The sequence below is a fragment of the Uloborus diversus genome, chromosome 1 (assembly GCF_026930045.1).
Source record: "Uloborus diversus isolate 005 chromosome 1, Udiv.v.3.1, whole genome shotgun sequence".
Classification (NCBI taxonomy): Eukaryota; Metazoa; Arthropoda; class Arachnida; order Araneae; family Uloboridae; genus Uloborus; species Uloborus diversus.
In genome coordinates, this window is record NC_072731.1 from 24,156,019 (window position 1) to 24,228,107 (window position 72,089).

The 72,089-nt window shown below is 33.3% G+C and overlaps 1 protein-coding gene across 1 annotated transcript; it reads left to right on the forward strand.

Annotated features, from left to right (window-relative positions):
- The first annotated feature begins 19,004 nt into the window (after positions 1–19,004).
- Positions 19,005–49,127, forward strand: LOC129228416 (transcription factor BTF3 homolog 4-like). Its single transcript, XM_054863099.1, has 7 exons — positions 19,005–19,098; positions 22,520–22,573; positions 22,798–22,911; positions 25,422–25,530; positions 42,660–42,752; positions 43,887–43,949; positions 48,827–49,127. The coding sequence occupies exons 2-7, from the start codon at positions 22,520–22,522 to the stop codon at positions 48,871–48,873; spliced, it is 480 nt and encodes a 159-aa protein (XP_054719074.1). The 5' UTR covers positions 19,005–19,098; the 3' UTR covers positions 48,874–49,127.
- The last annotated feature ends 22,962 nt before the right edge of the window (positions 49,128–72,089 follow it).

The window sequence follows — 72,089 nt, forward strand, 5'->3', positions numbered from 1 at the left end:
TTGAATAAGAAAGAACAAATTTTTTTTAAAGAACGAAAAAAATGAAAAAGTTCCCAAAATACCCTGGGGCCTCATCAGGGGGTATTCCCCAAGGGTAGAGGAAAAACCATGAGATGTTTAAGTGAACCTTGGGGAGTACCCCCTGATGAGGCCCCAGGGTATTTTGGGATTTTTTCGTTCTTTAAATGGTTTCTGGAAAGCAGGTGCAAATTTCGCATTAATAAAGTAATCGTAAACAGTGTCGTAGCCAAGAGAAGGTAGGATAGAGATGTCATAACCTCCATAAGAAGACGCAATTATAGGTAATCACACATATCGGTACGTATATGCAATATCTAGAATTGCGCTTCTTGGCCTTCAATTTCGGAAATTTTTCGGGGGCAAGACTCCGGTTCTCAACCCTTTCCAAATATTGCAAAAACTTCAAACAAACTTTGTTTTACTATATGATAACATAATATAGTTTGACATAGGGCGTTCGGAGGATATAAAGTGAAGTGTGATACTTTGTAACAAAGGGTGTTTTTTTACTATATGATAATATAATACAGCTTGACATAGGAGACAAGGGAAGGGTGTGAAGTGAAGTGTGACCTTTCTCGTGACAAACGTTTTATAACAATACTAGCAGTACCCGCACAGCGATGCATGTGCTAATAATTTTAAGAAAATTCGTTGAATGAAAGAAAAACAAATTACATCAAATTTACATTTGCAGTAGCTTTCAAATGTAGAAAACTCCATAATTCATCGCCAAATTCGTCAAGCGACTTTTTTATTAAAAAGAAAACCAATTAACATGCGCACAATGAATTTAAAACAAAGTAATAACAGTAAAATATTCATAAGCAGCAAAGGCAACTTCCTCCAAAATGTTTAAAAAGAAAGTAATTGAACAATTGTTTGGAAAATTGACCTAGTGTTACAGTTGAAAATTGTCTGGAAAGTGGACCTAGTGTTATAGCAATTTCCCGAAAGAGAAGCCTTGAAAAATTGGCTAAATTAGAATCGCTTATATCTCTTGTTCTAATTAATTGAGAAAAATGGAACAAACATCTTCATGTATTTCTGCTTTAGCCCTGGCTAATTGGGCGGTAATTTACTGAATATAAACATCATCTTGTTCGGGAAGGAAAAACCTTTCCAACGATATATAATGTTTGGGGGTGGGGGGATTTTTTACCCCCTATTTAGCCAAAGTTTAGCTTAATTAGTTAATTAGAAAAAAACTAATCGAAATTTAGAATTTCGGCTCAGAGGTGCACGGGCCCGATTATGTTCGAATTTTTGTGCCAAGTTTCAGGGTTGTAGGTGCTATGGGGTCTTCTAGCCATCGGGTACAAAAAAAGAAACAAAGAAACACCGTCACCTTTATATATATACATAATATAATATAGCTTGACATGGGACAACGGGAGGGTGCGAAGTGAAATGTGAGACTTTGTGATAAAAGTCACATTTTTTTTTACAATATGTAACATAATATATCTTGACATTGGACTGGGAAGGGTGCGAAGTGAAGTGTGACACTTTAGGGAAAACCTTTCTTTATTTCAATATAATAACATAATATTGCATGATATAGGACCAGGGAAGGGTGTGAAATGAAGTGTGACACTTTGTGACAAATGAAAGGAGGGGTGTCCCATATATTGAAAAACTAACTTCATTTATGGACAGTCCCTTTTTATTTGCCACATTTTATGCCATTTCTCTTTAGCCCTTCCCATTAATACTAAAATATGTATGTTTACTGCCCATCGCAACTATTTTTATCCAATTTTCCCCTTTCCGGTCATCAAAAGATAGAAAGAGAAAAGGAAGCGAACATGTATTGAAGCAAGACACACACATCCCGGCGCAGGAAGAAACAAAAGTGTTTGCCATTCTTCGGCGTAATCGGATTTTACTGAAGGAGAAAAGAAAAGATTCAAACGAATAGTAATATGGAAATATTCTTACGGACCATTTTCTTTTCTTTGCAATTAAAAAGCGCTTTCCCATCGAACCAGCAGTAATCGCATTTTATTTTTGACTCTTTTGGAATGTTGGCAACGTGATAGATAATGCAATTATTCATGAAGATGTTGATTCGTGTGAATTGGTAGCAGACAATATTTTGATCAAAGCGTATAAAATCGCGTTCTTGGCGTGTTTAATTTTACAAGGAAAAAAACAGGTTAAGGTAGAAAGAAAGAATTTTTTTTTTTTTTTTTTTTGAGATGCGCAGAAAAGTTGCGATTGGCGAAAACTGAAAAAGCAAAATAAATTGAAACTGTTGAAATGTAATAATTACGGTGGTTCAAAAAAACTTTTTTCAGCTAGAGTCCGAGACACCCCATATTTTTTTAGACTTACCAACAGTATTATGCTGTAAAAGTTTTAGCTTCTTACTCAAATTTTAAGAGGGTGCTCAATTACCCCTTAGCATAGCATAGATAACAGCCGTAGCATAGATAACAGAATTTTTAAAAAATACTAGCATTCCCGTACCCGGCATTGCTCGGGTAATGGCATTAGCAGGAGTTAACAGTGCTTGGTGCACCTAGTTTCGAAAATCCACTATAATAATTACTTATTACCTATAACTTTTTCTAATTTGGGGAGGATTCTGGGGACCCTGGACTCCTTATATATATATATATATATATATATGCCCTTGTCCTTAACCGATCTTTAACTGTTATTAACGATCCTTTCAAAGTATTGATTATCTTTGCAAACAGAGGTCATCCACATTTTATTGTTATACCTATGTTTAAGCTAAAACTTCTATGTATACAACATTTTTAGTTTTTTTTTTTTTTTCTGGTGCTAAAATTATTAAACTGCTTGATGAACTGGCTTTGGAGCAAGATACACAACATTGGTCGTGTGAAAAAAAGTCTTCTCTTAAATCGATCCCTGCTACTTTTAATGTCTGTCCTTGTGACTTATTAATGGTTATTGCAAAGCAAACTTTAACAGGAAACAGCATTCTTCTAAATTCAAAAGGATAGTCCGCCTGTGATGATGTTCTTAAAAACTTCGTTTCTAGTTTTGAAAAAATAAAAGCAAAAGACAGAAACATTATGATTTGACTTGAGAAAAGCCTCGAAGAATCACGTGAGAAACAAAAACAATATCAAATTTAAAATTCACTATCGACCAAAAGTTGAGATGAAGTACTGAATAATGATTTGAATGGAGGAAAGCCTTCGAAAATAAGGGATTTGAATTTCAATGACAGGTTTTAATTTCGCAGAAATTAAGGGGTTTTAATTAATTTCTCCCGAACTAATTGAGATTTCGAAAAATCCTTTCTTAGTGGTTACTTTTGTAATCATGCGAACATGCCTACCAAATTTCAAGTCTGAAGATTCAGCGGTTTCGGCTGTGCGTTGATATATATATATATATATATATATATATATATATATATATATATATATATATGTTATCTCAGGACATTGATTTTTATATATTAAGATTAATCACTTTTCAAAATGCACCCGAAAGGACAAAATTACTTTTCTGGGTCAGAAAGGACAATGTGAGTATTCCTGTAGTTTTCAAAAATTTTCAAGAAAATGACACCACAAACGAAGAAAAGTGTAGCTCAAATCATGAAGAGAATTTATTATCATTACCCAACTTTCAATCATAACTTTGTGTGTTGAGACATGCATATTTTTATTATCGGGAAAGTTTGGTTTGAAATGGCTAGAACCGCACATTTCTTCGTTTGTGTTGTCATTTTCTTAGAATTTTTGAAAACTACAGGTATACTTAAATTGTCCTTTCTGACCCAGAAAAGTTATTTTGTCCTTTTGAGTGCATTTTGGAAAGTGCTTAATATTTTTTTAAAAATTCTATTATTTTATTCTTTTTAGAGTAAATGTATTTCAGAAATAGAATGATGTTACTATTACCAAACTTCACCTTATTTTTTAAAAAATACTCTAAAAGGAAAAAAACTTATATACGTGTCTAAAACTTTAAGCAGTTGGCACTAAAAATTAATCCTTGTTCCTCTCTAGGATTTATTTGTTTGCTAATTCAAATAAAACCATTTAAATATTAAAGGTTTCCCAAACTAATTTATGTTTCAAAACATACAAGTTACTAGTGATAAAGATCCTAATATGTTTCTTTACTTAGCCCGTTATCGGTTATTGGCATAGATGAGAGCAATGATAGGGATAAATTTCATGCTTGCTCCAGAGAAGCCTTGATTCAAAATTTTTATTGTGATTACAATTAGCATTACTGTTGCTACGCAACAAAATTTGTAACAATATGTTTTATATATAAACTTTTAATGGGGAAACTACATAAAATTTGCTATTTTCCATCCGAAAATTTTATTTTAAAATTTTAATTTTTCAGGGGGATATTTCGATAATTGGGAATCTGGAGTGGTCATCTCATTTTTGGCGTAAATAATTTATTTTGGTAACCCGGCTGATTTATAGTAACACTATGTGAATAGATGTTTCCTGTCTCTTTGCTTAGATTTACAAAGAAAAGTACCTCTTGCGCAGGCGCTGGAGCCAAACATTGACGCCATTAAAGAAAGATAGCCAAATTCTCAATTATCGAAATCTTCCCTTTTTCAGCGTTAAGAGCCATTGTCTGTAAGGATCAGGCAGGTTGTGATTGTTGACATTTTTAATTTTCTTTATTTTTGCAAATGTTGTTCCTTATCATGAATGTAATGTTTGTGCAAAATATGAGCTTCGTCTGCCTTACCGTTTTTTGGGAAATTTAATTTTTTAATTTAGGGGGCGTGGCACATTTTTGCGTGTTTTTCAGATTTGCAGATTTTAAAGTTCTTGTTGCTTTAAGCGCCCCTATAATGGCATGGATTTTTAAATTTTATACTATTATATGGTCTTCTTAGATACTATTACAGCTGTCAAATCGGTGTCACTACGAGGGCGACGGCCACGAACTCCGTTTAAAAATGACCGAAAATGAATTTTTTTCTATATTCAAGGCCAATTTTCTCAAAGTGCCTTCATGATGACACAGGGGCGGCAAATAGGGGGGTCAAGAGGGGGCGATCGCACCCCCAAATTTTTTGAGCAGAATAATAGAAAATGGGTGAATTCAACTTATGTGCATCGGAAATCAATGTTCATTAAAGAAAATTTCGCTGGTTCTCAGCAACTATTTGATGAAACTCGACACATTCTCAGACTAGAAAAAGTGTTTTTCGTTATTTGGATGATGACTTAGAAATTCATGAAGTATTTTCGGCTTTTTCAGGACATAGAAAAATGATAAAGAACCATGGTTAATTTTAACTAAAGGAGACATTGCCTCATACAGGCTAAATATTTCACACTTGTGTGCCCAGTGTAATGATGGTATGCTCAATATGAGAGGCTCGTGAAAAGTGGTGTGGCAGCATGGCTTTCACAAGAAAATTCCTTGATATTTTACATTCACTTTTATGCTCATTTTTTAAGTGTATATTTATTTAATGAGTGTTCATCGCTTTCTTCTGCTAGAAACACATTTCAGCTGTTCAATACATTATAATGCTTTCATAGAAACTTCTTAAAAATGCATGCGATTATTGAATAAAAAAAAGACGTATCAACCAAATACCTTTTATGGGGCTCTATAAGTATGCTATCGCGGAGTAACACAAGATAATCTTCAAGAGTTAAAACGATAAAAACATTTCTCTATAGCTTCAAAGCAGTTCTTTGACGACTGGAAGAATTATTTCAAAACGATTCTTTCAATGGTGCTTTCAAAGCTCATGCTCTTTAGCATGTATGACTTCGTTTGAATTTTTATCCAATTTGTTTGCATCGGGAAAAGGTTTTTGAAAAATGCTTTACTCTATCAAAATCTATATCTTCAATCCGCTACTCCAGGACTTCGCAACCGGTGTGCCGCGGCACACTAGTGCGCCGCGACAAGGAACCCGGTGTGCCGCGGTATTTTCGTAGTTTTATAAAAAGAAAGAGCCTTGATGCATTTTGTTTTAATGTTACGACAGAATAGCGTTTGTATTGTTCTGTAACTTCTCAATTCATCCTGTCGATAATGTGCAAATAAGACATACCCAACAAGGGGAGAGGCGGGAGTTGCTGCCTCCCCTCTTTTAAACTTCTTGTGATTCTATATCTTTCAATTTTTGAAAACGGATTCTAATTTCCACAAAGTCAACAAATTATACAGATTTTTTTTTTCTAAATCTTTCGCAAACGGGAGTATCGCCCTCTCCCCCAGACAGGGATCATGCCCTCCCACCCAGAATTTCAGCCCAGCATTAGCTTTTGTTTTCCGCTCTTCCAGTTCCGATACTAATTTCATTTTATCGTAGTTTCTCAAAGCTCGGTTCTGAGACTTAGCAAAATAGAAATTAAAACCATACACTGTTTCCTCGATCGTGAAGCTCTCATGGCAAAGAACTTACCAGATGAGCTGAAGTCGTGAAAATCGTGAACTTCATAAAATCGAAGCCGTTTCATTCTCGCCTTTTCTCCGTACTTAGTGAAGAAATTGGCGCAGATCATCACTCCCTACTTAATTTACACTTACAGAGATTAGCTGACTTTCATGTAGTAAAACTACACACATAATTTTTGCATTGAGGGACGCGATACGACAGTTTTTTATTTTAAAAAACGAACGCCAGTTTCTTACAGGACAAATATTGGCTGGCAAAACTATCGTATATGGCTGACATTTTTGAACACCTTAACGAAATGAATCAGAAAATGCAAGGACACGGAGAGAGCTTGGGTCACATGTATGGAGAAGCTAGACGGGTTTAAATCAAAAAATTCAGCTGTGGAGAGAAGTAGGTCGCGGCTCATTGGACATGTTCAAACGGACCGTCAGCATGGTATGTGTAGGAAATGGCATGGAAGAAAAGCTTATGAATGTGGTGGCAAAACGTTTAGTCATACTTCAGGACACGTTTAAGCACTATTTCAAGAATACTAACATAGAACAGTATGACGGGATTCGCGATCCATTCTCTTCATCTAAGGATGCATCAGTTAAAGACCTTTCTTTGAAAGAGCGAGAAGAATTTGTGGACCTTAAGAGCGATCGTACTCTTAAATTTAAGTTGATCGAAGTGCCTCTGGACGAATTTCGGTTGCTGGTTAAAAATGAGTATCCCACCATCTCTTAACTTGCTATTGATGTGCTGCTACCATTTTCAACTACAAATCTTTGCGAACTCAGCTTCTCAGCCCTCACATTTATGAAAAACAGCATAAGATCATCTCTAAAGAGCCTGGATCAAGAACTTCGTGTATCTCTATCTAGCATAGGGCCGAACATCAAACTTATTTGCTCCTCAAGGCAGGCTCAAGTGTCTCATTAGTGTCAAACGGAAGTTAGGTGCTTGGTTTTAATTTCTTATCAACCTCAATACATTCGAAATATTTCTACTTTCTAAGTAAATTCAAATACAATACTGTAATTATAATTGCTTGATTCATATGAAAATCCCCCCCCCCCCCCATATTTTTACCAGTGAATTATAAAAACATTTCTATATTACCATTGCGAAATTAAGTTCAGTGTGCCCCGTTGATCTAAAAATTTCTTAAGTGTGCCGCAAAGTAAAAAAGGTTGAGAAGCACTGCGCTACTCGACTATTCAAACCACAGTTAAATTTACAATTGATCTGTGCACCATACTACCACAGTTCAATCTACAATTGAAACTGAAAATAGATTTTTATAGATGTATATTTCAATCAATCGTAAAATTTTTCAAAAAAAGTTCTTCCTCCGAGCCAATTTTAAAGAGGCGCAAAAAAAAGTAAATAAATAAATAAAAATAAAATTAAAAATTTAAAAAAAGAAAATAAATAAATAAAAAATCCACATGATGATGTGAAGTAAACATTGATTTTTGAATATTTTGTATGAAGTGATAGATTCAGTTTCGAATGAAATTAACACAAGATTTGATGATAATTATTTTTTTGTATGGTTGACTGAGATTATGGTTATTTGGATTAGATTTTGAAAACTAAAAATAAGATATTTCACCTGTGCGTAAAATTTTTAGCATGAGGCAAGAAAAATTACAAGCAATATACCGACAGAATGATTTTTACATCCAGAGACTGCAGTTTCGTCCTTGTTACGGACTCATCAGTCTGAAATAGTGAATAACAGAGCTGGAGGCAGAAGATATCTCATTAAAGCTGAGAGTGCCGACATGACTACATTATTCAGTGATGAAAAGTTTAAGCCCCTCACAGTTTTTGAAGTAGCCTGGGTGATTTTGAGAAGCAAGATATAAAAAGTGTTTTCATACATAACTTTGTGTTACTTCAATTATTTTTCAACTATTCCAATCAGCTTAGGTAGTAGAGAAAGATTTTTTTATGTCTCAGGAGGTTAGAGAAATATTTTCGAAGCACAAAGGGGGAAAAAAATACCTTTTCCATTTAGCTACACTGGCAAAACAGCACGTCATTGGACACTGATAGATTAGTAACTATCCCTGCTCTTCCGAATTCCAAAAATCATGCATTATAACTTTTCCAAAAGGTATAAAAACTTTAGTAGCGAGATGTTTTGTATGATAACTTTTTAGTCAATGAACCGAAATTTTAATTTTTTCTAAACACTAATTTTATTCATACTAAACCGATTTTATGACAACTTCTTGTTAGCTAATGTGTGTTTGGTTTCGCTTTGGGGTTATACATATTTAAGAAATTCGACCCCCCAAATGAAATAGTGAAATGCCGCCCCTGTGATGACACCAACATTTTTAGATCATTTTCTAGCCACACTTACATACATCAAAAATATGTATCAAAATCGGTGTCACTATAAGGGCGAAAGAAGATATTGGAACTTTTATTCGATAAATTTCACAAAAACACAAATATTTAAAATCTAACTACAACTGTCGCCCTCATAGCAGAGATCTGATACTAAATTAGGTTGATAACCAACATGTTTGTCTAACATTTGCACAAAAAAAAATCGGTGTCACTCCTATTATTTTTGGAAATATAATCGTTCGAAGTTAGTACGTTATGGCGTTTTTTTATATTTATTTATTTAATCTTTTCACCCCCAGATAGTTTTTTTGAACATATTTATTTTTAATTTAATACAAAAATGTGTATCTTTTAACATAAACAGCTTTGGGCAGTAAGAGCGTCTTTTTCCTGAATAGAAAATGCCCGTTTTGATATAGGTACAGGCAGATGTATTGTGCATAATATGTCTAGATTATCATACCAATACTCATCTTGTTTTTTCGGCCAAACAAATCTATTTATTCCAATTGTTCTTGACATACATTTGACTTCAACTTGCAAATGGATTTTATACGAAAGATGTATAGAGAGAAGCTCTTACAAACATCTTATATAAATGCTTCAAATTTTCAACTAATAAATATCCCTGCATTGCTAAAAGTTCAATTAAATGAAATTGGACGGTCCCTATCTTTACGAGCTCAGTTCAAGTTCACTTCAAAGCAGAAGGAGTATTTATAAGAACAATTTACGATTGGTGAAAATACTGGGAAAAAACAACATCCCTGTCAAGTTGCACACTAGATGAGAAATGCAGTTCGTAACGGGGAAAAAACTGTTCGTTGCTTCAGAGTATTGTACTATGAAACAAATCCTATCCTTTTTTTTCGATGGAAGAAACAAAAAAAAACGAATGCATTCTCAATACATCAAATGAGAATACTGAAGAAAGCGAACATTCAGAATCTGAAACTGAATTTGAGGATAACGTAGACCAAAACGAAGAAAACATTAAGAATCAAGTCAAACCAATTTCAGAAAGACGGTCATCTCTTATTGAAAACTGCTAATTTTGTAGCACTAAAGCATGGGAAAACATGGTATCCCAGAAAAAGAGTAGAAGTTGACCATTTGCAAGTTTATGTCAAATGCATGTCAAGAACAATTGGAATAAATAAATTTGTATGGCCGGAAAAAACAAGACGAGTATTGGTATAATAGTCTCGACATGTTATGCACAATAGATCCACCTGGTACCTATATCAAAACGGGCATTTTCTATTCAAGAAAAAGACTCTCTTGCTGCCCAAAGCTGTTTATGTTATAAGGTACACTTCTTTGTATTAAATTAAAAATAAATATGTACAAAAAAAAAATCTGGGTGTGAAAATATTAAATAAATAAATATAAAAAAAACGCCATAACGTACTAACTTGGAACGATTATATTTCCGAAAATAATAGGAGTGACACCGATTTTTTTTGAGCAAATGTTAGACAAACATGATGGTTATCAACCTAATGTAGTATCAGATATCTGCTATGAGGGCGACAGTTGTAATTAGATTCTAAATATTTGTGTTTTTGTGAAATTTATTGAATAAAAGTTCCAATATCTGCTGGCGCCCTTATAGTGACACCGATTTTGATACATATTTTTGATGTATGTAAGTGTGGCTAGAAAATGATCTAAAAATGTTGGTGTCATCATGAAGGCGCTTTGAGAAAATTGGCCTTGAATATAGAAAAAAATTCATTTTAGATCATTTTTGAACGGAGTTTGTGGGCGTCGCCCTCGTAGTGTCACCGATTTGGCAGCTGTAACAGTATCTAACAAGACCATATAGTAATATGGAATTAAAAAATCCATGTCATTATAAGGGCGCTTCAAGCAACAAGCACATTAAAATCTGCAAATTTGAAAAACCGGCAAAAATGTGCCACGCCCCCTAAACAAAAAAAATTGTTTTCTCAAAAATGGTGAGTCAGACGAAGCTCAAATTTCGGATTTAAATTACATTTATGATAAGGAACAACATATGTGAAAATAAAAAAAATTAAAAATGTCAACAATCACAAATGCTTTAAACTGCCTGATTCTTACAGACAATGGCTCTTAAGTTGTACCTTAAGATTAATCTAATCATTTAGTGAAATCCCGAAGTCCCTAAGTGGTCTAGTTGCTGAGATATAAGCAAAAGCAAGCCTCAGAAGTATCCGCGACAATCAGGCCAAGTATAATACTATGCCACAAATTTAAAAACATTCAACTTCCTAGCTGTTTTTTTTTTTTTTTTTTTTCGTAAATAATTAATTTATTACAATGTACAATGAAACCTGTGTAAGTTGACCACTCGCGGTGCAATACTTTGGCGGTCAACTTAGACAGGTGGTCAACTTATAAAGGGCGGTATTTTTTTTTTTTTTTTTTTTGTCGTTTCTTGCACCATGTATTAATTTTTTTGAGGAGTTCACCCTTACTCTTTCTTTTCAACTCCACTTTCATTGTTTAACATTATTAAAAGTGAAACAATAATTAAAAATACTATTCAAATACTTTTGTTATTTTCCCCTTGTTTTTAACTATATTAGACACTGTAGTTTTAGAAATTCCCTTATTTTCTCTGACTTTATCCATATTCAATTATTTTAAATATTTCATACTTTTTATTAATCTCAAGTTCCACTAACTTTCTTTTTGAAGCCTTTTTATATAAAACTTATAGCACAAAAAGCAGCAAGCTCGACTCTCCCAGTTCACAAAGGCAAAATTAAAATGTCCTATCTCTTAATCCCTTGCGCCAGAAACATGTAACTTTACTCATTACCAGGCCCAGGTCTACTTACCCGCAGTGCAAGGAGCCCAGAAATTGAAGAAAAATAGAAAAAAAAAAAAAACTAGCACTAAAACTTGTTTGCTTTATAAATAGACACTGCTGGCCACTAGGGAGAGGCCCTACATATTTTGTTGCCAGGGGGGCCAAAATGTATAGATCCGGGCCTGCTCTTTTCAGCAGAATTCCTGTGTTGCCGCAACGTATTGCAACTGAAAGAAAAGACTTTCAACTTTTCTACTGACACCTATTTTTATTGAACAGAGTACAAAAAGCTATCTCGAATAGAACAGCAAATGAAAAACAAGTTTGGAGAATAAAAAGAAGAATAAGCTTTATGCTGCTGTTTAGTTAGTAAAATGCTAGTATGTCATCAAAGCATTAAAAACATTCTTTGAAAGCTATCAAACTATATATATATATATATATATATATATATATATATATATATATATATATATATATATATATATATATATATATATATATATATATATATATATATATATATATATATGCTGGGTTTTTGCTCAAGAACTGCAATTTTCGGACAAAAACGATGTCTGTTGAATATGTTTTGCTGTATCCAAATTAACTTGCATTGATAATAACGTTGTTCACCGTATCAGTGAATTTGATTCATTGCAGCAAGGGGTGAATATTGCGCGGTTTCACCATCTCACCAAGTCTCAGTCTCAGTCAAAGTGTTTGCATAACTTCGCTAATTGTACCTCTCACTTTAAAGATGATTTAAAAACATGAGCAGCTTAACTTACTGCACTGGCATGAGAGTCCTGTGTTTCATTCAAGTTTCTGTCATCCCTTTTAAAGTCATGCCGAATACATAAATAATGTCAGATTTTTCATTACTTTCTTCTTTGGAGTGCAGTTTTTGTAACTTTTAGGTTTTCAGTGCATTACTAAGGCTTACAGAAGTGCTCCAACATTGCATTCAGGTTACTCAGCGGGTTTTAGAATATGTAATACACTTTCTTTATTTTTTTATCGTAATTTACTAGATTTTAAATTTTAGTGATTGTTTTTGAAAATGCTCATAAGTTTTACTACAACAAAGTTTCTGCTACAAAGCGGCTGTTGTAAGCTATCATTTGAGAGGAAGTCCTCTTGATAGCCAAATCCCCAACAGATCAGCACATTCTGCTGTCAAAATGTACCAGAAATTTAAAATCATACAACTACTAAAGTTGTAATCAACTGTTCTTTTTCCCCTGAATCCATTGAGGCTGCTGGACTCATATGTATCTCTCATGGTATGGTGCTCTAGCTACAGAAAAGTCCCTCCACGAGTTCCGATACAGATCATTTATCAAAGTAGCTGCAAACATCAAGACTGTTTTTTAACTCTGACGTATCACCAGGTACACCTGTAGCTAGGAACTTAATGGTAAAGTACCGAATTGAGGGTTTGGGAAAGGAGAATGACCAACTCGTACCGAAACTCTTGGAATCGGATGCTGCTCCTGACGGAATCTTGAAGATGATTTTGACCGATTGCTTTTTTACAAGTGACCGGAAGGTCACTTGTAGAAAAGCAGTTTTATAAGGTACTGTTTTAGAACATTTCTAAAACAGTAGATATGTTTTAGAGAATCATCATTAAACTGCTTTGTCTCAAGCTTGCATTGCAAGGGCAGTTGCAACAGCGGAATCAAAATATTTATCCAGGACGAAGGGGGCGACGATGACATCAATACATTATCAATTTCTAAGAACAACTTTCCCACTGCTGGTGACATGACCCTTCCGCCTCAGAATAAAACCAAGTTGTCACCTTAAGGATGATATTTTCATTTTCTGTTGTTGTTACTTGTCCCACTTGGCAGACAGAAACATCATACCAAGTCCATGAAGCCGTGCAAACAAAGTCCCTCCAAAACAGCAGAAGGGTCGGAACACAGCTGATTCAGGTCACAGCCGATGCAAGAGAAAATATGGGCGGGAGCAGCCTGAGTCAAATTGCATTTTGGGCACAAGGGGAAAACCTTAATACCAGCCACATGTCGCTGTGCTCGAGTGTGTCCACTTCTCAGTCGGGCTAGGACGGTTTGATGTTCTCTACTACTTGCCCGAAGTAAAGCAGCGCCAGGGCGGGATGCTTTGTACCATTCATGAATAGGGGCTGTCTCCAACAGGAACTGATGCTTTGCTTAACACGGGTTGCAATTTCTGAAAAAAAAAAGGCATCCGTTGTGGGGAGAGATCTCTCGGCTCCCCTGACGAGCCAGCCCATCAGCAATCTCATTTCCAGATACATCAACATGTGATTTTCCTTTTCTAATTACTGTCAGCCCATGTTTCATATAAACACTTTCAAAATATGATTAGTAATAATGTAATAAAAACTAAAATTATAAAAGGTGCTGCCGGTCAGCTACATTTACCTTATTTCTATTACTAAAATTTTCATTATCATGCTATAGCGTCACTTATTCATTTCAATAAGAATAATGAAATTGAGAACATGCTAGAACTTCATAGTTTTTGATTACTTGTCAGATGGGTGCGTCGGTGATTGGTCATAGGCTTCGTATTTCTCTGGTATCAGCTTTGAATCTGCAGTCCAAGTGTTCATCAGGTGGACTATCAAGACACAGAAATCCGTCAGGGTCCTTGTCACATAATTGCTGCACAAGATCCCTTGAGCACCTGCTTGGCATAGACACTATGAGACAATAAGAACGAGATTTTTTTTTCGAAAAATATTGGTTTTTAAGAACGCATACCTAAAAAACCACTGGAAATGTGCCATATTTTTCCTGCCGTTTCCGAGATACATTTGAAAACCACAAAATTTGGCTCCCTCTTTCCACCTTTAAGTCCTCCCCCTAAGGTCGGGGACTTTCAGTATGTTTATTTATTAATTACTTCTAACAAATATCTTACTGAGGAAGTGCTGACTTTTTGCACATCCTCAGTTCACTTTCTTTAAAGAAATGCCATGGGTATGGAGCTAATTCATACTGCATACACGTAATTTTGCAAATCTCCGTCCGATTCCTTGGTAAATGGCTGTCCATAAATGATGTTACTTTTTTTTCAACATTACTCCCCCCCCCCCCTCTATTGTCACAAAGTTTGTTTTACAAGTTACTTTTCATAAACATATTCGTATTAAAATGCTTGATGTCACTCTTCTTACTCTTTCCTTCCCACTTGTCACAACCCCCTCCCCCTTAACGCTTGCTAAATAGACTTTTAAAGCAACCGTAAATCTAATTTAATGATTTGATGAAAAGGTTTTAATTCCAAAGAAACTTTAATAGCTTTTTTTTCTTTAAAAAGGTGTGCACGCATTTTATACAAAGAAAAATGATCTTTTACATCAGAGGGGAAGGGAGCGTAATTTTTTTTTTTTTTTATTCAACGGAATTCCATTAAATTTTTAGCACGGGCATCGCTGTGCGGGTACTGTTAGTAATAAATGCTTTCCACATCCAACAACGATTACAAATCTGGTCGATTGCGATTGTCTCGGGCCGATCGTGTGTTTTGTTCTTTTCTTTTTTTCCTCACGGTCTCGAGCAGTGGCGGATTTAGCCTATTCAAGGGGATGGCGACTGAAAACTGTAAAAGCTATCCCCCCCAAAACCCATCATGTGGGGGCAAGGTGACAATTGTCCCCTTCCCCCCATTTTCCTGTCTTTTAAATACTAATCGCCTCCTAACGCCTCTCACGAACGTATCGTCCTCTTGAAGCAGAGCCATAGAAGAGGAAGGGCTAGGTCTTAGCGCCTCGAAAGTAGGAACGGAGGGGGAAAGTGCCAGTGACGTCACTAGGTACACTCGATCTGGGACATTTGTGTTGTGCATGCGTGCGTAATTCCTCACTCTTTTCCCGTTTTTATGTTATTTCTTGAGGGTTAAGCTTCAAAAAGGAATGAAATACAAGGGTAAATGCTTTGAGTCCCATCGACAAGTTAATAAGCGATACAAAAAACAGTAAACCTGATTAAAATCTACAATACAAATTTTTAGTTTCTCTTGTGTAGTTTTGGATATTCTTTAGCCAATATTCCTGATTTAAAGGGGTAGAAAGCGGAAATTTCGCACAATAAAATTGAGCTTATAAAGAAATGAAAATAATTTACTGTGCTTGTCAAGTTTCCTCTCGTGTGTACATAATTTTGTCAGTTTAGGCTTTAAATAATATTAATAACATTGTTATTTCAATCTTGTCTCAAATAAAATGAAAGAGATAAGATTGATATAAGGAATAATTAAAACATATTTGAATTTCGCGATACCATTTGAATTTAAATACTGCCGATATGTTTTAGAGAAAATTATTTTTTACGAAGTAACTATAACTCTGAACAAGAATCTTAACAAACGTTGTTTTTGAAAACTGAAGTAGAACCTCATTAACCTGGACTAATATAGGATCCAGGTCATCTAGATTGTTTAAAACGACTTAAACAAAACAACCTTTAAATTCAATCAATGTACATAAGTAAAATACTTGAACACAGTAAAAGTTGTATTTTGAATTTAAGAGAATGAAATATAAAGCTGCATTAAAGAAAATTAAAAAAATAAAAATACAGCCTTACAAAAATACATTATTGCACTAACGCGTTCTTCATTTATACCGTATGTACATTTAAATGGTTTTCCCAGATTAACGGGTGTTTACTGAAATTATTAATCAACATTTTATTCACTTCAATTTATAAATAACGTATTGAAATTTAGCAACGTAAACCAAGTTTAAAGTTTCAATGATTATCGCCAAATTTATAAAGCTAACTTATTTGTAGACTGAAAAATTTCTTCATGTCTGAATTCTACAAAACATTACGTTACAGTAATTAATTGAAATCTTTCGGAATATTCTACAAAGTTTTCTTCTGTGATAAAGTCCATTTAAAAAAAAAATGTCGGCGTACCTTTTGTAATCAGAAAGTTTTTCGTTCAAATATCGGATTCTTAGAAATGTTCTTACGCGAGAAAAAAGTTCAACAGCTTTTTTATATGGGTCAGGAAATTAGTCTTCCAATACAGAAGAACAATTACCGTACTACCCCGCATTATTCGGCATGCCGGAAAAAAGCGAGGTTGACCAGCACGCCGAGAAATTCGAATTGTCCGGCATGCCGGATAATTCGGGGTTTATTTCGCATTAAAACAAAAGTAAATTTTCCCGTTCCGGTCCAATCAAAAGTCAAACCATTGTAAGTAAAAAAATAAATAAATCGCGAAAGTAACCTTTTTTCAAAATAAATGTGCATTTCATATAACATGTGCGTGCTATTTATGATAGGACATAACTAATGGATTTGATTACATGCCAATAAAGTAATCAGTTCAGAAACAATCATCGTTACTGCGATTTATTCATATTTTTTTTACATAAAAATATTTTAGGTTCCTTTCAGAGAGGTAAGTTTAATTTTTATTTATTGAAGAGCTATGGTAAATTATTTAGCACTGGTTTAGGGGCGGACTCTTACTGCTTAAATGTTTGCTTACATAGTTTCAATTTAATTTTTATAAAATTATTTGTTATCAAACAATATTTTTCTTGTTAAAATAACAAATGGCATTGTTAGTAAATATTTTCACAAAATTAAACTGTTTGTTAATATCAATAAGATATGAAAAGAATTCATATTCATTTTTAAGCTGATCATATATTTTTTATATTATTATTATTTTTTTCCTAACCTCGATTTTTCCGGCATGCCGGAAAGGACCAGGCAAGTGTTATTGAAAATCTGGTAACCCCCAAATTTTGCGGCATGCCGGATAATGTGGGGTAATACGGTAAATGGCCAAGCTTTTGTACAATCACAAAAACACTAATGTATCTGATTTGAAAGCTTTAAATGATCACAAAAAAAGAAAGAAAGAAAAGCTCCTACAAAAATAGATACACGATTGAAATAATCACGATACAGTGCTCATTTTACATGCGAATTATTAATTATTTTAAGCATGGGGATACAGTGTTCAGGAAATTGTTTAGTTAAATCTATTGAATAATATTTACAAAGAAATTTCATGCATTACGATCTAGTCTATCATCTAGATATTGAAATTTTACGGTTGAAGGAAACTTATTACGGTCTCGCAGTGCCGTTAATAAACTTATTAAATATCATTAACTTGCAATGTGACAGGGTTGAACCAAATCCTACATTAAAAAATAACTTCGTACACCACATTTTATGAAATTTGCCTAGCTCTTTATCTTAACTTTTTAAAATTCTTCCTCCAATTATTTATTGAAGCAGCTTCAAATTTAGTATTCCATAAAAAAAAAGCATTTAAAAACAGAAAAGAAAGTTGTATTCTCAATTTTTTGATGTGTTTTGAGCTCTTTGAAAATTTTGAGGGAAAGCTTAAGTTTCCAGAACTTTTTCAGTACTAGGCCATCAGCACGTGAAGGCATTTTCAATACTTTCAAATATAATTACACACAAATATTTTCGCTTCTAAAAAATGTGACCTTTAATGTCTACTTTAGCATAACGTGGAGGAAAAATGACCTGCAACTGATCTAGCGCAGGAGCATATTTCTGAAGAAACCCTAGTCAAATGTTATGAGACATTTCCAAATTAAAATCAAACCTTGAAAACAATATTCATATCCTTATTCATAATAAGTGATTTTTAAAATTGTCTGGGATTGGCCTGGGCCCCTTCAACTGCTTCTTTACCAACCCTTGTACAGAGAACAAATTTTTAAATTGTATTTTAGCTAAGGCATACAGCAGTTCTTTGGGCACACACACACTGGATTGTCCCGCGTAAGAGGCCCCTAGTCCCGCGGAGTGTACCCGATGACGTCAAAAACGAGTTTTCTACTCTCGCTGTCCTTTCGGCGGTGGAAGGGAAAGATCAAAGGATTGAGCTAGCCCTGCTCTTGAAGCATCAAATCTCCCCTAAATGGGTTATCACCCGCAGGGTTGGAAACTACTGTTCATAGTAATGTATTATCATGCAGTATAGCGTAGTCCAAGGAAGAAAAGGTTGGAAGACACATATAGTTCTAAAACGAAGGGAGGGGGCAAAGTTAGCTTTAAATTAAAAAGTGGGTAACGCTGTCCAACCTTGACTACACTGTCTAAACTTAATGTAAAACAAATTTGTGGAATATATTTGATTGAAATTAGTTCCCTCAATTCTATATTATTGGTTTTAGAAAATGACGATCACGGAGGGGGCGGTCGCCCCTAGAGTCCCTGTTTTTATATAGGGACTCTAGTCACCTCCACCGCCTCCCTAGTAAATCCGCCACTGCTCTCGAGCCTTTTTTCTGAAAATTCTATTTTGTTTTACTTCATTTGCGTCTTTCTACTTTATTTTTTATTAGTTTTTTCTTGTTGCGTTAACTTAATTACTTGATGTACTCCTCCAGTTTGCACATATTGCTATTGTTCTTTCTGGCAGCATCAGCATTTAACCGAAATTAGTGTGTTGTTCCTCATTTGAGTGGCAACAAAAAAATCTCGGAACCATTTCCCTCGTGTTTCTTTGAAGTCCGGATTAATAAACAATAGTAAGTAAAGAAATATTATCGAATTATTTTTACCTATCATTGTGAGTTTAAAAAATAATATTTGGAAAAGGATCGTAATTGTTGTGTTTTTGATCAAGTGTCAATACTTTCATTTTTTCTGCAATTTTAGTAATGTTCTAATGCCGCATTGCCTTAATATGAAAAGTTTTGTTGACTTTCTATGACTCTAAAGTACATTTTTTAATGGCTACGCTGTAAGAGGATTTTAGTTCGGATTCATGTTTTCATGATTCCTCGTTCCCGGGATTTTGATCTTTGTATGTATGATTTCTGCGATCAAAAAAGCACCGGAATATTTTGGCCGTAGGTGGTAGCTGGTTTGTATCCGGTGATTTCAGTTGTTGATGTTGTCAAAGAGAAAATGTATTCACATTAAATGTTCATCATTGTTTATGTGTTCGATGTAACTTAAGATAATTTTTAAATGTCCATGTTGTGTAGCAATAATTTAACCCCTTGTGTTTTTATTTGCCAATTGCGCAAAGAGCAATGCAAAATTTAAAATAATGTAAAGATGTCTTCCTGTAAATATCTTGTACGGTAGGGGGAGGTGGGGTATGTTGGACCAGTCTCAATTATTTTAATAACTATTAACATTTTTTATTTTATTTTATGACCAACAGATAGCACCTATGATCCGACGAATCCTATAATGAAATCAGACCAAGAAGGTAGAGTAGGTTGGTCCACTCTCTATGGGGCACATTGGACAGGACCAAACTACCCCACATAATTTAAAATCTATTTTATCTTACGCCAGGGTAATATATTATCAGCATCCTTACCTTATATTGATCTAAGCCATAAAACTGAACATTTTTGGGTCACGATTTTTGACTATATTGTTTCGCTTGATGACTCTTCAGCAAATGAAAGGAGAAGAAAGAAAATTTCCAGATCTGATGGCAACTTTATTGATGCCCGTCATAAATGTTAAAACTTTTGTTGTTGCTTAAACATTAATTCGGTATTAAAACTGATATAAAGAAGTTCAATTCCGAAGAATCTCAATAATAACTAGAGAGGTGCCGAGTACTCGGTACTCGTATGTATGGCCGACCACACAAATTAAGATTCTTTCCTGATGAGTCTGAGCGGTCAGACGAATTATGTATGGCAGACCACACAAATTAAGATACTTTCCCAATGACCATGCTGAGCGGTCGGACGAAATATGTATGGCCGACCACACAGATTAAGATTCTTTCCCAACGAGTCTAAGCGGTCGGACGAATTATGTATGGCAGACCACCACAAATTAAGATACTTTCCCAATGACCATGCTGAGCGGTTGGACGAAATATGTATGGCCGACCACACAAATTAAGATTCTTTCCCAATGACATTCTAAGCGGTCGGACGAGTAATATATGGCCGACTACGCAAATTAAGATATATACGCCAAGCGAAATGATAGTTCTGGGGAATTAATATCGATATTAAAACGGCATACACGATCTGTAATTATGCTTTAATCATAATTCAATTATTCGATGCGATACATCGACCATCTCCGACCCATGCCCTCGAGTGCCGCTGCTTTGGGTCGGATATGATTCAAATAGACCTTATGAAATTCTATGGAGGTCGGATGTATAATATGAGACTTAATATGAATTTCCAGTGAAATACTACATTTAGCGATAATTTAATAAGAATTAAGGTAGATTTACGGCGACTAACCGATGTGTGTCACCGCCGGTAGTACAATACTCTGACTCATGCCCTCGAGCGCTAAATTCTAGGGAGGAAATCCGTAGAGCTATTCATTTTGAACTCTTAAATAGTTTTCGCATATTCAATGTACGATTTGAAACTCGCACCGCGTTCCATGATGCTAGCCATTTTTACACGAACCAAGCACGCACGCACATGGTCGGAAGTAGTTGGAACTAGTGACGTCGCTAGCTGGAACCGCCACGCGAAGCGAAGGAGGCGTGTCAATCCGTTGAAAATGTCAGATTTGCGCATGCGCAAGTTTCTAGGTCGGATGCCGAATCCAGCTCCGACGGTCGGTGCCGCAATGTTTGCGTATATAATATACGGCAATCATTTACAATTCAAATTTAAAAGTCAAATTCAAATTATGAGATGTTATGCTTTAATGGAGTAAATCTTATATTTTAATACCCCAAAGTAAATGAAACTTATTTATTAAAAATGGGGCAAAAAAGGTAATTACAGAAAATATGAAATTTCTATATTAAATAGATTTGTGCCACTAACAAAGTTATTTATAAGAAACATAAAAATGCCTTTTCTTGAAAAATAAAGCAACGTTAAAAGCACAAATGTGCAGGAACACTGCAGGCACGTATTTTGGCATTAAAAGGAATGCATTTTTCAAAGCACAAAATGCAAGCTAATGGATTTAAAGACTAACAACAAAAGTCAGATTTTCTTACATTCATTAGCTCACATTTTATGCACTGAAAAAGATGTTCCTTGTAATGCAGAAACACATGTCTGCAGTGCTCCTGCACATTTGCTTTTAATGTTGTTTCATTTGCTTTTAAAAATTATTTACGTTTGGCGACTAGAAGTACAAATTGATATAATTTGTTTTGCTTCCAACTTGATTAATCCTAACTTTAATGTATTTGCATATTTTTAATTTAAAAAAAAACTCTTTTGTAAAATTATTGACACACACAAACTAAGTCTTTTAATTAATGCGTAATTAAATTTTGGCTGGAATTTTGTTTTAAAAACTATTATTTGGACATGGAGGACTACTACTATTCCAAAGAGTTCAGAATTTGTCACGTGTGTGTCGGTGGTGGTTCTTAAAACATAATTGGAACTCGGTACTCGGCCGAGTAGTGAAAGGCCAGGTACTCGGCCAAAGTGCTACTCGCTAAGTCTCTAATTATAACAATATTCTAAGTGTTTAACTATTATACATCCCTTTCATGTTATACATGTTTTGAAATAATAATAGTAAAAACATAAAAGATAATTATTTAACAAAATTTATGCTAAATTAATTTTACCAAAAGATTATTTCATAGCTGCACTTTTTTACAATTTATATTTTCAGATGTACTTCTAAATTTTTCGAGGCAATTGTTTTCTAAGAGTAAAGTATTAATAAAATTCATGTATTAAACAAAAAAAAATTTTCTAATCAAATATTCTACATAGAAACAAAATAAAACAAATAATTGATTAAAGGAATAAAAAAGCATACTTTTACTTAAGATTATCCAATTTCATTTTTTATATATGATTTTAGAACAAAGATATGCTAACTTGAAGCTGTCGATTTTATTATGCTTTTTCTTTGAAATATATGGTATTAGTATAGCAGGATTCTTTTCTTCTTGGAGTTTCATGCAATGCAATGAAGAAAAAAAGAGCTATTGTTTTGAGTTTTCTTAAGCATAAGTTCTTTCTCTAGATGAACCAAGAGAAATTAAACAAACTTCAGGCCCAAGTGAGAATCGGGGGAAAAGTAAGCATGTTTTAAATTTATCTTGTTAAAATTGATTATTTGTTCAACACTCTTTCCTCTTAGTGTGTTCATGTTAAAATAATGCAATTGGTACATTACAATAGGCAGACCAATTTCAAAGGGTTGATTGTCATTAAGTAAACTATTCTGCCTGTTTTAATTTTTACTTGCGCCTATTGACGTACTTGTATTTCAACATTCTTTTAATGAGTTAATTCCATTAGGGAACAGCCAGGAGGAAGAAGAAGGTTGTGCACCGAACAGCTACGACAGATGATAAAAAATTACAGAGTTCACTCAAAAAACTAGCTGTTAGTAATATTCCTGGTATTGAGGAAGTAAGTAGATTAATTTTTGCAATCAAAATGAGTGAGAAATTGTAGTGAACACTACTTTTTAACTTAATTTTGATCTTTGTTGCAGAAAATTGGTTATTTAGCATTTAATAATTAAACCAGCAAGTGATGTGCTTTTTTTTTCCTTCAATCTTTAAGCCAAGAGAATAGAAAAAATGTTAACAAGGATGACAACATTATCATTGACTTTTTCACGCGTAATCTTGGTAATATTTGTACTGTGAATTTGTTCTCTGCACCGAAAATATTGCATGGGGTTAAAAACTATTATCCAGTCTTTTACACTTTTGCTTTCTTCCTGTTTTTACTTCCTTTTACAAAAAAGGAAGTATTGTGTCCACAAAAGAATTTTCTGCCTTAAAAAAAAAGAAAAATCTGCCTTAATTTCCATTTTTCTAACCCCCGAATGAATGTTGAGGTTTTTTTTTTCGACCCGATCACATGTCAGACCTGCCAACTCTCCCGTTTTTTACTCCATTCTCCCGGTTGTACGTTTGAGTATCCATTTCTCCCGTTTTTTTATTCTTTTCGGGGGTTTTTCTTTTTTTTTAAAATTAAACTTAATTTTCTTCCTTAAAATAGTTACTCACAGCCCTAATAGATGGCGTTGCTACCGGTTAGTTAATCAAGTGACAGATAATGATCACTTGCTCCTGTTACTTACCGGTCGAAGGTGAGCGGCAAACATCCGATGAGTGCGTTCGGAGTTTCGACCGAAATGCTTCCGGAGATGGTGTTTTGGTTTAACTCTATGTTCGCTCTTCCACATCTATCTCACGCATGCGCCGTTGCTGTTTTCACGGTATCGTTCAGTTTTCAGACGCATGTTAACTGCGCCGCGTGTTTTCATCTTGCTACTTGATCTACAGCGTGCGTTGTAGTTTAACATTCATCTTTAGCGATGTCTGAAAAAAAGAAATATCTACAAACTTATAAGAGCGATTATACGAGTGAATTCTCTTTCATAAAAAAATCAAATAAATACTTGTTATAACAGTGTTTTTTACTTATTATAGCATCATTTAAAATCTCCCTTTTTCTTCCTTAAAGCTTTGACTGGATCTCCCGTTTTTTCTTTTCATAAGGTTGGCAAGTCTGACATGTGGAACGTACGTACATCCGAAATATCCATTTTGACGACCTCCGAGTTTATTACAACGAATTTTCTTATGGTGTATGTGTTGTGCATATGTATCTCGCATAACTCAAAAACGGTATGTCCTACAAAGTTGAAATTTGGTATGTAGATTCCTAGTGGAATCTAATTGTGCACCTTCCCTTTTGGTTGCATTCGGATGTTCTTAAGGGGGTCTTTTGCCTTTTTTTGGGGAGAAATCATTGTTAATTTCGATGTAAACTCAAAGTGGTGTTATAATTTGTCGGACACTTGGCAATATATCGCCAGTTTTTTGTTTTTTTTTAATTTGATTTCAATTTGGCCACTGTTGGTGATATTTAGAGAATAAACTATTGAAACACATTAAAATTGACAATAATTGGAAAATGACATTAAATTGGAGTAAAAGGAAGTCGTTACAGATCGGCTCTTTTTTTTTTCCAGCAATGATTTAACAAGTGTAAAATCAATTTTTAAGCATTCCTATTTGTTTCTTCCCCTTTCCTTCCAATGACATCACACCTTCCAAGGTCACTGAGACCTGACAACTGGAATTTTACATCTATACTCTTAATGCATGTAAACGATTGACCAGAGGACCAATTATGTTCAAAACGATTCCCCATGGATGCAAGACTTATCCTTCTTGGTTGGGTGCATGGGGGGGAATGGCAGAGAGTACTTGAAGTGCAGCCACCTCTTTGCGGTGGAATCTTGTTTGTTAATGTAATAAAATATGCTTACATTTCCAACAAAAAGATGCACAGTGCACATTTAGCGAGAAAAAAATGGTTTTAAAAAATTGATTTTTGGTTCATTTTACGAAGATCAACGGTTTATTAGCGCAGTAAAAAAGGAATGTAGCTAATCGCAAAGATACGTGAAAAGAGTTAAAAGTAAGCATTTGAATGGTTTTGGAACAAGAATTTTAGACATTTGTATTTTCATAAAAATCTTTGAAATTTGCCATTTTTTGCCCTTTTCTCAAACGTTTAAACTCCTTTCCCGGTAGCTAAACCTTAATACTTTTAAAAAGTATTACTAGAAATGAATTTCTTTGGTGCAAATACAGTTCATCCTAAATGTGCAAGGCAAAGTTTTAAAAATAAAAAATTACATACTCTAATGTACATTTGAATGAGAGGAATTGCTGCTGTTTTTTCAGTGAATGCAGAAGAATCTTCGTCTTGTTCATTAACAAAATAACAAAGAAAGAGACCTTTACTGAGTAACACCATATGTTTTCACAAATGTTTTCAAAGGGTTTTTTTTTTAGGTTTTTATATTTCATTTCGGGATTACCAAGCTCTTATTGTATGAACTTTTTTTTAAATGAATTTACATGATTAATAATTTGTTTATTTTGATATTTTAGGTAAATATGATCAAAGATGATGGCACAGTAATTCACTTTAACAATCCCAAAGTTCAAGCTTCTTTGGCAGCAAATACTTTTGCAATAACTGGTCATGCAGAGCCTAAACGTATGTAAAATGAGCTGCTTTAAATACGTTTTGTTTCTTTTTCATTTTATTTGTGCAGGTGCAGATGTGCCTCTTTATAGCTAAGTCCTATACAGCAAATTTACAGCTTAAACAAGCGGTTTCAATTCACCCTTGTTTTTTGTGAGAAAAAATTTAAACTTGTACCTGCCAACTCTATTCAATTTTCCGAGACTCCCAGATTTTTAACTTTTCTCCCAGTTTCCCGATTTTTATTGAAAATCTTCCCAATTTTTATAAATTTCTAAAAAAATCCCTTCATTTCGGAATTTTTGTAAGAAGAAAAAATAAATCCCTTTACGTTTAATAAGTTTCCTTCATTTAAGCACTTGTACTCCATGGTTTGAAAGTTTCCTACTTAACTTAAAACTAGCAGAGTGGAATCTGGCAACATCACTTCATGTTTACATTTGCAATCTTGCTGATGCAATTGTGATGTCAGCCAACCATCAAAAACCAAAGAAGTATCTGCAAAGCTATAAAGCAGCATACTGTTATGAATTTACATTTTTGCAGAGGTCTGACAAAAGTGAGAATTGAATTTTTTGCTCAACGTGTTCCGTTGATTTAAGCGTTGCCCATGCTGGTAGAGGCGAAATAGTAAATCAAGTTAAAAGTAAGAAGCACAATGAAAAGGTCAAAAATGCATCTGAGCCAAATGGAAAACGTTTTGGAAAAAAAAGTATCGAATTTTAAAGATATTCGTGCAGAATGCTTAATTACAGCATTTCTTGTTGAACATAATCTTCCAATAAGTTGTGTTGATCATGTGGGGCCATTATTGCAAAAATTCCCCCCACTGTGCGGCCAAAGGTAGACAAGAGTCTTTGAAGATCTGAAAAAAGTACCTTTTTGTATTACTACAGATGAACAATAACGGAGACATGAATTTGTATCCCATAGTCACATCATGCATTCATGAAACCAGTTGTAAAATCATGAACAGTGTTCTTGTTGTGCCTGTACTGGAAAAAATATAGCTAATTTAATTCATCAGAATTTTGAGAAATTTGGTATTCTTATTTTTAAAAAAACTGTTGGTTTTGCTGTAGACAATGCTTGTGTGATGATGGGCAAAAAGGGTGGAGTATTTGCATTTCTGCAAAGAGGACAGGAGAATCTTATTGATATTGGGTGTTCTTGCCACCTCATACACTTACCTGCTGAGAAAGGTGTGCAGCGTGTTTATCTCTCAATGTGGATGAATTCAGTAGCAGAAACTTTTTAGCCAGTCTGCGACACCATTTTGGGCATTTGAAAATAATCTGCAGCATTATTATTAGTTTTTTTGTTTTAATCTTTCATAAAATACACAAGTCCATAGCTGCCAAGTGCTCCGTTTTTCCCGGAGTTTCTCCGATTTTTATTGCGTAGTCCGAAAATCGGATTTTTTCCAAAAAACTCCGTTTTTTTTACTTTGCTTCTACACTTTTCGATTTTTGAGGAAAAAGAAGAAATTTCCCTATCCTCGAAGGCAGGGATTGTGCGCAAACTCAACAAAAGAGAAGACAATTTGATGCTTTGGAAGCTTAGTGTCAGGATAAACACTGAGGGGGAGCGCCGATTGGAGATCGTCGTCTTTTCATCGAGCATTGAGAAATATGAAAACAGTTATACCATTTAAAATTTCATTTTATCCTTATTGCTTTGGACACGAATGTGCTACAAATTCGCAATTAAATTGTAGTTTCATGGGGATTTTTTATTTTTGAATTATTTTCATGCTATAAATTCAAAATTTTATATCTGAATTTTTGACTTAGTCGCCATATTTGGTCATTTGCGAGATTTTAGTACACAAGACTCTTAAGTGACCAAGTTTTCAAAATCGGAATTAGATGTTTATTGCAATGCAAACTATTGAAAATAATGCAAAAATGGGCTTTTTTTTTTCCCTGGAAAATTCTAAATGTTTTTCTTGAAAAATGCAAAATTTTTTCTTCAGAATATTATTTTATCCTCATTGGTTTAGACTAATGTGCTAAAAACTCTCTATTTCATCTAAATTTTAGTTTTTTAAGGGTCATTAATTATTTATAATTGCTTTTCATGCTATAAATTCAAAATTTTATATCTGAATTTTTGACTTAGTCGCCATATTTGGTCATTTACGAGATTTTAGTACACAAGACTCTTAAGTGGCCAATTTTTCATAATTGGAATTAGTTGTTTATTGGAATGCAAACTATTGAAAATAATGCAAAATAGGCTTCTTTTTCGGAAAATTCTAAATTTTTTTCTTGAAAAATGCAAAATTTTTTCTTCAGAATATTACTCTATCCTCATTGGTTTAGACTCTAATGTGCTAAAAACTCGCTATTTCGTCTAAATTTTAGTTTTTTTAAGGCTCATTAATTATTTATAATTACTTTTAATGCAACAAACTCAAAAATCTATTGTCTTGACTTTTTCGCGTTGTTGCCATGTTTTGTCATTTGCAACATGAAGTAGACAAGACTATTAATAGCCTAAGTTCCTGAAAACAGAATTAGTTGTTTGTCTCAATACAAACTATTAAAAATAACAGAAGGCAAAAAGTTATGTTTTTTTTTTTTTTTTTAATAATTTTCTTGGAGGAGAAATTTTATCTATTTGATCCTTATTGCCTTGTAGGCTTTGCTATAAACTGAAACTATTTCATCTAAATTAAAGGTTCCTGCTGACTTCTCATTCATTTATTTTTATTATTATTTTTAAAAATAAATCAGAAACCTATTTTAACTTAAATTTTCCATGTGCAAAAAAAAGTATTGATTATCTCTCTTTAAATCCTATTCATCTATTTTTTTTAAGGGAAGTTGTAAAAACTGCCTCCCCCACTCCAGTTTGTATTTCAAAACTTAATGACATTGGTGGCCACTAAGTTTTTGGAGTCGAGTGCCACTGGCCACTTTCAAAATTTCAGAGTCTTGACCTTTACTATGAAGTTGCTTTACTTCCAAGTATAAGAAATAATAGTTTTTTTTTTTAATCTTCAATTTGTTCTTATGCATGTTGGATATGTATAAAAGCATATTTTTTAAAAAGGATTGCAGTTTTATTAAATCAAACAGTAATCATGTTTTTTTAAAACTTTTCAATATGTATCTATGTAATGTTGCTTTTTTAATGTAAAATAATTTTGTTTTAAACTTGGTTGTAGTTTTGTTGAAAATCTAACATGAAAATTTAGAAAAGCATTTTATAAATGCTTAGAATTTATGGAAACTTATGGTGCAGAAGGAAGGTTTAGCGCAAGCCACAATTTCATGCTCCTATTTAAGCCATGATTTCATGCTGCTATTTTACCCCTCAGTGCTCCTATTTTTTCCCTTAAGTGCTCCTATTTTTTGTATCTTGAGGTTGGCAGCTATGCAAGTCCCTTGTCAAGGTCAAGAATCATAAATTTTCCATCTAGCAAATAGCCACTTGACCCGAAAAACTTGATGGCCACCACTATCGCCAAGTTTAAAGTATAAAAGGAGGGGGATTTTACCACCTTTGCAGGCATCGCAGCGTTCCTATATTCCTATATTTTCCTATATTTCTGAAAAAGTTCCTATAATTCCTATATTTTCCTATATTTTCAGTTTCTGATTCCTTTTTTTTTTTTTTTTTTTACTTTTCCCCTCGACTTTTGGCTACCGCCTTTTCCGCGATCCACGTGCAGCCGCCATTTTATCTTTCCTACTGTGCAGGGCTCCCAAATGGTTCGCTTTTCCCGCCAAAGTCCGTGTTTTATGGTAAAGTCCGCTTCAGAGTTTTAACATTATGGTCTGATTAGTTCGCTTTTATATTGTTTTTACTTAAATATCAGATTTTAAAAGTTTTTCATTTCGTTAAAAGTTACTGTTCTCCCAAGCACGCCGCCGCAGCGCGTGTTAAACAAAGTTCGTACGCCCATGAAAAACCTTGAAAAGTTCTTGGAGGGGGGAGGGGGGAGGTCACACACACACACATTTTATAGTGTTTGAAAACCTTGAAAAAGTATAAAAAGTTTCTTTATTGCTTGAATTTATTTATTGTTTGGATTGTGCTTGTAATTCTTTTAAAAAACTTCATTAGTGCAATTTTCTGAACATATATATTCGATATGATTTATCGCGAAAAATTGCTTTCGTGTTTGAGGTTTCAATCCTTTTGCATCTTGTTAATATTTTGATTCTTTTTACAATCCAAAGTGATTTTGACATGTGCTTACCTTAGCTTAGCTTATTTTTCGTTTAATTTCAATAATTAATGAAGGAATTATTTTGGAAACCATGGCAACATTGAACTTACTCGGCTCGGACGCGGAAAAATGCTTCTCGCTTTTGAAATTTCAATCCTTTTGCATCTTGTAAATATGTTGATGTTTTCCACAATTAGAAGTTATTTTAGTATATGCTACTTTAGTTTAGCTTATTTTTCGTTTGATTTTAATAATTAACGAAGGAAATATTTTGGAAACCATAACAATAACATTGAGCTTATTCGGACTTCGCAGAAAATTGCATCTCGCGTTTGAAATTTCAATCCTTTTGCATCTTGTGAACATTTTGATGTTTTTGGCAATTTGAAGTTATTTTGACGTATGTTTCTATAGATTGGCTTATTTTTCGTGAAATTTCAATAGTTAACCAAGGAAATATTTTGGAAACCATAACAATAACATTGAGCTTATTCGGACTTCGCGGAAAATTGCATCTCGCGTTTGAAATTTCAATCCTTTTGCATCTTGTGAACATTTTGATGTTTTGACAATTGGAAGTTATTTTGACATATGTTTTTATAGATTAGCTTATTTTTCGTTTAATTTCAATAATTAATGAAGGAATTATTTTGGAAGCCATGGCAACATTGAACTTACTCGGATTTCGCGGAAAAATGCTTCTCGCGTTGGAAATTTCAATCCTTTTGCATCTTGTAAATATTTTGATGTTTTCCACAATTGGAAGTTATTTTGACATATGCTACCTTAGTTTAGCTTATTTTTCGTTTAATTTCAATAATTAACGAAGGAAATATTTTGAAAACCATAACAACATTGAGCTTATTCGGAATTCGCGGAAAATAGTTTCAATCCTTTTGCACCTTGTAAACATTTTGATGTTTTTGACAATTGGAAGTTATTTTGACATATGCTACTATAGATTAGCTTATTTTTCGTTTAATTTCAATAATTAATGAAGGAATTATTTTGGAAGTCATGGCAACATTGAACTTAATCGGATTTCGCGGAAAAATGCTTCTCGCGTTGGAAATTTCAATCCTTTTGCATCTTGTAAATATTTTGATGTTTTCCACAATTGGAAGTTATTTTGACATATACTACTTTAGATTAGCTTATTTTTCATTTAATTTCAATAATTAACGTAGGAATTATTTTGGAAACCATGGTAACATTGAACTTACTCGGACTTCGCGGAAAATTGCTTTTAATGTTTGAAATTTCAATCTTTTTGAATCATGAAAATATTAAAATATTTTGCCCAATCGAATGTTATTTTCCCATATTCCAACTTAGATTAGCATGTTTTAGGTTTAATTTAGTAGAAAATAAATAAATTTATTTTATGGGAAGCATGCCAACATTGAACTTGGTTCGTGAAAATTTGCTTCTCTGAGCTTTCAATCGTTTTGCATCTTATAAATATTTTTATATTTATGGCAATTAGAAGTTATTTTGACATGCTACGTCAGATTAACTCGATTAAATTTTTACTTAAATAACTAAAAAATTAATATTTTTTGTGTTGTTTAATTCAAGCTTATTTAGTTTTCCAAACATAATTTTGATTATCATTAGCTTATTTTCGGTTATTACTGTTTTTTGTGTGGGAGGGGGAGGGGTATTAAATTTAAACAATTGAGCACATAACATTTTAAAGTAGCGTCTGTATATGAAACAAAGTTGAATTATGTAATTATATGAAGTTGAATTTGTACATCATTTCATTGTCATGATGCCTGCTGCTGTTGTTGTCGTGTGCCAAGTAGGCTGGCAATTTGAGGTGCACTGCTTCACTTTTCCAACTGTAGAGTAATTTGGTGTGAAGTCCGACTTCTACAGTACACACATGCCATAAGGACCCGTTTATAGGGGACAAGGACAGGAGAGAGAAAGTACGTCCATGCCCGAGCCGGGATTCGAACCCGGACCTTCCTATCGCAGTCAGACTTCTCTGACCACTAGACAAGGCAGGCGGCATGATGCCTGCTAAAGGGGGGAATTTGTTCCCCCCCCCCCCCCCCCATAAAAGTTCAAAGCACTCATGGCCCTGCAATCACGGATTATTTTTTTTAATGTAAGCTTTATGATTCTTGAAAATATACTTTGAATATGAAAATTGCAAAACTATGCCTCATGTGATCTGCTTCTCTTTGTGAATGAGAATTTCAGACATTTTTAGGGAAACTTTCAATACAGTAGATCTGTTTGGTGTGTGATGGATTCATATCGATGGAGAAGGGATATAAATGCTATTAAAGAAGCATTACAATACAGAAAAACACAAAAATAATTTTAAACTATAGAAAGATGAAGCACAGCTTCATCTATCCTTCAGTGAGACTACCAGCATCCCTGGTTCAATTCAAAATGTATCATTACGCCCATTTAGTTCTATGGAGGCTGCCTTAAGTGCCGCGCTAAGTGCCTCCCCCCCCCCCTCCCATCCAAATGTTTGTGTAAATAATATTATTCAATGGATAAAAAGATCAGTTGTGCAGAAGGTGATAAAGGAATTGTATCATTAAAAATCAGTATTATGGTTAATTAACAAATTATTTTCAGGGATTTAGCAGCAGGCAGCTAATTTGCCTTTTGATGCATCCTTGTGTTTAAATGAATGGTCCTCTCAAGATCCTCTTTTTAATCCTAACTGGTCCTCTTTAGTCCTCTTTTTGATTGAAATTGGTCCTCTTTTACCCTTTTCTAAAACTAAAATGTGTTGGGAGCCCTGCATTAGTTTCTAGAAAAGTGAAATTTTATCTGCACAATTGCATTCGATCCTCATTGATTTGGAGGCTTTGGTATGAACTTAAAGAAACGGTTTTGATTACTAAAATGCAGTTTCCTAACGACTTCTCATTTATTTATTTTGAAGTAATTTAAAAACCTATTTTAACTTAAATTTTCCAAAATGCATGTTTTTGTAAACAAGTGCAAGGTTCTATTTATTAATTTTTTTTATGAAAGTAGTAAAAACTAACCCCCCCCCCCCCTCACTGTTGTACTTTAAAACTTTGGGACAGTGGTGGCCACCAAGTTTTTTAGGTCTGGATTATTTTGCTTTAATGACCAAATATTTCTAAATCAAATATATATTTTACTGGGTGTCCTTCAAAGTCATGGGAAATCGTGGATTTCAACTATGATCAAATTTGGTACTGAAAAGTCAGGATTTTCAGGGGGGAAAAATGGTCAAAAAGTATCATATCAGAGATTTTTCTGAAAAAAAAAACACAGTATACATTTAAATTTTTAATTTGCATACATTTAAATTTTTACCTGAACACTTTTTTCTAGAAAAGAAAAGGAAATTCACAATAATTTCTTTTTCACAAAAATAATGAAAATTCACAAAAAATATTTTGCTGTTTCGCATAACGGGGACTTAAAAAATGAAACCTGGATTGACCCCTGATATTACTGTGACATGTGACTTTGATTTCAGCATAGCACATGTTTCAACAACTTATAAAACTTTAAGTTTGGCTTTTACTGCATTGTCAAGTGATAACATAAATTAGAACAGAACTTCACAAATTTCATTCTACTGCACAGCTTACCCATCGCAGTATCGGATCATGCAAAATCTTTCATTAAAAATTAGATTAGTGACACAACTATTTTAAGAAAGATTTGTGTTCATCTACAAAAAGTTTCGTCTATTTTTTTTTATTTTTAAAGAAGTATGCCTTAATATGTTTAGTACAAATTACAGTTTTACGCTCTTTTACTGTTTGTAAAATTGATTTTGTGTGTATTTTTACACTTATTTATGCGTATGCATTGCACTTATGTCAGGTAGTGTAATTACATGTTTTTAATCGAATAGTAGTATTGCATTTTGAAAAAAAATGTCATACTGGCGAGCGTTGTTATCGAAATTCCTGTATTTCCTTTTTTTTTTCAAAATATTCCTATATTATTTCGAAAAATTCCTATATTGTTTGCAGAAAATTCCTATATTTTCCATCGAATTCCTATATTTTTTTCAGAAAATTCCTATATTTTCCTATATTTTTGTTGGCAAATGTCACTTCTATCCCTGCCTTTGTAAAAATAAACAACCGATGACAGAAAAATGAATTAGTAAATGAGAAGTTGGCAGGAAACTGCATTTTAGATGAATGTTTTATTTAAAAGCAATGAGGATCAAATAGAATTGTGCAGATAATAATTCAAATTTTTCATGAAAGTAATTTTAAAAAACAACATGATTTATTGCACATTTTATGTTTTCTTCAATAGTTTCTATTGAGGTAAACATCCAGTTCTGATTTTGGAAACTTGGGCAAGTCTGTTTCCATCTAGCGAATGACTGAACATGGCGTCTACGTGAAAAATTCATTTATTATAAATAGATTTTTGAATTTGTTACAAAAAAGTAATAATAAATTCAAAATCTTTTAAAAACTACAATTAAGATGAAATAGTCGCAGGGATGCGCAAATTGCGCCAATCACAGATCCTGCACCAAAATCAGATAAACTTGTACCAAGAGTGCAATTTTGCATTTAATGTTGCAGTTCGTTTAGTATATTTGGTAGAATATCATAAAAGCTTATACATTTAGAGTTTGTTTTTTCGATTTTTTGGCTTAGTCCTGATTTTTTGCACATTTCAAAATCCGATTGCATCCACTTTTGAAGAACTCTATCATTTTTATTTTTTATGTGATTCTGTTGCTTTGACCAGAAAAATTTTGCACTGATCATTATTTTCAGCCTTTGTTATGTTTTGTTTTCAATATATGAGGCTTGATCTTCAGATTTGTTAATAAAGTAGTTCAGTGTATAAACATATATGCCAAAAAAATAAATATAAATAATAATAAGGTCAAATATAAGTAAATAACTTAAACATACAAAAAAAATTATAAATAAAGAAAAATATAATAGTTCTTTAAAACTCACTTGTAACTTGTTGAGGTAAAGTTTTAAATTCAACCATTCTTTTGTGCTTTTTTCAAAAACCTTTTTGAATGTTACATAAAAGCAAACAAATTTTAAAAGTAGGTAGCTAAGCACTCTAACTTAAATGTGCACTAAAGCAGTGATGTATTAAGCAAAGTAAATGTGAACTAAATTTAAATCAAAAGAAGTGTAAGAAAAAAGTAGAGGAGGCCAAGACTTGTCTTTTGTGAAAAGTATTAGACAGAAAAAAAAAATGTAATAAGAGCAGGGCTCATAGTCCTCCTACATCTCCTATATTTTCTCACTAACTCCTATATTTTTTTCATTGGATGTTGAATGCTACCCAAAAATCCAAAAACCTTTGATCTATTTTTTTCTTCTTTCTCCCTTACTCTGTACACTCTTCCATCTTTAATGTTGGCATATGTACTAAACTTCTGTTTAATTATTTTTATGAAATGTACAAAATATAGATGGTTTTACTTGCAACTTTTAACTTGTTTTCAATTAATGAGTTTACTTTGTAATTTTAATAGTATAACATGTTAACTTTAAGTGTACTGCTGTAAAAATTTTGAAAGCTTTTAATTTTGTCACATATAATCTTACTTGTAGCATAAATGACTGTTTGTAACTCAAAGGATTATTTTTGAAAATGCATTTTCAGATTTTTGGTAACAATTTAACTTTGAGTACTTCAAATGTTCCAAAAATCGGGCTTCATCTCAGTTTTTTTTTTTTTTTTTTTTTTTTATCTACTCTTTTACGGGTACAAATTGGAGAGGATAATGGATGGTTCTATGCTCCACTTGGGCTCTTCTTACACCCCCTTTCCTGTGACAGATTAGGTCAAATTCACCCTTTATACAATATGTGTGTTCATATATATATATATATACACACACATCAACTGTAAGTTATGGAGTGAGCACCTGGTAATTAAATCAGCCACTTATGAATTAATTCCTCAAATATGAAACGAAATCCAGTTTTAACATTAAAAAATTGCAGAATATTTGAATCAAGCATGTCCCTTAATTATGTCCCTTGATGTCCCTTAAATGAATCAAGTGGATGAGACTGACACCATTTTTCTGTCTCTCTCTCTCTCCAAAAAGCCTGATGCATTAGAGCAGTCTTTTATTTTCCCCTTTGCCTTCGTTTAGTAAAATTAGTTTTTTTTTCTCTAAATTGTGAAATCTAGTTTAAGCAATCAATTAGAGATGCATTTTTCAAAGCACGTAAGTTAAAATCTGAATTTCGTAATTGCTTTTTCATACTGTTTTGTGATTTTTTTTTTAAATAATCAAAGAATGAATATTTTGAGTGTGCAGTATATTTCTACTAATATATCGTTTGACCACAATTTAATAAAATTCTCTGAAATTGTATCTGGATTCCTTGTTAAAAAAAAGAAAAGCACGCACACAGAATTTTGCTTAATTGAATCAAAATTGTCCTAAACAAACATGATTCATATAAGCAACTGTGAGTACAAAAATTCATTTGCTCGCATAACTGTGAGTCTTCACATTGCTATGACTTCATGCACTATCGAATTGTATTGATATTGGCGCTCTTTTTTTGTACAGTGCTCCAAACATATTAGATGCTATACTTTTTCGAAATTCCTCTATGTTTTTATATCAAACTCCTATATATTTTGCTGTCAACCTCCTATATTTTTCCTTTTGAACTCCTATATATTTTTTTGCACCTTCTATGAGCCCTGTAAGAGCTTGTTGTTGCAATTTGTAGTAGTAGTTATGGTGTTTTTGCATCCGTGATCTCCTTTTTTATTTATCATGTCACACATGTTTGTGTATGAAATATAAATAGTTGCTCTAAATTGATGCAAGATTTAAATTTTTGCTGCTTCAAGCTGCTCCAAATTTGCAATATTATTGCTTCAAATTCAGTTTTGCTGCTCCAAATTTTCCTACTCCCAAGATTGCTCCAAAAGCGAATTTTGGTCGGCACATCCCTGATATATAATGTGTGTGTAGTAGGTTCTTACTTCAAAACATACTTTTTGCCACTCCAAGTACACTATTTTCGTGCTCCAAGTTTCTACAAAACAAACTTTTTGCTGAGCCAAACTGCTCCTAGTCCACTATTTTCCTGCGCCTGAGATTGCTCCAAACGTGGATTTCAGCTGCCACATCCTTGTAGTCAGTTTTTAGCACATTAGCCTCTAAAGCAATGAAGATAAGATAATATTCTAAGGATAAAATTTTGCATTTTAAGTTTGCATTGCAATATACATCCAATTCCATTTATGAAAATGTAGGCACTTAAAGAGTCTTGCTTACCAACATCTTTTGAATGACCCAACAAGGTAACCACGCCAAAATTTAAGATATAAATTTCTAAATTTGTTGCAAAAAATTAAAAATAAAAATCCTTATGAGAATGCACTTTAGTTGAAAAAGTTTTCAGCTCTTTTGCATCCAAAGCAAACAGGATAATGTGAAATTCTAAATATAATTTTTCATTTCTCAAGAAAATTATTTAAAAAAAAAAAACAATTCGCTGCGCATTTAAAGTTATTTTCAATAGTTTGCAGAAAACTTCTAATTCTACTCTGCTTAAGAAAACTTAGGCACTTAATCATCTTATCTACTTCGATATTGTGAATAACCAAATATGGTGAACATGTTTCTAGTTGAAATGCGGAAGCATCCTTCGCCCTTCCGGTCAAAAAACAATCTTTGCCAACTTATTTTTTTCCTTTTGTTCTTTGGTAAAATTATCTGCAGGCCGCTAAAAAATCTGCTACGTATGTCTCGCAGTTTCTGCTACCGGGATGAACTTTTGGTAAACATTTTCTACTACTTGCAAAGAAGTAGTAAAAGGAAGGAGATATTGATATCATTTCAAGAAATGTGTAATGGTGAAACAAGAAAATGTTGAAGCCTGTTCACACCAGATACTTATCTCTTGGGAAATGCTTAAATATGTTACTTTCGCAGTAGGATCCTCTTGTTCGTTTTTTTTAAGGGGGAAGTTTCTGTAAAGAGAAAGAGTAGCCTGGAATCCTATTCAATTCCAAAAAAGAAGAGTGATAGTCCTGCCATAAGCTGAGAAAGTCCTAGTGCTAGGGATTTGAGCTCCAAAAAGCGAAAATAAGAAACAGTTAAGTTCTAAAATCGTGAAGAAAGCAAAGGTTTCCAATGATGTAAAATCTATTTTAACTATAGAGGAGAAATTATTTTATTTGCTGGGGTCTGTCCAGGATTTTTCACAGGGTCCGTTTTTTGTGAAAAATCAAATAATTTTGTGAAAAATGAATTAACTTTGTGAAAAATCAAATTAATTCGCAAAAAAAAAAATTTTTTTAATTGTTAAAACAAAATTTTAGAATTTAGAGATGGCACAAACTGCATCAATTTAACTTAAAGTTGAGTGCTTTCGTTTTATATGTCGGGAATATCATTCTGGAGTGTGTTTCTGATATTTGGCGGGGGGGGGGGGCATCGCTCTCTCAAGTATTAATATTTATCTACCATTCTACATTATGTTAAATTATACTACAAATATTTCTGTACAGTATTTAAAATAATTGTAACAAAATAAATAAATAAAATAAAATTCAGACAAGTGTGTTCAGCATTTAACTTTTTGACCCAAGACACTTTTAAAAAGCACAGAATTTCATTTAAAACTTATAAATTCCATAATTTTAACAAAAATAAAAAGATATTTTACTTGTTTACTTCTTAGCAAAGCGTAATAAACATCAAAAATTCGAAGAATCGGATTCCCATAGCGGATGCAAAGAGATCGCAATTCTCAAAGTGAAGGCATCAAAAGTATAAAAACGGCTTGTAAAAGAAATATTTTTTATAAAATTATTTTAAAACTGCATTTTAGAGTCCTATGATAAACATTTCATTAATATCTGTGGACACAGTTGAAGCAAAAAAAAAAAATCAATAAATAAACCATCTATTCAGCATTTTAGTTTTTGACTCATAAAAGAAAAAAGAATTTTGCTTTAAAAACTTGAAATGCGAGTTCTAACAAAAATAAAGAGACATTTCATTTATTTGCATCCTAATAAAGCGAAGTTAGCTTGAAAAAAGAACAAAATATGGTTCTCATATCGGATGTTATAAGATTGCATTTTTCAAAATGTAGACATCTAAAGAAAAAAAAACGTTAATTAAAAGAGTTTAATTTTTTGATGCTAACAAGGATGATTAACTTTAAATAAAGCCCATATAATTTTCTCCTAAAATAACAGTTAAACATCGCACTGCACCGCGCCTTAAAAACTCAAATATTGACAAGCTGGTAAAATGATGAGAATATTTTCTAATCAAGTCATTATAAAGGTTCAACGCCAGACTCTAAGTGATGATAATTTTGAAGTTGGTAACCCTATCTGAAACGATCATATTTTTCCCCCACCCTTACTATCCCTTTGAAGTTCTAAGTTCATTTCGCAGATATATATTATTATTGTTTATTAAATCATGAGTGGGGAGAAAAGTGCTTACCAACGCCTTTTCAGGAAAGTTTACAACAACACCACTGCTAATTAGCTGTGATAAAACAAACAACCAGCATTATATTTATTTGGCAGTAGTAATTATTTATCGCTTGCAGGAGCATTGCAAGAGTGCCGATTTTTTTTTTTTTTTTTTTTGCAAAATTAGCCGATTTTGTATAAGCTGATCCCTCTAATTTGACTTCAGAAAAGGTTCCAAAAAATTATCGGTTTATATACAGAAATATGCGTTATTTTGCTTTCAGATGGCTCTTTCAATAAACAATTTGTGAAAAATCCGATCTTGTTTATCAGAATTTTGTGAAGGGTCCGTTTTGGTTGGTCATAATTTTGTGAAAGGTCCGTTTTGGTTGATCGGGATTTTGTGAAAGGTCCGTTTTGGTTAATTGGATTTTTGTGAAGGGTCCGTTAACGGACCCAAATATCCTCTGGCCAGACCCCTGATTTGTAGACTAGTGGGTTAAATAAAACTTTTTATCATATGTTATACCATGTTTTGATAATGTAAACTTACTTCTTCAGTCGCAAGCTCCACTAATACATAAGCTAAGATTTATACTTGAAGACTTTTTCAAGGAAATGATTTCAAAATATGTGAAGCCATCTGTTGTTACTAAAGGGGCATTCCAAGGTATTTTTGACATTTATGTAGAGTCCGTAACGTGACCTTTTTTGCCATAACTTTTTAGTTTACTGTTTGATTAGCATATTATTTTATTTTGATCTTTTCCTACCAACACACCAGCTCAAATTAAAATAATTTGCAAATCAAACGGTAAATTAAAAAGTTATGGCAAAAAAAGGTCACGTTACGGACTCGACATAATTTTAAAAATACCTTGGAATGCCCCTAAAGCAAGTGATATTCTATCTGATGTACCATGGTTTTGAAAATCAAAAAGCTCTCTCTCAAAAAGCAGCTCTCTTAATAGGAAATGACACAAATACTGTTGTGAATAGTTTAAAGCCCTGCTGTCCTAGTGGCAGCCCGCGGGCCGCATGCGGCCCATTAAGTTTTTTTAGGTGCATGTGCACGCACTATTGACATATTAGAAACAGAATTCAATGAGTTGCAGATAACTAAAATGCCTGAGGATGTACTACTAGCCGAAAGAATTAATACACACTGGGTATTCATAGGCAGTTATAAAAATCCATTGGGAATTTATTGTTTCAAAATTATTTCTAAAGTAATTTTATACAAAGTGTCATCGAAATAAAAACTTTCTAATAAAACTACTAACACAAAATTATTGCATACTTGCCAACTCTATTGTTTTTAACGAGAGACTCCCATTTTTTGCTTCCATCTCCCGATTTCCCGTTTTTTACGATTTTCTCCTGTTTTTGCAGTTTTTTCAGTCAATCATCAAAAAGTTTCACTTTCTTCTCAATAAGGCTGGATGATACCTGGATTTGCATATCGCGATATATCAGAAAGTAAACATCTTGATATATCGGTATAATCAACTGTATACATATAGAGGGGGACTTATCATGGCATCCCTTCTCCACACCTTTATGAAATACGTATCACAATCAGGCTCTCATTTTTTACATGATCATACTAATAATTACTTTTTTCAATTCAAAACGAGAGTTTTGAAGAAGGTCCCAACCTTGATAGGTACAGTACAATAGCGTTACAACACACATCTTGGGATCATTTGCATCAAAGATTTTGGCATTATATAGACAATTTCTAAAGTTTATAAAATACTATTCAGATACCAATCATCCAATCACATCAGAGTACGGGGGTGCCAATCGCCCCCCCCCCCTTTTCACAACCCTCTCTTTTTATTTTTTAGATCTCCTTTTTATTTATTTTTTAAATATTTTTATGTGTATTATTGGTTTATTATTATTTTATTAGAAAAGTTCTGTACGCCATTGACACACACCCACAAACTAAATAAATAAAATATAATATAAACAACAAAATTAATCAAAAAATTATTCCCCCCCCCCCCCCCCCCCTTGGTCCAAAAAAAATTTTTTTGATTGCATAAGTCGTGCTATACCCTCCTCCCCTCCCTGTGAGTACCCCTCTCAGAATAAGTTTTAACTATATATAACTTATAATGATATAAATTGCATCAAACGGTCTAAAAGCTTAAACTAAGAAGAAAGTTAAAAAAAGAACAATAGGAACAATAAACAACGATAATTATTTTTAAATATGTAACAATAACGATAACAACGAAGTAAGGAGAACAGAGAAAAGATTATTAATAAAGCGCCAGAAAACCAAATGAACGGTTCCAAATAAAAGCTTAGAGTGATAAATTCGGTGAAGCTCGCGAAGGTGAAAAACCGGTTTCAGCAGCTTCAACAAATTCGAATCTTCGAATATCCTCCAAAATTCGAAACACCGGCATCGTTAGGCGTGTCCCCTTCCACCCTCCATCCACCGCCCTCAAAGCAGCGCAAGCGCAGCCCATGCCAGATGCACCGATGACGTAACACTCCTCCGTTCGCGCTCTGCAACGGGAAGGGAAGCGATCGTGCGGTGGAGAGGGGGGTAGCGTAGTCTTCGAATCAGCAGGTCTCGGAGGGGAATCACCGATCTTCAGGCAGGTCGAACATCTGTCGGAGAGATCGCAATTCAACCGGTTTCGTGCAGCCGATTCCAGCGTCGGTGAATTCGAAATTCGAAGACATCGATTTCGTTGACGATATACTGCTGGCTGTGATATATCATGGGTTCGGTTTTGAAAAAACCAGTTTTTATGTTATGGCTATGAAACCGGTGTTCAGCGGTGTATTGATATATCGTCCAGCACTACTTCACAATAGATGACGCCCTTTTCTAGTCTACCAATGTCATGGAATAAGAATTTTTCCAATTAATAACTGATTCAGTAAAAATTAATTTTTTAGAAGCTTTCCACATTGCATGTTCAACAAAGCACGTGCTTTGCCGAAAATTGCAGCAGATTTCAATCCTTTTGCATCTTGAAATTATTTCAATTATTTTTAATGTTTGAAGTTATTTTAACGTGTGTGTGTGTGCTACCCTATACCTACTTATTTTATTTTGTATTTTCATTATATATTGATTTCCTTTTTTTTTTTTAAATTTTTGTAGCTATTCCTGGTAGAGAGTGGAGAATGTAAGAAACAAAAATTCACTCATTATTTAGTTTTTCCTTTGCAGTATAGTTTTCTTGCTGCTACCAATTAGCTTACATCTGCAAAAAATCCCCATTTCAATTTAAATTTAGTATTCATGTTATTTGAAAGCATAATTTAATAATTCTGCAGCGAGGATATGTCGATGGTGAATCACCTATTTACCTCTAGTAAAATCTCCTATTTTTTTCCTTCGAAGATTGGGAAGTATGTTATTTGAAAAAAAGTGGGGGGAATTTTTTTTTCTTTATAGTTTAGAAAAAGTTCCAGCTTTCAGGTCTTCCGAATAACATTTTTGAATACACAGTTGCCCTGTTTTATATATGTATTAGTTAATGTATTTTGTAAATTTTATTTTCAGAAATTACAGAAATGCTCCCTGGCATTTTGAATCAGTTGGGAACTGAAAGCCTCACACATTTAAAGCGACTTGCAACCATACAGAATGCAGCAGGTATTTTCTTTTATGGAAACCTTCTTATATTAAACTATTACATGTTGTATTCAACCTTTATACAAGGTCTTTAATGTTGGATCAGACATAAGAGTTGTCTGGTAAAAGTTGTGTTATTTATTTAATTAGCTGATAGTACTTTAATTCAGAAGCTACAATCTCACAGTCAACTTGCGATTTCTTGAAGCCCCGTAACTCTAATATTTCTTTTTCTCGAAGCTTTCATTGGGTTAGATTTTGAGAATGTTCCTTAGTTAAATATCTCCCTGTCTTAAGATTGCTACTTGGAGCACTGTTAATTAACTTAAATCCATCCACCAGACAGGTTTGTTTGGTTTAAACCATGTGGATTTTTTTTCTGAAAAACTGAATTGTTTTCCTCCTAATGTTTTCATGAATTTGTCGAGTGGAAAGGTTCTCTGTGTTGAGATTAAAGAAGTGGTATATTTTTTTATTATGCTCTAAATGCATATTTTGATTATATTCCTTTTTCTTTGTATAGGTGGAAAACTTTGGTTTTGCTCCAGTTATAATGTATATTTGATTTTTTTTTATGTGAGGAAGGGGCCAAAGTGGGATTTCTGTTTTATTTTAAATGTGTAGTGGTATTTTAATTTAATCTTGTTTTCTTCTTAGGGGATGGGGGGCTTTTTAAAGGGTTAGGTTTTCAATGTTCTGATTAAAATTTGTATTTTAATTAAATGTTTTTTTTTTGGGGGGGGGGGGGTACTTTGTTGGAATTGTATCATGCATATTTTATTTAAATTATATTTTCTTTGTTGTAGAGAGGGTGGGTGTTGTGCTCTAATAAAGGGAGATTGAGTTTCATTTTTTTTTTTCAAATGGAATTGATGTTTTAGTTTTAATTTTTTCTTCTAGGGGGAGGGTTAGAAGTAGTATCCCAATCCCTTCTATTGTATTGAAATGCAATTTTTTTAATTTCTTTTCCTTTGTATCTGGGCTCTTGAAATATTGAATAGTTGTAGCATCTGTATTTATCTGTTTTAAATACTGAAAATTGCTAAGATAGCTATTTTAAACTTTAACATGGACATCTCTCTGTTTTTTTCCCAATTATCTAAGTTATCCTGTACTTAAATTGTACAATGATAATGATTATTTATTTAACAACAGGCCCTGTTACAGAACCAGTGTTTACTGGTGCAGATGATGAGGAAGAGGAGGAGGAAGTTCCAAGTAAGAATTTATCTGATTTTATAAAACTTGCAAAATAAATATTTTTCTGAAAGTCATCAGTAAATCTCTTGAAGTACTAATAATAATTTGAGTAAAAATTGTAAAATTGATCAGCTGTAGATTCCAGTGACTTACCCAGCGATGGTGCAAAGGGACATATGTCCCCACAAGGTTTGTCCTTGAAATTAAAAGCTGCTCTCCCAAGATCATTTATCAGCATGCTAAAGTGCTGTTTATTGTGTTATTGTCTTCAATTTGAACAGTTTAGGTTTTTGAGGAAAGGAAAATTTTATCTGTGATGCCGCATTTGCGTAAATCAAACCTCATCCATGTAGAACAAGATAAAATCATCAAATCTTAAGCTGCGTATAATCCAATCCACAATAAGTGAGCCGGTTACAATCTCCCCACCCCACCCCTCTAGATAGCATGATGGAAAAACACTGGAAATGAAGGAAAATTAAAACACAAAAATTGTTATCATTACTCTGTTTATTTCGTTGATACAAAGTTTCCATCTGCTGTTTGGTTACTGATTTCTAATTGTTAAGCTCCAATTTGTAGCAGTCAATTCTAAGTGAAAATGATCAGTTTTGGAATGTTTCAGACCTTAGTTTTAGGTTCCGTTACATCCTTCGTGCATTGAACATAACAGTGAACCGCACGGATCAACTTAGAGGGCCGCATTTGATTCATGGGCCGTAGGTTGGGCACCATTGCCTTTAAAAAACCACATTTTCTATTGGTTCTATTATTCATGTTTTGTATGGTTAAAACTACAAAAATTTTCCGAAGAGTGTTTTAATTAGAATTTCTTAGATATTTTACTGTCATAATACCCACTGCTGGGTTTACCTATAAGCTAAGCAAGTTTTATTTTAAAGCCCTACTTTGTTGGGGCCCCCAACTCCTGAAACATTGTGCCATTTGTTCTTAAATGAAATGAAAAGTATTTGTAAAACATAAATTTTGCTTAAATAAGTTTTTGTGGCTGAGGTGTTTCATTAAATGGCTACTTACCTAATCCAGAGTTCAGTATTTTTGTTATTGCTGGTTTTTATCTTACTTCTATTGCATACTACAGTCTGATCAGTAAGAGAAAGAAATATTACAGTAGCTCTTTTTCGTTTTCTGCACTACTTGAAATTGAAAGAATATTTGGAAATTTCTAGTTCATTTTTCCCAACTTATAGGTGTTTCTTATATTCTTATAAAGTTAAAACATTTTTTTTTCTATAAAATTATACAATCAAGTATTAAAAAGTTACAGTGCAGTTGGAATGCATTAATCATTTTACTTGAATTATTCTAGATTAAATATAGTATATAGCATACCTGCCGATTTTTCTGTTTTTGACAGTAGACTTCCATTTTTTCACAAATCTTCTGTCCAGATGATAAAGTCTTCAGTTTTCTAATTTTCCAGCCAATTTGTGGTTTCTATAATTTTTATTCCAATCTCAAAAATTCTTTTTTTAATAATCATACATATAGCTACACTATTAATGAAAAGTAATGGGACGCTTTAAAAAATTCACATGTTTAAGGATTTTTTAAGAAAAAAAAACCAATTGCTTTGTACTGTCCAACGACGTATTGCATGGAATTTTCAAACGTCTAGATAAGACGAATCTATGAATAAGGGGGAAAAGTAAAAATTTAATGCGCATATTCCGCTCATTTGAATGAGACTCTGCTTCTGCAAAACCTGACATCGTTAAAAAAAAATAGGTTCGTCCGTTTCCGGCTGTAAAACAAATGTTTCTTTCCATACAATCCGTGGTCAGACAGTAACTTTTGTCACATAACAGGTATGCTCCAGCTGTCAATTATTAATAAAAATTCTATCACCCTTGCGTTTCGGGGGTTAGTAACAAATTGAAAGGACAAAAATGTTTTTTGGTCATCATTCATTGTAAATAGCTCAGAATAAACTAAATTTTAGAAATTAGTAAGCTTGCTATGTACTGTCATTTTTAATACTTTTGAGAAGGTATCACTGATATTCACGAAAATAAAAGGAATTTCTTTCAAAACTACATATTTTATTTGAAGGTTTTTGGCTCATAACACGCAAAGTTTCTCATCAAAGCTTACAAAACTTTCAAGAAACTTGACAGCATACAAGAGAAGCATAATATTTAAATTTGAAATTAAAATGTTGAAAATTTGATGAAATATAGACATTTTAAAGAAATTAATTCATCACTATGCGTGTGCCAAAGTTAGCAATTTGTAACTTTCATCATCTAATACCCAGCTAGATTCTTCAACTCATAAAAAAAAATTCTAGTTCAATATCTCAAAAATTTTAAAAGTTATCAGCAAACTAATGAGTTGAATTTGAATAACTAACGGATCGTGATGGATCGTTCGCAAATAAGCTGTTTTAATCATGAATCACACTGAATGATTGCAGGCAAATGTTATAAACTTGAGAACGACCTTTCATAATTCGTCGCCTACCCGAGAATTATTAAAATTCAGATCATTGGATAGCTGATAACTTTCTAAATTTTTAAGATATTGAATTAGAATTTTTTTATTAGTTATTTTATTAGTATTTTTTTTTATTATTTTTTTTTTATTTAGTTGAAGAGGTTAGTTGGGTTTCAGATTATGAAAGTTTTAAATTGCTATCTTTCGCGTGTAGCTAAGGGGTGTTTTTTTTTTTTTTGTGACAACCCCCCCGAAACGTTACTCTCAAAAAAGAAGAGGGAAAAGAAAGGAAAAAAAATCAAAACGACTTTTTTTCTCAGTAACAAAGGTCAAAAGTTCACTTCGCTTCCCCCCCCCCCCTATCCCCTCAATGTCATTGAAAATCTGCTCCATATGTGATCCTCAAGCATAAAGACGCCTCCCTCTGCTGCGACAATTTTTTGATAATCGAGTGAAATTTGACACTTTGCTTTAGTAATGAGATTGATTTGTTAAATCCACGTATATGCAGCCTTTCTTTGTCATAGATTGTGCAAATTGTTAATTATGTTTAATTTTATGAGCTGCGCAGTGGGAATATTGCATACAGTCGAATCTGTATATTTCGAATTTCACAATAAAGAAAAAAAATAGAGATAAAGAGGTTTTGAAATACGGGGGCTTTAAGAAACTTTTTATAGAAATTTGAAATATGATGGTGAAAATTTGAAATCAATACTAAAGAGAATATGGGTTCTTGATTAAAATTCCTCTTTATTAGTTTTGTTAATTATTTATTCTATTATTACATTATTAAGTACTTTATTGTGAGTTTAAGGAATCATGTTGACAGTAAAAGAAACTTTAAGCATATCTTTTTCAAGAAAAAGTCTTTTATTGCTTTTTGGTCCCTGATTTTTTTTTTTTTTTTTTGAATTCATTATCTATCCTCTTGAGGTTAGCAATTGCAGCAAATCTAACTTGACCAGTATTCTACGATTTTCCTTTTTTCATCACTTGAAAAAAACTCTTGGACTGTCATTCCATAAGTCTGCATGGCACTGTTGATAATGGTTTTATATCTTTAATAAACCAAAAATGCCTTGGAACACATCTTCGCTCACCACGCACGCTTGAAGCTCGATCCCGCTGAAGCCAACAAGACGCTCTATGCTGCTCCTGCTCCAACTACATGTGATGACTCATACAGTAGGGAGAAGCGAAGCCGGCTGTCCTCCTAAGTTCTCGGGAGCCATGGCAGACTGCGCTATTGAAATTTTAGAGGGATATTTTTCTCATTTTTTGGGGGTGTCTCCACAGTATTGAGGGGGTTCGCCCTTGCTCTTAATCGGAGGTGGGCACCATGGGTGCAAGACCTTCCGTCTCAGGACGTATTTTCATCAGTTTTTGGTTTTTAAAAAAAGGAAAATTAAGTGTTTCATGCTTTAATCATACCGTTTCATAACCACAAATTTGCATTGACATTCTCTTTGTTTTATAAGCTCGTTTTTTTTTTCCCGTGTGGCTTTTAGATTCACTGTTTAATGGATAGCTCTGTTACTGCCAACTCAGTGCATTGCAGACTGCAGTTGCTCAGTTTTCTCACAGAGCCCCCGCAACCCCCTTTCTCTAATATGGCGGTTGTCTACATTTATGTTTTAGGAACTATGATATGAACAAGTGTCGAAGAGACACACAAACATAAAAAAAGACCACACTTTTAAATACCACATTTAAAACTAGGTTCATATTGACAAAAAAGTCAAAAGCTTAAAAATCAAATAAAGCACTAATTCCAAAACTGGCATAGTAAAAATCAACAACATTTATATGTGTAGAATTTTTGTTGAGCGCAAATGCATGGAGGGGGGGGGGGTAAAAAAAAATTCCTTCTTGAACACATCAGCAAACTTGAACTCAAGGGGGCACCCCTACCCGAACTGCAAAAGGGACTCAATACCTTAAATAGCTAAGGATCCTGTACAACAGTAGAATACAACTGTAATTTTTAGCAAAATAGTGATTTTTAGCACCAAAATTGTTTATTTCAAATCTTAAAATTAAAAATATTAATTTGAAATTTTGAAGAAATAAAGATAAGATAGCCAAAATTGTTGAGATTTTTTTACTTTGGATTTTTCTCACTTAGAGAAATTTCAAGGTCATTTTTCCTAGACATTTTTAGTTTTCTATAGTGAGGAGTTAATGTTTGTGTCCGTAAAAAGTAGTGGACTACTAAAAAGCCAATTAATATGAAAATTTTAAAATTTAAATGCAAAGTATTCTTTTTTCCTTCTAATTTTGAACTACGTCTGCAAAACCTATCCTATTTTTCAGTTGAATGAACTAATCTTAATGAGGTTTGCCTGTATTTAAAATGATACTGACATTTAAATCATTATAAATGTTTGCTGTGTGTTGAATATAATAATTTTCTTTGTCTATCACATTTTTTCCAGATTTGGTGGAGAACTTCGATGAACCATCTAAGGCAGAAGGTGTGTAATTGTAAAAAAAATCAAGAAAATATGTACTAACAACTTCTAATTTTATTGAGTGATGGTTCTTGGATATCATGAACCTTGTTATTGAAATTCATGTTTCAAAATGTGTGTAGTAAATTCATGTTTGTATAATGTTTGGACCTGTTGTTTTATTGTGACTGCCAGTACAAGTTCCATGCTGTCAGTCGAATCAAAAGACATGCGACTGATCTATGCAAAATGAATTGAAACAAATAAAATATGTTTTTGCTTTTGATTTTTTATTCATATTTTTCTTCCATGAAAGTACACAGGGTTGCCACTCAATTTTGGGAGAAAAATTACCTGGGTTTTCCCTGTATGCAACGCTACAAACAAGCGTACACTGATATTTAAAAAAGAACATTAACTGAGAAAATACCATGGAGATTGTATATATATTTAACATTTAATACAAGAAAAAAAAAACTTTTTGTAACCATTCATTACTTGGATCTATAAAGATAAAAGTGCAAAAGTTCAGCAGAACAATGAATATTGATGACTAATGTCATGCTCTCTAAATTAAATTAGCATAAAATCCAGGATGCATGTCAAATTAAATAATAAATAATTTTTGCTTGAATGATAGGCATTTTATTATTTACTTAAACAAAAACAAGAAAAAAAAGGGAAAGTACCTTTTTGTTATTTATTTATTTCGGTAGTTTATATATTCGAGCATTGATTTTACATTTTCAATTTAAAAATTCCCTGCATTTTCCAGGTTTTTGAGAAAATTTTCAAAATTCCCTGTTTTTTGTTGATTTTTGAATTCCCTGTATTTTCCCTGTTTCTTCAGTTTTCCCTGTGGCGTGGCAACCCTGGTACAGCATTCGTTGGATACATTTGTTAAGGGATTAGCATTATCCTACAAAGATTTTAAAAGTTGCCAAATATCCTGATTTTTGTTACAATGTATTTCTCTAATTCTTCCTCCTTTCAGTAACTTTTTACTGTTAATACTAAATTTCCTCATTTTTCAGAAATAAACTGTTTTCACTTTCTTCTGTATCTAATATAGAAAAAGTATTGGATTGGTGCAAATTTTCGAATTTTGCCGGATTTGAACGTTTTAAAGTGTGCTGAGTCCATCGCGACTATTTTTGGAAAATGTCTTATCTGTGTGTGTGTCACGTATGTATGTGGTCCCTGATAACTTGCAGTGTTTAAACGGAAAGTCGAAAGGCTAAGTTCCATAAGGCAGTCAACAATATTGCTTATACAAGCAGAGATGGTACCTGCAGTAGAAGATGCAGAATTAATGTCAATGTGAAGAAATGAATATTGGAAACGTATTTAAAAGCTTACCTACAATTCATTGGTCCATTTAAACTAAAATAAATAAACAAACAAAATAAATTGCTAAAAATAAACCCTGGCAATGATCAGAGGCGAAGTACACAACTCCCCAACTCCTACCAAACCTAACACTCGGAGGCTGAGCCATGGATGCAAGACCTTCCGTCTCAGGACGGATTTCCGTCTTGACAAAATTTTCGGGACGGAAAGAAATTCAAAGACTTTCTTTTAATTTTTAATGAAAAAAGAAAAATTGAGTGTTTGAAAAATATGCTTTAATATTACAGGACCGTTCCATAACCACGAATTTACATCGACATTCTCTCGGTTTTCCGCCGTGTGCTTGTTTTTTTTTTTTTTTGTAACGTGCTTTTGGAGGAGTGGCTTTTCGGCTCGCGCCGTTTGACTTTTTTTAGGTATAGCTTTGTTATTTCCAACTCACTGCATTGCAGGCCGAGGAGTTGCTCGCTATTCTCCCTGATTTTTCGAAACAATCGGCTCTAATTGAAAATTTAGCCTTTTTTCATGCTATTTTCGATCATCCTTTCGTTTTTTTCTTTTGTGTGTTTTTTTTTTACAAACTTTACACGCATAAATGAAAATTATGTACGCTCTTAAAATGCCTTAAGAGTTGAATCTGCATCACCGTTTGAGAGTGATTGCTGACAAGATGAAATATTTTCGCCTCAGCAAAGGGCGTCCACATACCAGGTAAAACAGAAACTATCAAGGATTTTGAAGATTTTAATGAAAATGGGAATTTTGGAAATAATCGGGGGGAGGGGGATTTCAAGCTGGTTGGAAACACCGATGGGCAAACCGTTCTTGCATTTTTGACAAAGACTTGAGGTATCACTAAATTCTAATGTCATTGAATCGAACACTCGCTAGAATGGAAATCTGGGCGTGGGGGGGGGGGGAGAAAGGAAAGGAGAAAAATAACGGCAGCGCACGAGTTTGCGAAAAAACGCTGCTCTTGCAAAGAGGGTAATCTGTGCGCAAATTAACCCACGATACTGAGGTCTTAAAACGTTGATATCTTGGACAATCTAAGGAGGGGGGGGGGGGGTGTTACTCACGGGTTACGGTATAAAATATCGAAAAACTGAATTGAAAATATTTTTGAAGCTAGGAGTGGTTCGATATTTCTCCACTGCAAACTTTTAAAAGTCAAAAAGTTTTAGGCTGTCTCTAATGATGTAAAAGTGGGTTTTAAAAAATAATCGAAGACTGGAGTCTTAAAAACACTAATTTAGGCAATCTTTGGTGAATTTATGTAGCTGATGTATTAAAAACTATTTGAGGCTATACTTAATTGACTTAAGTTAAAGGGCATTTGCGACCCTCTCCCGAAAAGTTGAAAAGTAATTGAAGTCTTCAATCTTTTAGGCTGTCTTTGGCAATGTCAAGAGGGAGGGAGGGAGGGGGCTCTCTTTAGGCGAAATTCCGAAACTGGAGTCTGAAAAGCGCAACTTTGGACCGCCTTGGGATTCGGGTTTCTCCTTTCCCAAAAAATATTCAAAGCTGAAGCATTCAGAACTCAGCTTTAGGTAATCTTTGGAAGACTTAAGGCTTTCTCTCAATACGTTTTAGAATTTAAATTCTTAAATCTTCGGTGATGAAAAGGGGAAACCGCAAATTGAAGTAAAATTTAGTGAACTTAGAGGAAAGAGTTCGGGGGGGGGTCTCTCTCCCCGAAGTATTGAAATGCTATTTTTGAGTGAGTTAAGAGTTGGGGAATTCAGGCGTCTTTCTCGAAACATTTTCGAAATTGAAGTCTTAAAACTTTGGGTTGTCTTTGGCGATGTGTGGAAGGGAGGTGCTCTCTCAATAGAAAATTAAATCTTAAACAAAAACTTACACTGCGTTTAGTAAACACAATGAAAGGGAGGCGGGGTATTCCGCACCTCCAGCCCGAAATATTTTAGTTTCTGAAATTTTAAGAGCTTTGTTTTGGGCTATCTTTGGATGACTTAAGGGGGAAGAATGTAGGAAGATTTTTTCAAAAAATTTCCAAAATTAAAGTATTAAAATTTTTAGGCTATCATAAGTCATGTTTATAGGTAAGAGGGGTACTATTCCTACAAAACAATTTAGAAACTGAAGCCTTAAAAATTGAAATTTTGGACATTTGTAGTGAACTCAGAGGAAGGGGTTCGGGAGTTCTCCGAAAATTCTTTGATGCTGAAATATTTAAAGCGCCACTTTTGGCTATATTTGAGTGCCTTGAGAGGGATGTGATTCGGGAACCCTGCCTGGAGTTAGGATTCAGTTCCCCTATTTCTTTTTTTAATTAATGAATGTTGGAAAGGTACCCTGTTTAAAAAATATATTTACTTCACTGAAGCGATTTTTTATTGCTAATTTCACCACCTGCTATCTTATAAAAGAATTCTTTTTCAAATGAAGACTGTGAGGGAATGGTGACAGTTCATTATCATTAGTCGGCCTTACCCTTCCCCCACCTTTCCTTCTTTTTCTAGTTTGTTGGCGCTACCTTGGGTAGACTTTTGAATCAGAACTGATTTATGTTGCAAAAGTGAAAATCTTATTTCCTAAGCAATTTTATTGCTACAACAAAAATGTTAATAGGGAAGTTTTCGATTTTTCAATTTTATTTTTATATGATAGAGTAACATGTATGAACATCATAGGTGAAAAAATTTTTGCGATACGATAAGTAGTTTTTTTTAAATTAATTTTTAAAGTTCAAGCGCCTGTGACGTCAGATGGCATAGGAAGTGACGTCCGATAGGAGAGAAACGCTAGCGAACCGGTTCCCATGTCATGGGAGAAATCGAAGAACGTGCATCGACTTCGAAGATGAAACGTAAAAGGCTTATCTCCTCGCGTTTCTGGAACATTAAACCTCTCATCCTCTCGGAAATATTCGAATTTCACCATTGATATTATTTGAGGAAGATTATTTAGATTGTGCTTTAACGAATCCGGCCTCCATAATGTGTTCAAAAGGATTATTGAATTTCTAAAAAATAAAAATATCAGCGCGCTCAAAATGTCCCTAGCGAAAACAAGGGATCTTCGGCGGAAGGCTGCTCATTCGCGCCCTGTGACGTAGGCTCGTGACGTTTCAGAAGAGCGCACTTTTGCGCGTGGATTTTTAAAAATTCATTAAAAATCAACCACGGTGTTTTAAAATTCGGCGATGGTGAATTTTTTAGTTTTGAGGGTCAATTAACAATATGCAATAGCCAAACTATGAACATTTAATAGGTTGCAACTTCCCTATTATCGGCAAAAAACTAATGGTGGTGTGCTGCAAACGCTTTTACCCCTTGCATTATCCAACATCGTCTAAAATTGCGTTTTTGAAACTTCAATTTCGAAATATTGCCGAAGGAGGGTTCCTGAACTCCATCCCTTCAATAGTGAATTCAAAAAGCGTATAAACGTTATGAAATTTAAATTACAATTTCGTTTTTAAATCTTCGATTTTGGGAAAGCCCATAGCGTCCCCTCCCCCCCCCCCCCCCTCTTTCTTTAATATTTTTTGAAGGTTGCCCAATATTGTGATTTTGGGACTATCAGTTTGAAATAATTGATGTAAGAGTCCCTGAACTCCTCCTTTCCCTGAACTTTACCAAAATGGCCTACCACAGCGCTTTTTGGACTTCAATTTGAAAAAATTTTTGGGAGAGAGCTCCCAGACCCTCCCCCCCCCTCATTGCCGGATTTTAGATTTTTTGGACTTATGATGTCAAAACACTTAAATATTACAATTTTAAGGCTTAAAATTTAAATGAAACAGATTGCAAAACTGACATTGTTAAAATATGCAACATTTATACATACAAATTTTTCCTTAAGCCCGCATGGGGGGGGGGCTGAAAATATTTTCCGTCTTGAACACATCACCAAACTTGCACCCATGGGCTGAGCAAAGAAAAAGAACAATTGGAATCGTTCACTATTTATACTTGCATGCCTCGTTTGCATATGATTGGGCATCAAAAGATGCCAACCAAAAACAAAGTTTTCGCGTGCCGAAAGAGTTGAGAAGTATGTCTAATTTGAATAAAGCCGATTTTACATTACATTAGGAATGAAAACGTGGTTGGATATCATTTACCAATGTCTATCACATCCCCCCCCCCCTTCTCATTCAGGAATGACATTAAACTTTAAATTTTATACAATTTAACATATTCAAAAAATAACCGAAAAAATCCGCAAAGAGGGAGGCTTCATCTTTTACAAAAAATTGGACAATAAACAAACACGGATTATGGAAAATATTTATATTTTAATACCCCAATATATTGTACTAACCAATTTGATACAATAAAAATTAATGAAATATTTGTTCACATAAACGATTCAATTCAAAACGGGTCTGCGGCTTTGTAAAAATATTGGCCCTGTTGGATTTAACAGTAAAAATGTCTCACTAATCAAATCACGCACGAAAAATAATTTTACATCGATATGTTTCATACGGTGATTCTCAATCGGAGATTTAACTAAGTCAATGGCCCGATTGATTATCAACGTTCATTACAAATTTGATTTTACTTTTTTGAACAATTCCCCAGCGTAAACATTCATTTAATACACGGTCAAACCACATAAGCTCTTTAGAAGCTTCACAAAAGCCGCGTTCACAACTTGCTTTTTGATCCGGTAAATCTTTGCTCTAGCTCCGCAAAAAACCTGATTGAAAAATTCCATGTAAAAAGAGGTTCTGTCATTGTACCAGAGAAAGTGGTTTTTACCCAGCATCCTTAGCGGCTAATAGACGAACTTGTTTTCGCGTAATGCATTCCGGGTAAAAACACCGCTTTCACTCCAGAAGCTAGCAGGAGTAGAAGGACTCCACATAAAACCCGCTAATAACCGGAATGCGGTGAAAAGCAGGGTTTTCCCGGGGTCTAAAGTGTCCATGGAAACGGCCGTAAAGGGACACAAACTCACTTTCCATAGTGGAAAGGCTAATACAACGTTCTTTGAAGGTTTGCCAATCAATCGGTGCACTATCCAACAAAATTAACTGCCCCCGAGTGAAATTCGGTCATCCTGATTAGCTGCGTAATCGGCGTCAGAAAAAGCTATCAATTGGGTTCTATTATAATTCAAGCTAAACTTTAAATCTTTTGTTTGAAAAACATAACCCAAGAGATTCAAAAGACCGTTTTAATGAATGACATCGGGATTGCTCTGGAATTGGCTGAAGATATTGACCGCATAACAAATGTCCGGTCTCGTTCTGCTCGCAATGAAAGATAGACAACCCAGTAAATTATGAAAAGGAATCTTTGACATTTCAAATTTTTCATTTTCTGTACTAGGACAATTTGATTTAGAAAAAAAAACTTCCTTTACAAATCGGCAATGATGAAACTAGAAAATTAAAATGTTTGATCTTTTCAAAAACGTCAATAATGTATTTAGTTTGAAACTAATTTCACTTTTTAGTTCTTTCAAATTCGATACCTAACAGTTTTTCCGAGAACTTTTAAGTCAAAATCTCTCTTAAGTAAATTTAGAACATGATTTAAATTTTCCTCTTTCCGTGCGAGCAAAACAATATCATCAACATACAACAATAATATAACAAATGAATTATAAATATAAACACAATTACATTCTTCAAATTTGTGAAAACTAATTTTCAATAAAACACTCCTCTCAAAAAATCACATACGACCACTGTGGTGCAAACCCGTGGATTAAGCTTACAAACTAGATATTCTTTGCCTCTTATAGCAAAACCCAGTGGTTGCTTCATATAGATGCATTCTTTTAGAGGTGCATGTAAATAAGCATTTTTTACATCGTACTGCAAATCGAACGAACCTTCTGATATTTTCAGGGAAAAGAAAAATCGAACCATTGAAAAATAAAATGTCGGTCTAAAAGTCTGATGGCATGATTCAGAGGATTGTGCATATCTCTGAGCTACTAGTCTCCCACGGTACCCAGTAATTTCTCCCGATTCATCTCTTGTTACATTGAATACCCATCTTGATCTGATGGGTTTTTCATTTGCATGCAAATATGTTAAATCCCACACTTTTCTAGAATGCATAACCTCTAATTCTTCCCGCATTGAATCTCACCACTGGTCCTTTTGCTTAGACTTAAGAACCTGCTTGTAATTTTTAGGAATTACAATTTCACCATCTAGTCATAAGTTACACACATTTGAATGAACAGTTTGATCAGAAATTTCACCTTGATATAAACTTTTACCATTAAAATCAAATAAATATGGTTGAAACAAAATAGAGTTCTCAGAACAATATTTTTCAACATCATTTAAAGAACGCAATCGTTCAGAAGAATGTTTGTCATAGAAATAAATTTCAGTACAAGATTTATCTGACCAGGCCCGTGCCAAGCCTGATCGGCGCCGTCGTGCGAATGTCTTGTGAGCGCCTTTAATGCAGTGGCGCGTCCGGTGAAAATATAGTTAAGTCCTGGTATCGGGGTTTTTTTTTTAGACAAACATGACGTGGGAAAAACGTTTGGCATTTAATTTATTTTTTAAAAAAAGTGTGTATTAAATTTTTTATGCAGCGGTTCCCAACCTTTTCCTCCTTGCGAACCCCTTGGGTACTAGGTGGGAGCTTTTTTTTTTAGTTTAATGCTGCTCCATAATTTAGAACAAGAACGAAAACATAAATGCTAAGTACAGAATTACAAATATTGCTACAAACTAAAATGTCTCTAAAAAATGAATGCAAAACGTAAACACTGACTGTTCTGTGTTGAGCTAAGCTTCAATCAAATTTGAAAAACAGAAAAAAGTTTTAAATGGGATATTTGTGGAGGCTCAAAGTTTGGCTGAAATTCTTTCTGACACAAGGGTTCATTTGGATGGTTTAATTGCCGAATCGATTAACTCCACTTAAAAAAAAATTCCTCATTTCTGCTTTAATAGTGTTCTATCAATGCTTAGCATGTGAATTTATATTAAAAGTTTTGGTTTAGTACATTTCTGACCATGTGATGGCAGAAAATGTATGTTATTTTTTTTATTATTGCATTTTTTTTCGACAACCAAATGGAAAAAAATCGAGAAACCTTATTCATTCAAAAAATTATACCTTGGGAGGATTTTTTGAGATAGCTGTGGGGTTTTCTATTGAAATTCAACAAGTTCTCGAAAATTACAATTTACTCTTATGGTACATGTATTTTTTAAATGAAAAAGGTTTCCCGATTTTGTTTCGATTTGGTTGTAGAAAAAAATGCAATAATAATAAAAAACAATGATAACAATTATGTCTAAGCAGTGAGTAAATACATGAATAAAATTATTATTCGCAACTCCAGAGCTCTAATACGCTACCTTGTGGTGATTAACAATACCGCCGAAAAAGGTAAAATATTCTGTTCCACGTATTTTCTTTGGAGTAAATTACAGGCTTCAGACAGTTTATGGTCTAATATAATTTCAGAGGAATAGAAAAGAGAGCTTCCTACAAACACGATTTAAAATTACTGTCATTCACTAAGCTTCAAAGCATAGTTACGGCATTTGTTTGTTTTACCTTTTTCATCCACCATTAGGCAGTGGCTGCAGCGCCCCCTATAGTTTATTGGAGTAACGAATAATCAATATCAGCTTGAAGTTAAGTAAATAGAATATTCGCAACTCCAACGAACTATAGGGGGCATTGCAGTCACTGTCTAATGGCCGACTTAAAAACTAAAACAAACGCATGTGGTAACGAAGAAAATGCTAAAAGTGTTGTGATTTTTGTTCGTATGTATGATTTTTTCGCTTTATTCATTTGAAAAGATTTTTCAAAGTCTTTTGGTTATTCTGACCCATATCGAAAGAGATTAGAAACCAAAAAGTATTACGAAAGTAAACAATTAATGCAGAACACACAGTAAGTTGTTCTGAAGCAGCCATTTTCACGATGTTGAATTCGGAATTCATAAATTTTTGGTTCGCTTCGAACGGCATTTTCATTTTGTACCTTTTTTTCTGTACATTAGTACACATTAAGTTCAGTTTCGTGACATTTCCGGCATTTGTTGACATTTTTGTCACATAGTGCACATACGTGACAGACTGTCAAGAGTAACGTTTAACACTAGATAATTTATTTCTATGACTATATGATTGGATATCCAAAGAAATCATGCATTTAATTCATTCGTCATGGAAATGATTTACCTGATATGCGAAATCTTGTCAAGATACATTATTTTTTCACACAATTTTAAAACCCCTATAAACAGATTTTTGGCGAACTTTTATTTTTTATTGTTCAAATTCTTAACGTTCTTTCTCTATTTTTCAATCTGTTCTGCGATAAATATTTTCAAGAAAATTTATTTGCATACTGTCTATTTCAGTAGGATACTGTAGTAACAAAGGTTATTTAAATCATTTATGTGGAATTAGGTTAAGGAAAAGTGTCCAGTCAATGTTGTTAAGTTCGTTTTTTTTTTCATCGAATTGAAAAATTGATATTTATTCAAATTCACTCAGAACAAAATAAATAATATGTGTACTCACAGTTTATATATGGTGGTAGTTTTCTTTTCAGTTGGTTGACCATTATTTCTTTTTACTTATCGAATTCTGTAATCTTACTATCATTTTATTCCACTCATGATAAAAATTAAAAATGGTTTAACTAAAAACGCGAAATCTCGCCAAGGCTACTTTGCTCGCACAATACTAAAACTATAACCCTAAACAAATTTGGCGAAATCTTTCAGCTGAGAATAAAAGGAATAAAGTAAATTCTTTCTCGGTTAAACATTTTTCATTTTGTTCTACGATAATAAATTCAAGAAAATATTTTGCATACTGTCCATTCCAACTAAATGCTGCTGTGAAATATGATTAGTAAATTAATTTAAGATTAAAAGAAAACTCATATTCTTACAAATTCATACAAAACAATAAAAAATTTTACCTGGTATAACGTTATCCAATTTTGTTAATCCAGAGTTTTCTTGTTTACGCTTCCACCATTTAATACTTTTTTGAAAGAAATAAGGAAAACTAACATTATTTTGAGAAGGTCGAGAATACTACTAAGGGACGAATTAATTTCTGTAGCTGAAAGCAAACTAAGACACATCGATTGCGTTAATAAATACTCAGAACTAACTGCCTGTGTTTACGTCAACAGACACACGTGGAACGCAACGTGGCAATGTTTTAGTTCCATCGGCAGTTTTGTAAATCACCGCAAGGTAGCGTATTCGAGCGCTGGAGTTCCGAATTAACATTTATTTTTAGCTGTTAAGGTCGTGAAAGCAAAAAATTATTTCGCTTTAATGAGTTCTCGAAACATGTCACGAAATTTACAACTAATTTAAAAAATTGTATTTACGTAAATAATTGTACTACATTCTCATTTCGTCAATTATTTACAGGAACGGAAAAATTCTAACTCGTAATAAATAAAACATAGCTCAGCGCAATATTAGTAGAAGAATTCGGCAAGTTGGTGATGAAAAATAAAATGAATTTTTTCATCAAAATACTGCGCTAACTTCCTGCGGACGAAGCCGTACATCATCCACTATATTGGCCCCTTATTACAACCAATTTTCAGTAGTTTTTTTCTTTTTTTGCTTTCTTAGCTGCCTTTAAAAAAAATGAGGAACTTAGCATCATTTACATTGATCTGCTACGATTGTCGGGAGCAGCTCGCCGGCAGCGCTCTCTGTAAAAAGTGAACAATCGTTGCCACTTTTACACTAGCAAACCCGTAGGACATTTCTCTCCTTCTTCCTACTCCCTGTTCAAACTATTAACTTTGAGACAGTGTAATTAAAAAAGTTAATTAAATACTATGGGTTCCTAACCCAAATCTTAAACTACACGACACCACACACTATAACTACAGCTGTGTCTCAAACTTTTTACTTTCTTCTATATCTAATATATAGAAAAAAGCATTGGATTCGTGCAAATTTTCGAATTTCGAAGAATTCGAACGTTTTGAGGTGTGCTGAGTCCATTTCGACCATTTTTCGAAAATGTCTGTCTGTCTGTGTATGTATGTCACGTGTGTGTGTTACTAGTTTTTTGTGGCCCCTCTACAGCAAAAACTACCGCATGAAATCAAACCAAATTTGGTACATATATGTGCCCCTATGTGAACTTGTGCCCATTGATTTTTGGCGCGAATTCCTCCAAGGGGGGTGGAGCAATGGGACTTTTTTGAGTTATGCTTGCCTGCTATTCCCCAGGAAGAAACTGGCGGAATCAAACAAAATTTGGTTCACACGTTGCCACTAAGAGGTACAGGTGCTGATTCAATTTTGGTGTCAATTGCTCAAACGAGGGTTGAGCTATAGAACGTTTTTTGTCGTCAATTGTGACTGCTGTAGCTCAAGAAATAATGAACGGAATCAAACAAGTAGTAAAATTATCGACAAGTAGCCCTTAGAGGGTTAAGAGCTGATTCTATTTTGGCGTCAATAGCTGAAAAGGGGGTGGCGCAATCGGACGTTCTTTGTTTTCCATTGTGAGTGCCATATCCCAAGAAGTAATGCTATGTTCTGGACGAAATTTGGAATGAATGTCAATCCATATGTAAACAGGCGTTGGTTCAATTTTAGCGCCAATCGCTCCGTGGGGGGCTTAATTTTTTTTTTTTTTTTTTTTTTTTTTTGTGACCGTTTAACTACTAAAGGAAAGAGTAACCAATGTAATTTTCTGAGTAGTATATTATATTGAGTAATTCATACCACACTTATTTCCGAGGGTCACTTACGGCTTTGGCAGATATCCGGATACAAACAAGGGAAACAAAAGCAATGAAAATTGCTTTTTCGATTGACCTTTTCCCCAAAAGCCAAGAATGAGCCACCAAATTATTTATTCTAGCATGTACCTAGAGCCGCCACTGCTCGGAATCACTCCGGACATAACCCCTTTTTCAATCTAAAGGTGTGAGCTTGTTCTAGATTTAAGATGTAAAGACATCTACTTAAAAGTATCCTGACGAGGGTTGTGTTCGATGAGGGTAGCTCACCGGTCGGTTGATCAAATGACGTATAATGACATCGATTGTAAAGCTCACGCATTGACTGACGTCATTAGCTGTCACGTGATCAATCTACCGGTCGAGCTCGTCGAACATAAGGGTTATTGACAAAGGTTTCGTTCGCATAGCGCTACCGATGACTAACCATAGAGTTCTATCTAGGTTAGGCTCGGAAATTCGCCGCTGTAGCCATAGATCTTAAAATAGAATAGATGTGCCTTCTCCCCACTTTTCTCCCCAGAGCGCGCGTCAACATCCCCCGTTGGACATCACGTGATCAAGGGACTCCCCTCACAAGAAACTGTTTCCCTTATCGAAGAGAATCACTTTGCGCCGCGATCATTTGCACAATTAAGGGAAATTAAAGCATTTAACCCATGGGTTAAATGCTTTAAGCATGGGTTAAACCCCCCTTTAAGCATGGGTTAAATTAAGGCATTTTACCCATTATGAAAGAAAAACGGAACACTCTGTCCATCACGTAACACCTCATATTTTTCACTAAAAGTAATAATTAAAAAAGGTAACAATTGTTTTTTTCATTAAGAAATCGCAAATGTATTTGTTGTATTTTTACAAAAAATGTTCTTTGTTACCTTTTTAAATTATTACTTTTTAATGAAATGCGGGACAAAAGGACAGCTTTTTCATGGAATGGTCCATTAGATATTTTCCCATCATAACTTTTGAAGCAGGCGCACAAGCTATTCAAACTTTTTTTTCAAGTGCTTTAAATACTAAGTAGAAAAAGACGTCTTTAAAAATCTTAAACAAAAATTGACCTTATAAATTTTCTTTTATTTCAATCAAATTTTTCAAATACAGATAAATAGTGTCAATGCGTGCTTTTTCCCACAACTTTTGAAACCAGTGCAACAATTTAACATAAAACCCGATCTAAAACCATAAACCAATTAGAAATACAAATGTAAATAGTATCGAATATCAACTCAATTAAATAATATTCTAATATTCGTATGCATTTCGCACCAACACTATATTAGCCAAACCAATATAGAACGGATTAGAACAAACCATTCCTAACTGCAACAAGTACTCAGAAAATAAATTATTTGCAATTATAAACTACATGAATGGTCATTTGACTTTCGCCCCCTCCCCAATTTTTCTTTTCTTCTTTTTTTTCCGTCCCACAGACTATGATAATTTTGACAATTTAAACTCGAGGGTGAAGAAAACTAGTGATTATTGTCCCTTAACAATATTAATTTTGTTACTTTCCTACTTATTGGTCTTTGTGAATTATTTTCATTGTTTGAATTGACTGCGCGATACATTCTAACGCTTAAATATTTAGTAACGATTAATTTTATAAACTTTTTAACGAGAAAATCTGCTGCTTCTGTTTCCAACATATGCTTATTTAAACTTAGAAAAACGGAATTTGAAATTTTTTCGCATAACTCTTGTGGTCTCATGAGTAACATTATATTTTTGTGTTTTACTCCCAAAACTTTTTCACATTCTCGCTCAGTTGTTCTTCATAAATGTACATATTTCAATGGCTGCAATCTTGCAATAAGTTATCATACTTAAATGTGTCTCAAAATTCTTAAATTTTATTAGGTCTATTTTTTGATTTGTTGTAGTTAAGACTGTGTTGCAGTCGTCGCAATTCACAACAGAGTGCACTTACCGGACAAAAAAATCCAGCGTAGTAAGAAACATCATTAATATACTGCGTCGTGTTAATTGAGATGATTTCTGAATTTTCCAAATCGTCGTCAAAGGAATCGGAAGAAAAGGCTTTCTTTCAAAGCATTTTTGTTACGCTTAAAATTTAATCTTAGCATTTGAAGGTTGTCAAAATCAGCGCAATTTAAAGAACTGGACTCTTTAATTTCCCTATGAATGAATAATCTTTTTTTCGCACTTCGAAATTATCCGACGATTATTGTTGAATCCCCCCTCACAACCTGATCGCACTGAAAAAAGTTTCAAGGTGATCCTGAGTAAGCTTATAAGTCATTACGCAGTTTAAAACTGGAATTCGGGCACTTACATACTTTTCATATGTTCCCAGCACATTTTTCATAGAAATTAGGAAACCTAAAAATCCAGTTTTCCGCGGACATACTATAACTAGTTTTCCATCGCTTGTTTTTAGTGATTTAATATAATGCTCGGTATCTATAGTAAATTGCTTAAAATATTCTTAATTTCGACTCTGCATGGGAACTTTTTTGCCTTTAGCAGAAAGAAAGATTTCTGTTACTCACTATGTCTTTATTTTTTAATAAAATTCATCAAACCCTCTTTAGCTAGAAAATCTCAGATTCACACATATAGAGATTTCTCACATAAGTATAATGAAAATCTTCAGACAATCCTAGACTTTTAACGACGCTTCGCATTGTTATATCACTGCTGCCCGAGAAGAGGGAAACACGATGTCCCTTGATCACGTGATTCTCGGAAGAATCATGATGACCCCACTTTCTCCGAGCGAAATACGCTGCGCTGTAGAAGAAAGGCCTATCTATCCCTTTTAAAGATCTATGGCTGTAGCACCGATACCATCGCAAGCATTCGGAAACGCAATCAGCTGATTTTTGGTGCCACCAAGCAGCGTTTGGAAATGTTTCCGGTTGTTCTCCAGCGGTCGAGCCGATTGCAACCGCTCCTACCGCGGGTGGACGTGTTTGAGATCACGCGGTATGGTTCGGCCAATCCGATCATGGATCAAGTTTTAAACTCTCTGTGATTGGAGCGTCCATGGAAGCGTCGTCTGCTGCTGCCGTAAGCGGAAATTAATGGGGCCATGCTCAGACTAGAGTCCCTATATGAAAACGTAGTTTTCAGAGTTGCGACAACGCGGTATCATTTTCCTATTGGTCGAAGACCGCCTGAGGCAAGGTTTCTTCTTCTCCCGTAGGATTAACATGGAGCGTATGACAGTGATGTGGAAAAACCCAGAATCTGAAAAATTAAAGGTGAGTCCAGGATTTTAATGCTCATATTACTGTTCTACAATGTTCAAATTATACGTGTGTAGCTTTACTTGAGTGAGTCCATTCCTATTTCTTTAACTATCGCGTAATTATACCAAGAACATGTGTTCCGGTGTGCTAAAATTCCACAATGACACTTTATTTGGGTCTTTTATAGTTATTTTTTCTGTTAAATAGATAATTCCAATCACAACTTTATTGAAAAACAACACTTTAAGACAAGGCAAATGTTTTAATTGTGTAAATTAAATTTTTTTAACGATAGATCTCTGTATTCGGTTTGGCGCGATCAATTTCGTGTTCGGCGACGAGTGAAAGTAAACAAAACATACACTTGTGATGTGAAGAGATCTTAACTTGTGATTTGTATTATAAATGCCTTATGCTGCGGAAATTTTTATTTTAAATGAATGTGACTTGATATTAAAACCCGTTTTAACTTATGTTTTAATGTTAAGGTTTTTATTTTTCCTGATCATTTCTTAGACAAAAATTGACTAATGTATCGTTTTAATGTTCCTTCAAGCTATAAAACTCCAAGTTAAATCTTCTCTTTATGCAACGTAAGTATTTACAGTGTCAAATTTTTGTTTTTTTGAAAGGAGATGCAGAGGAAATAAAATGCTTATAAATTATAGGACTTTCAGTGCTTGCTGGCAGTATCTTTTAATAACATTTTGATTTATGGAAACGTTTTGTTATGATATTCTGCTAAATGTTTATTAGTTAAAATTTGTTAAAAAAATGTCAGTTCGATTATGAAATTAATGTGACCACATGAATTTGCCAAAGCGTTTGAGGTGGATATGAAGTGCAACACTTGCTTGACACACAGTACAGTTTTTATCTATTTTTTAGGTTGAGCGAGCCAATTTAAAATGTATTATTTTATTAAAAATTTAATGAATTGTAGGTAGTTTTGGTTATTTTGGTAATTTACTCTTTTTTATTCAACAAGCATGCCAGTCGCTGTGTGTTCCATCATAAACAGAAAACTGAGGTGTTCAACAGTTCGGTTCAAGTAGTGTGTTGGTACGTTTTATTATGCTCTAATTAGGGTTTACTAATTTTTAGGTTGCCTTGTTATTTCCTTTACCTGCTATTTCTTTATCACCTGAAGAATCAAGTGCATGCTATCACCCCACTTCAGGTTCGTAAAAATTTCTATTTTTATTGAGAAAATGATTTTTAAATAATTATGCCATGATTGATACATAGTTAAGTTTTAACAAGTTTTGAATTACCTTTGAGGTAAGGACTGTTATCATGGGTTTTTGAGATTGTAAAAGTCCTCCCAGCCACAAAGCTCTTGTTTGTCAGAAATTAGGTACATTTAAAGTTTTGCGAGTTGAAATATCAATACTTTTATAATAAAATGCTGAATCAAAGATTTTTTAAGTGAAACTTTTTATGCAAGGGCTTTGAAGTTATATCCAACTTTTTTGTGTGATGAAAAGTGGTGGGGATAAGCAATGTCGGTTAGAAGGAAAATAGTGGCTTGCTTGCCTTCAGATATTGGAGGAAAGTGAGACCTTCCGCTCTTCTCGCTTTCTTTCTCATTTTGTATGGTTGCATGTACTACGTTTAGGCAGCGCGGAGATCAATATGTACATTTGTAATTACTTACTTTAGTTATCGTAAACAGATCATTTCTCTTCTTAAGAAGGAAGAAGATGATCATTATAAGTGGACACATGTATATAATTTTATGTAAGAAAATTAATAAGAAATACAATCTATTCAAAAGTGTTTGATGAACAATTAACATGTTTCGCGTCTATCGTTTGTCATTATGACACAACCCGTTTCTTGGAATCAAACTTTAGAAGAATTCTACTCTTCTAGATCAGCAGAAAAATAAAGTACATGAAGCTCTCACCCCACATCAATTTCGTAAAAATTTCGATATTTGGTGGAAAAATGATTTTTAAATAATCCTATCTCGATTAATGTGGAGTTAAATTTTAACTAGTGTGGCATTTTAAAATAAAGGCTGTCGTAATGGGTTTTTGAGATTATCCGTAAAGATCAGGGTTCGAAAATATCCGATATTTTGATATATATTAGATATTTTTATATTTATCCGATGTTTTCAATCAATGCAAAATAAAGTCTTTAGTAACTGCTTCCTTAAATCAGAGTTGTTTATTTCTCTTATATTATTATTATTATAAATGCATCCACTTTAAAAGTAATGTTTATTTCATTATTTATATTCATTTATTACATGTTCGTGATTTTGCCTCACCCACTCAAAAGGTAATTCAATTGCATCTGAGTTCATTTCAACCACTCATAAAAATAAATGTATGAATAAAAAATATTTAATTTATCAGAGGTTATCTTAATTTGTTAAAGGCTTTAGAAAATCAATACTTTTTCAGGAAATAGAACATTGAAATAAAGGGGAATTCAAATGTTCTAAGACAATGGTGAAAATGGACAATTTTGAAAACATATGGCTTTCAAAACTGATTCATGTGGCCAGCTGAAATATCTGGTATAGATAAATGAATTTACTGAAAAATGTGGCTTTATTTTAAAGAATAAATTTAAGCATCAGTTATATTGCATTCTCTATATTTTTACTTCACTTAAATTTATATGTTAAAGCCAAACAAGAACAGTTTATAAATAGTTTCTACAGTATGCACTCACATTTTTTCAATCACAAGCACAAGTAAGCTCTTTGATGAGGTAGTGGCATTCACGTGAAAGTTTAAGACAGGAGTTTAATTTTTTTTCTCCTCAATCTTGACTAAAACCATTAAAAAAATTAATTTTTAGTTTTCTGAAAATTACTCAGGACTGCTGAAATAACACTTTCTGAAAAAAAATTTGTTCAATATAACTGTGCCATGTGATTTCGTGATAGGATTTGTAGGACCATAGGAGCTATTTGTTGGTCAGAAAATAAAATAAAAAATATTAATATTATTAAAATAATTGGGACTTGAACAACGTGCCTCACTGTCCAACATACCCCACCTACCCCTACAATTTTGCTGTGGATATTCCTAAGTGAAATGCAGAAAAAACAAGCAAGTTTTCTCACGGTTCCTATAAAATTTGGAATCACGAACAATCATTATTTATTTTAGTCATCATAAACTGATGATTTCTCTTCTTAAGAGCAAAGATGATGCACACTAAAAAATATGTACATAACATTATGTACATAAATTAATGAAAAACATAATCTATGCTAGTCAAAAGAGATTGATGAATTAAAATATTCCCTGTAATATGTGTTTTACTTTTTCATGCGTTTTTAGAACACCCTGTTATTTGAAATTAAACTTTACAACACACTTAGTGCAAAGTAGTTGAAATACAGCTCTATTTCAATTAAAGTGTGTTTATTTATTTTCCATTTATAATTTTATGAACTACTTTAAAAAACATTCCTGCCAATTCAAAACATCAGCCGTACTGATGATTTAGCACATTTGAAGAGTTTTACTTCAGCTTTAAAATTTATTTGCCCTTAATGTTTTTTAAGTTTCTTCCAGATATTCTGCAACTTAAAGAAAGCTCAACTACTAACTGAATTGTAGCCCTGATGCAGATGTTCTAGAAAACTCATGATAATATTGTACTGTTTGCTTAAAAAATTGTATAATAGAATGATCTCCAGTATTAAGTTTACAAGGATGTCCAGAAATCATTTTCGAAGTTTTCTTAGCTTGACAGCTTTATCAAAACTAATTTTAATGAAGTTGTTTAAAAAATAATAATAAATTTCCAAGTATAATATGCCATTCATGTTTGTTATGTTGTAAACTTCAGGAAATTTGTTGCCGAAATGGTCTTTGGATTTTCAACAACGACATACAAACCAACGAAAATTTTGTGTTTAAATGCTAAATAGTGTAATTAAATGAAATTTTGATCTTCTTCATACAGACAATGCTGTATTTCTGATTTGTTACAGTTATTATCAAATTTATTATCATTCATTAGTATAATAATATTGAAATGTAAAGAGGTTAAACAAACAATACTTTTGCAACAGAAATTTTGAAATAGTAGCTGGTGTTCTGTTTTGATTCTCTAAATTTAGAGTTTTGAATTTGTTTTGTAAATCAAGTGCTTTCTTTAGGTTTATGCTTGTTTGTCATGTAAAAATATTGTTTTCAATTCAGATTTATAATAAATTTTTTGGTATTTAAAGCAAGGCTAAAAAATTTAGATATACATAAAATTATGAAAGATGTATTTAGGTTTGTTTATTGTTATATCTTATTTCAGCATTAAATAAACAGTTCATTTCTGCTTATTCTGTTCCTGTAATTATCCAGAACCTCCCCCCTCTCAAAAAGAGATTTTTCTCCCCACTTAAACTACGGGACAGAATTTCAATAACTGCAAATAGCTCCAATTTTGGAAGGGATTGGTAGCAACTGTTATCTTAGTCCACTTTTGACTGTCAGTGCACCTGTTCTGTTTCTGACTGAGTTCTGGAAGCATTTTTCAGGATATTAGAACATACGTCATGTTCATCCATCCATGATATGGGGTAATGAATGGAATAACAATCTATATGAAAAAATCTGAACAAAAAATTCAATTTATTTCAATCAAGGGAGTTTTTTTTCATAAAAATTCACTTCACGAATAGTGTAAGAGAAAATAAATTACAAGCATCAGTATATTTTGCCCTGTCTAATCGAAACTCCCTGATTGAGTAGATGGGAAAAAAGCCTATAACAAAATTTATTTTCTTTATGTTTATAAGTGACTGAAAATTTTGATTAAACTAATGTTTTGTCCATAATTATTAATTTTAGGAAATGATACTTTGGAGTAAGGAATTTTTAAAAATTTGGTAATAATAACTACATTTTGAACATCTAAATATTTTGAGGTTACGTTGCATTTCAGAAAACACAAAGATTAATCTTTGCCTATTTTGTTACTTAAGCAGTTATTGATAATAATAGTGTGTCCCAAAATCTATAAAAACTACAAATCCTGTTTCGGTACCCTCAATTTGAGTTTGGTTGCCTAGTTGAGAAAAATGTCTTTGTTTCCTCTTTTTTTCCTCGTGTAAAAATTTTGGAAATTCTGTATTTGAAATAAAGTTTACAGATGTAACAACACCAAAAAATAAATTGAACATTAGATACTTTGGTTGTAATTTTTATGTGGTAATGACCTGAAGACTTAGTATGGAATTAATGAGTTTTCTTTATGCTAAGTTGTATTTAAAATATCTGTCAAAATTAAATGTAAACATTGCTTTTCCACAAAAATTGAAAATAAGTACAAGTCCTCTCTCTACTGGTGCTGTGAATGATTTTTTCTTTGTAATAATGTTTTGATGTGAAAATATTGTTCAAAATTTAAGTAACAGATGTATGATGCAGAGAAATAAATAAATAACAATAGATACATTTGTTTCTTATTCATATGAGTTGAAAATAAGTAATGTTTAAAATTACACCCCCTCAACTCCTCAATTTATTTCTGAATATTTCTATCTACATCAAATTAAAGTAATAATTTTAAATTTTATTCAAATTAATATTTTAACCATGATTACCTACTGAACCACTAAAATATTTAGAGGTTCTTGGTATTTTTTCTTTCTCTTTTTTTTAGGGGGGGGGGGTTACCTCGTTTTAACCATCTACCTATTTCTAGTATTAAGCTTTCAAATTTTCCTTTGCATATTTACCTTTCAGATTTTTAATTTAATGTTTAACTTAATCACATTTAAATCAGAAAATTGTACAGGGTAAACTTAAACACGCAATTTTTTAATAGCAAACCGTTTTTATTAGTAATATTGCTTTTTAGATGGTTACAGGAAATATTTTTAGATTTAAAACTCTTTATAACGCTTGCCTTTCCGAAACAAAAACAAGCAATTTCTGACGTGCATTATCTGTCGTTCATTTATTTATTTTCATTTTCTTACCTTTTTTTTATCACTTCATTTATTTTGAATTAATTAAATTCTAATACATGGAGGTAAGAATTCACATGCTGCAAACTCCCAAAAATAAATAAATAAATAAAAATTATTACAAAAAAAAAAAAAAAAAAAACTGTCGGCAGATTTAAATGGATATATTTTTGCTGAAATTAAAAACTAATAAACTATTCCTTAGCTTTAACTGTAAAAGGCATGTGACAGCAAAGTTGCACTTTTTGAAGATTAGCCCATTAGTGACTGAAGTTTTTAATTAAACTAATGTTTTCTTTTTCGGATGAAAATGCTGGAAATTTTGTGTTTTAAATAAAGTTTATAGATACAATAACACCAAAAAATAAATTGAACAACAGAGATCTATGTTGTTTACAACAACAACAAGATAACAACTATAAGATCATGCTATTAATCTGAAAACTTAGCATGAAATAAATGAGTTTTCCTCATGCTAAATTGTTTTTAATTTTTAGTTTTTGTTTTCTCATAAAAATTCAAAATAAGTACAAGTCCTTTTTTGGTGCTCTGAATTGTTTTAATTTTGTTTCATTAAAAAAATGTCTACTACCTAACTACCTTTCATTCTAGTATTGTTTTGGTATAAAAATGTTGTTGAAAATTTTAAATAATAGATAGTGTACTTTCAAGAAATAAATATAAAACAATGGAGACATCTGTTTCTTATGCATATACGAATGTTAAAAAAATATATGTCAAAATACACGCCCCCCTCCCTTAACTTCCCAATTCATTTCTGAATATTTCTATCTGCATCTAGTTTCAAATAAAAATGACCTCTGATTAATATAATTTCGTTTTCAACTAAATACAAATTAATCTATTAACTAGGTGTGCCCACTAAACCATTGAAATATTCAGAGGTTCTTAATTTTTTTTTGGAGTGGGGGGGAGCGAGATAGGATCCCCACAGTGTGGGGTGTCCCAGGTCTTAAGGGGTCCAACGGCCTATGAAATTGAAGAAAAAAAAATTGAAAAAAACCTAGCACTAAGACTTATTTAATGTTACAAATACACACTGATGGCCTCTGGGGAGGGGTTATAGAGATTTTGTTGCTGGGGGGCCCAAAATATATAGATCCGGGCCTGGATAGGATACCTTGTTTTAAGCTTCTGCATATTTCTAGTATTACTCTTTCAAACATTCCTTTGCATATACATGGGTGCCCCCCCCCCCCCCCCGTAGGTGGACATCCCAGGCATATATTTCCTTTCGGAATTTTTAAGCTAATGCTAAACTTTTCCATTTAAATCAGAAAATTGTATTTTTTTTCCTTTTATAGAAAAAAAAAATAAATAAGCAATGCTTTTGATATCAATTGAAGAAATATTTCTATGTTCAAAAATCTTTATAAAACTTAACTAATGTAGCAAAAACAAGCAAATTTTTATGTTCGTTATTTGTTGCTTATTTATTTATTTTCATTTTCTTAATCAGTTTTTATTCCTTCATTCATTTTGAATCAATTCAAACTATAATATAATTTTCGTTGTCTCAGAATCTTTTGATTAATTTAAAATTAATCGTATTAAAGAGAATAAGGTTAAAGAAAAAATCTGCTTTAAATTCTGCTAACACAGGGCCATTTTGTCTTTTTCTAATGTTTGAATCAAAATCGAGCGTTTCATTTATTGACAGCATGCATTTTCGAATCCGCGTGCTTACATCCTTCAGAACCCGTTTCTGCCACTCTTCCCGCTCCCGCTTGTGACTATTTTTTTGTAATGAAACTCGAAAGCGAACAAGGAGCCAATCTTGCAGCTCGGCGGCAACCCTATCTTTCTCCTGTAACCGGTTGCGCTTTCCGAGCGTAGCTGTTGTCGCAACTCTGAAAACTACGTTTTCATATAGGGACTCTAGCTCAGACGAATGATGAAAAAAACTTATTATTGATCAAAAATGTCACGTGGTTCAATCAACCTGCTTAAATTGCACTTGACCAGTTCAAAGCTACTTCTTACTGTTTTATATGTCTGAAGACAGT

Excerpts from the sequence above, each read along its gene's own strand:
- LOC129228416 (XM_054863099.1), top strand. The coding sequence starts at position 22,520 with ATGAACCAAGAGAAATTAAACAAACTTCAGGCCCAAGTGAGAATCGGG. Across the intron at positions 22,912-25,421 it reads ATATTCCTGGTATTGAGGAA|GTAAATATGATCAAAGATGA; the intron begins GTAAGTAGATTA and ends TTGATATTTTAG. Across the intron at positions 42,753-43,886 it reads AACCATACAGAATGCAGCAG|GCCCTGTTACAGAACCAGTG; the intron begins GTATTTTCTTTT and ends ATTTAACAACAG.